Genomic DNA, 72089 nt, shown 5'->3' on the forward strand with positions numbered 1-72089 from the left:
TAAAGGGAGCACCTCTGCGATTGTTACTGCCGGGTCAGCCGGATGTGTACCTCAGACTGGGTGAAGCCGAAAGCTAGCGTTCTTAAGGGAATATTTGGTCGGTGAACTAAAATATGACTTTTTACTTGTTTATTCATCTGCCCCCAGATGCTTTTCTGCTTTTCTACGCAGTCCGGACATGCACTTTAGGGCATGCCTCCCAAGGAAAGGAACCCCTAACGGAACTATTCTCCCTGGAAGATGTTTCTTACTAACCATGTAATATAACATAACTAGTTGGGCACTTGTCTGCTAAAGCACTTATGACCCCTATGCCTGGTCTCCATGCATGCCCCGGTTCTTACATAACCGAGAGGGTACTCAGACACACTCCGGACTATTGGGTCCAGAGGTTGAAGCGAAAAGGTCTGCAATGACAAACGATCTACAATCCGGCTAGAAGGCATTTTACATGTCATTTTAAATTACATAGTCAATTTGACTGGGTATATTCTTCTTCAATACTATCCAACAGGCTGTCTAATTTACAGTCCTGTTGGGAATACTTGGTGGCCAGCTCTACCTGGCCATACACTAAACTGACAGGGATCTCCTTCCCATCGGGCCCTAAAGGGCCGACTTTGGCCATGTGGTTTGGGTCAGCCTTTGTGTACCGCGTCTTCACCATGGCCCAGGCCTCCCTGGCGCCTTGACGGCAGGCCGATATCTTCCATAACCGGAAGCGCTGCCGCGCTCCCTTCAGCTTCTCTACAAGCTCGTCAAGGCCTTCGGGCAGGGAGAGGGATGGCCACAAAGCCTGGACGACGCCTTGCATCGCCTGCCGAACTCGTTCGTGCAGTTGCAATAGCTCGGGGAGAAGATCCCCCGTAGAACCGGGCATTTCCTCCGCGGGCCGACCTGTCAGCATATTTGCAGACATAGCTTTGTTAATCGACTTCCCCGCCGAACTCTTTTTCAAAGATTCGCTTAAGCACTTACTAAAAATGCCGCGTCGAAGTTGCCGATTCTCCTTTACGGAATCAGACAGCTGAGCACGAACATCCTTCAGTTCCTCGCCCAGCTGGGTGTTGGCGTCTTGAAGCTTGTTCTTCTCTTGCCTCACCCTTGTCAGCATGCTCTCACCGGCCTTTAACTGGCGCATGAGTTGTTGCTTGTCCGGATTCAATCCGGCCCCATCTGCACTGTTATTGTCAGAATTGCACACATGCCGCATGTCCCAACAGAATTAGCTTTCGAAGAATAAATTACCTGAGGAAGCCCCCTTGGTGCTCTCTGGAGCGGCCAGTGCGGCCTCAAGTTGGGCCTTGCACTCTTCCAGCTCCTGGGACAGTTGCGCATTCTTTCTTGTAAGATCCTGCATATCATATGATCCTTAAATCAGTTATTTTAACTGTTTCAAGTCTCGGGGGCTACTGACATATATAACCATCAGATTTACTCACCCGTATGTCTTTCACATACTGCTCTGTGGCTCTGGCTAGACCATTTTGAGCGGCACGGAGGTACGCATCTCCCGTATTAAAGGCGTCCAACGCCTCTTGGGAAAAACATGTGTCGCGAAGAATAGTCCGGCGATGCCTGTGGTTCATGGCACTCTCCACCTCTGAATTTGTGGCAGACAGCCCGTTCGCGTCCTCTGTCGGAGGAACGTCCGGTGCGCGCCCCGTGCTCACCTCCGCTTCCGGACCCGGCCTTGAAGCCTGGCCGGTGGATATAGTCCGGCGGGCGCTCTTCTTCCTGAGGAGAGCATGAGCGTTAGTGTGACTTGAGGGCATAAACCTAGGCGTTAAAATTGTACGCCCTACCGTTGTGCCGGAATCTCGATCCGGTCCGCACTTCTCTTTAGCCCGCCTGGCTTCAACGGCCCTTGTTGGCTACCCACCGCGGGCTCGGCCCTCCGCCTCAAGGATTTCCCCTGCAAAACGAAACACTATTGGTTTACGGCAATCAAAATAAGGCATGGATGGATCCTCTTGAAAGTGCTAGGACTTCGGTCTCGGTTACCTTTGAGGCCGGAAGTAGTCCGGGATAGTCGGCCTTAATGGCCACTAAGGTATTGTCCTTACTCGATTGATGAAAAACCCCATCAATTATCTCCACACATAAGTCTGGGTCCTCTTGGGAGTCCGGATTGAGGGACCGTTCCGGGTCCTCGGGTTGTGGAGGAGGGCTGTTTATCTCTTTCACAGTCTGGCGCAGCTCCTGCGTTAAAATCGCTAGACTAAGTACTCAATTGTGGGAATTTGAAAACGGGTAGGCAAGTGAAAATGTTCGCTCACCCAGCTTGGAGGACTGTACATCGAGAATCCTCCCCGTGGGTTGACACGGAGGAATTCCTCTTTTTCTCCCTTGTACAAAGCGGATAAGATCTTCGTTAGAGTGGCAGCCGAATCCGGCCCCTTGCGACCACACCGGGTGGCGTCGTCCTCCCCGTTGAAATCCCACATGGGGTGGCCTCTGTACTGAAGTGGCTGCACCCCCGCGTAATGCATATGGCCATGACCTCGATCATGGTCAGCCCGGAATGAGCCAGCAACCGTATCCGGTTCATCAGGTAAAGGACGTCCCTGTCAGTTTCCCTCTGAGGGTTCCGTGGGCGCCAGCTCAGGCGTTTCTTCAACGGAGCGTTATTAAACTCGGGGAGGCCAGTCCGTACAGGGTCTGGCAGGGGGACGTCGTCCATATAAAACCATTCCAAAGGCCAGTCCTCGAACGCCTTCTTTGGGGTTCCGGATAGATATCCGGTCCCGGCGATGCGCCACAGTTCGGCTCCACCCACTTGATAAATTGACCCCTCCTGAGAGCGGGGCACAAGGCATAACAACCTCTTCCATAGCGCGAAATGGGCCTCGATACCCAAAAACAGCTCGTAGAGGGCCATGAAGCCCGCAATATGCAGTACGGAGGCAGGCGTGAGGTTGTGTAGCTGGAGGCCGTAAAACTCCAGTAGCCCTCGGAGAAACAGATGAATTGGAAATCCGAGTCCTCTTATTAAATAAGGGACTAGGCATACCCTCTCTCCTTGGGAGGGATTGGGGATGCTCTCCGCCTGCTCTCCGCCGCTATAGGTGGCAATCCCGGCTCGAACTGGGACCATATATGCTGGGGGGAGTAGCCCCTTGGATTGAAGCGCTACTAGCTCGCTATGTGGGATGGAACACCGCTCCAAATCTCCGGGCCGAGGGCTGGAGAGGCGAGAGGAGGAGCTGCCTCGACCGGCCATGGTGGAATGGATCTTTGTCGAAAGCACTCTGATGAATGCTCGCGGAGGGAAGGTGATGTGAGTTGGATCTAAATCCCCGTCTCTTTTATGGGCGGCTCATTTACGCGGCCCGGGGGAGTAAATGAAAAAAAACTGGCTTTTCGCATTCGTTTGACACGTGGAAGATGGTCATTATTGGGCACAGAAGCTGAGGAGAGCAGTACGCACTAGAAGCCGGACACTATTCGACAGGAACATGGAATTTGGAGAAGAACCCGCCTTGCAATGCCGAAGACAAACTTGCGTGCTGGACTTACCGTCATTGAAGCCTGGTTCGGGGGCTACTGAGGGAGTCCTGGATTAGGGGGTGTCCGGATGGCCGGACTATGACCTTTGGTCGGACTCCCGGACTATGAAGATACAAGATTGAAGACTTCGTCCCGTGTCCGGATAGGACTTTCCTTGGCGTGGAAGGCAAGCTTGGCGATATGATATGAAGATCTCCTCCCATTGTAACCGACTCTATGTAACCCTAGCCCTCTCCGGTGTCTATATAAACCGGAGAGTTTTAGTCCGAAGGACGAACAACAATCATACCATAGGCTAGCTTCTAGGGTTTAGCCCCTCTGATCTCGTGGTAGATCAACTCTTGTACTACCCATATCATCAATATTAATCAAGCAGGAGTAGGGTTTTACCTCCATCGAGAGGGCCTGAACCTGGGTAAAAACATCGTGTCCCTTGTCTCCTGTTACCATCCGCCTAGACGCACAGTTCGGGACCCCCTACCCGAGATCCGCCGGTTTTGACACCGACAGTAACCAAGCATAAAACCCTTATGTGCTTTTGGTGCAAATTTAGAGTGGATGTGAGGATCTCTAATCCAGCATTTAGCACCGAAGACTTTGAAATAACTTACATTGGGTTTCTTGTCAGTGAGGAGTTCATATGAGGTTTTATTGAAGAATTTTTGAAGATATACCCTATTGATGATGTGGCACGCAGTATCAATGGCTTCAGGACAAAAGCGCTGAGGTGTCTTGTATTCATCAAGCATGGTGCGAGCCATCTCAACAAGAGTTCTGTTCTTGCGCTCCATGATGCCATTCTGTTGAGGAGTATAGGGAGCAGATAACTCGTGAGTAATACCAGGTATATCAAGATATTCATCGAGACTAGTGTTCTTGAACTTAGTCCCATTATCACTCCTGATATGCTTGATCTTCACACTGAAGTTAGTAGAAGTTCTTGGAAAATCGTCTGAAGACTTCCTCCACTTCATTTTTGTAAGTGATGATATGCACCCATGTGTAACGAGAATAGTCATCAACTATGACAAAGCCATATAATGATGTAGAATTAGAGAATGTGGCATAATGAGTAGGGCCAAAGAGATCCATATGAAGCAATTCAAAGGGACGAGAAGTAGTCATGATAGTCCTCGAGGGATACTAGGCTCTGGTGATCTTTCCAGCCTCACAAGCCCCACAAAGATGATCTTTGAGGAATTTGACACCCTCGATGCCAATGACATGCTTCTTCTTCGCGAGTGTATGCAAGTTCCTCATCCCATCATGACCAAGTTGTCGATGCCATAGCCAGCATTCTGAAGCTTTTGCAAGTAAACATGTGGCAGGCTGTGGTCCTGCAGAGAAATCAACAATATCTCCTTTCCTAAAGCCTTCGAAGACTTTGGAATTGACAGATTCCATCAGCACAATGCAACGATATTTGCTAAAGACGACGACCATATTAAGATCACAAAGCATTGAGACAGACATGAGGTTGAATCCTAAGGACTCGACAAGCATGACTTTGTCCGTGTATCTATCCTTTGAGATCGCAACCTTACCTAGACCCAATACCTGGCTTTTGCCTTTGTCAGCATAGGTGATATGCTTCAGATGAGATGGTGACAAATCAGTGTCCATCAACAAGTTCCTGTCACCGGTCATGTGGTTTGTACATCCACTGTCGAGGACCCACTCCGTAGCTTTAGGTTGTTCATCCTGCAGATGAATTAGTGCAACTTACGAACCCATATACTTCATCAGTGAAGAATATGATATCAATTTGATCAATAGTAATAGATATAGTAATATGAGGACGTGAGAAATGAGTGATTCATTTCTTCATGATTAGCTTGCGTCCATTCAAGCACATTCAGGTCTCCGGCAAATTCTTCAGACGATCAAGTTTGTCTGGAGACCTGACCCTGCATAAGAGATTAGTTCTTTTTCTTCACCACCCACATCTCGAGGGGTGGCAAATAATTCATCATTCTGGGAGCTCCATAAGAAAAAGATGGCATTGAAGCCAGTGCACTTCGTTTCACAGAAGAGTGGTTAGGATAATCATATGAATAAGCAGAGAAATTCTTAGAGGACTTATGAACATAATGGTTTGAAGAATAATGCACATATTCATGGCCTTTAGACTTTTCCTACGAAACATAAGTGTTAGCACAATGATGTTCATATGAGGATTTTGATCGACGTGAGGAATTTGATCCATATGAAGAATTTGATTTGGGGTTCCTATTCTTCATAGGTGGTGTCATGATGACATTCACCTGAAGATATTCAAGGCACCTTTTGGGAACCCAGATTTTCTTCACAGGGGGACCGTTCCTGCAGTTAGTTCCAACATATCGAACAAATACTTCACCATTTTGATTCTTGAACAATTTATAGTTGGAGTCAAATGACTCATCAGAGGAATATGAAGAATCACAAGTAAAGATAGATAGAGTGCATGGATCTACAGGAGGTCCTTTTACAGCAACCCATGAGGTTTTGGGATACTGCTTAGGTTTCCAGTAGATCCCATCAGCATTGAGTTTCCTCACAAAGGCAATACCCTCTTTCCTAGGGTTCATGTTCAAGATATGCTTTTTGAGCACATCACATAGAGTCTGATGCCCTTTGAGGCTTTTGTAAATACCTATCACATACAATTCCTTCAGCCCTGCATTATCGTCAGTGATACTTGTGGTATCCTCAGATGAGGAATTTGTGACCATAGAGACAGTTGAAGAATTTGCAGCAATAGAAGCATTTGAACATTCAAGTGATGAATTAGCATATTCACGCTCAATGCATTTCAGACATGGTGGAATAAATTCTTCCTGGGCGAAATTGATCTATTGAGCAAGCAATGAATCCTTTTCCTTCTGAAGATCTTCATAAGTCACTTTTAAATTCTCAAGATCTTGCTTTCTCTCAGGATATTCATCAGAAAGCTTCTCATGATCAGTTAAGAGAGTGTTATGATGATTTTGAAGGTTGTCAAACCTAGTATGAAGTTTTTGAAGACTATCAGTCAAAGCCTTGGTTCGATTCAATTCCTCACCCAACATATCATCGCTTTCATCAAGCATGTTTTGAACTTTTTCAAGAGCTCTTTGTTGTTTAGTGGCAAGGGAAGAAAGTTTGACATAGCTGGGTCCAAATTCATCAACCGATTCATCATCACTAGATTCAGAAAGGTAGCATTCAGTTACCTTGGCACCCTTTTCCATAAGGCATGGTGCAGTGGATGATGATTCAGGTGCGAAAGTCATCTCCTTGAGTGATTCCTTGAAATCCTCAAACCACGGATCATGACGAGTACGGTGGCCTTCATAGACTTCAGAGAGTCGGTACCAGATAAGCTTCGCATGGTTGAGATGCATGATGTTCCTGAACTGATTTTGGGACAAACAGGAGCAGATGACATCCTTCGCCGTGAGGTTGAGTAGAGTGTACTTGCGAATATCATTAGCCTCCGCCATCTTGCATAGATCGGTAAGACCAACCTCAGTGACGGTCCATAGTTTGTTGTTCATCGCCATGAGTCGCTTCTTCATCATGGCCTTCCACTTGGGAAACTCATGACCATGAAATATGGGGCAAGACACTTTCTTCATTCCTGCAGTCGACATAACTGAAACTCCAGGTGGTTAAACCAAAATCACACTAAACAAGGGAGTACCTTGCTCTGATACCAACTGAAAGTGCGTTAAGTCGGCTAGAGGGGGGTTGAATAGGCGATTTTTAAAAGTTCATCACTGAGGAATTTCAGGGTGAGGAAATTCCGAAGTCACGAACAACCAGCAGCGAAATAAGTACTCAGGTATAAGCACAATAGAGCAATACTTCATGATGAAATGAAAGACAGACACGGAGTACAGAAAGCATAAACACAGGATAAGCAGGCTGAAGACAATGTGACTGAAGAAATAGGATTGAGGAAATAGAGAAAGTCTTCAGTCAAAGTCTTCAAACAGTAATGATCAGGTTCATCAACACATGAATGAGGAAATGAAAGGGTTGAGGAAATAGAACCAGTAGGCTTGGTGAAGACAATGATTTGGTAGACCAGTTCCAAATGTTGTGACAGTTGTACGTCTGGTTGGAGCGGCTGAGTATTTAAACTCGAGGACACACAGTCCCAAACACACAGTCGTCATTGTATTCTCCTTGAGCTAAGATCACACAGACCTCGCCCAATACTCATGGTAAGTCTTCACAGGTGACTACCAAACCTTCACAGACTCAGTCACTCAGCAATCCACACTTCCTTTTGGATGCTCAGACCATGACGCCTAACCGTCTGGAGGATACATAGTCCTCAAAGGTAACAAGCATCGGTTCCACATAGGAACAATCTCTTCAGTGATGCTCAATCACTTTGGGTTTGTAGGTCTGGGTAGGAATTTGGGATTTCCTCACTTGATGATTTTCGCTCAAAGTCCTTGGAGGATGGGATGCTCTCAATTGACAAGTGTCAGTTTCTCTTGGAGCAGCCAACCAGCTAGTAGTTGTAGGGGGCGGCTATTTATAGCCTAGGGAGCAGCCTGACATGATAAGACATAAATTCCCTTCAAGGATATGACCGTTAGGTGGTAGGATATTTTGGACAGCTAGCGCGTACACAACAACGGTCGGATTTTGAGGTTCGAATTCCTCAGGGCTATCATGTTCCTCACTGTGTAGGCAATCCGCACTGGTGAATTCCAAACTCCTTAGTCAGAACAAATTCCTCAGAGACCAGAAGATCTTCATCTCTGTCACTGAAGAAATTGACTGAACTGATATGAGATTTCCAATGGCTTCACTCGAAAGGATTGGGTAGGTGTAGGATTTTGAGATGACCATCACTTGGAAATCAGTTTCCTTAGTATTACCTCGACCCCCTTTAACAGTATGGTGTTTCCTATGACTCAAGAAAGAGAAAATGAAACTACAAAAACAAAAGTCTTCACGCTTCATAATCCTCGCATGAATATCCGAGTCTTCAAGGTCACACCAATTTCATCACTTTCAAAGTCTTCAGGAGAACCAAAGTCTTCAGCCGAAGACATTCATTTTTAGGGGTCGACTTTCACTTTAAATATCAAACTCCTCGTCAACTTATAGAGCCTGTGTACACTCACAAACATATTAGTCCCTTAACCTATAAGTCTTCAATACACCAAAATCACCAAGGGGTACTAGATGCACTTACAGGTAGCAAGAAGGATTTCTAGCGCCGTTGCCGGGGAGATCTACGCCAAGTCAAGCCATACCAAGTACCCATCATAAACTCTTCTCCCTTGCATTACATTATTCGATGTTCGCCTCTTGTTTTCCTCTCCCCCACTTCTAACACGATTTTCGAAAACCTTTGCCTTTCCTTCGCTCTCCTTCCGCTCGATCTTTTGTTTGCTTGTGTGACCATGTGCCTTTTTTTGCTTGCATCTTTGCTTGCTAAAGGTTTATGGATCCTCATCCACTTTCTAATCTTTTTAAGAGATCCAATTATGGTGAACCGATTTCTAGTGATTTGAGTGCACTAGATTATCTTTATGAGGTTTTGCTTGAAATCCGTGAATCTGAAAATTGTGATGAAGTGCTTTATGAAGTGATTCACGATAGATCTTTGAATAAAAAGCATGATTGTAGTGATATTATTATAAATTCTATTAATGTCAATTGTGCTAATAATATGCAAAACCCTAAGCTTGGGGATGGTAGTTTTGTTATGACTACTATTTGTTGCAATGATCATGATTGGGGTGATTCTTCTATTGATCTTGAAAATTTATTTAAGCCCCATGATGAATATGAGATTGATAATAGTGTTTGCAATATTATTGAAAGTGGGTTTGGAAGAGTGTCAACTTTAGATCCCATGTATTTGGAGAATGTTCAATCTTATAATTTTTTTGATAAAAGTGGGTTTGGAGAGCTCATGACTTTAGTTAATATTAATCCCACTATTTTGGAAGAGTGTCAACTTCGCATGCATGTGGATCGTGTTGAAAATATTTTATGTGATAGCTATTTTGTTGAATTTGCTTATGATCCCACATGTAAATATTATGAGAGAGGAAAATATGGTTGTATAAATTTTTCATGTTACCAAATTACCTCTCGTTATGTTGAGATTGCTATTATTTCTTTCCGCTTCCTTGGATATGCTAGTTTTTGCTTGCTATGATAATTTTTTTGCCTATAAAATGCCTATGCATAGGAAGTATGATAGACTTAAACTTTTTTGTCACATGCTTTATGATGCTCTCTTTGTGTTTCAATTGTTATCTTTCATGTGAGCATCAATAAAATTATTAATGCCTAGCTAGGGGCGTTAAACGATAGCGCTTCTTGGGAGGCAACCCAATTTTATTTTTGTTCTTTGCTTTTTGATCCTGTTTAGTAATAAATAATTCATCTAGCTTATGTTTAGATGTGGTTTTATGTTTTAATTAGTGTTTGTGCCAAGTAGAACCTTTGGGAAGACTTGGGTGAACTCTTTGCGATCCTGCTGTAAAAAACAGAAACTTTTGCGCTCACGAGAATAGGTGTAATTTTTTACAGAAGAGTGATTTTAGGTTGATTCTTTTTGCAGATGATTAACAGACAAATTAATCACGTCCACCAATTTATTTCAGCATTTTTGGAATTACATAAGTATTCTAAAGTTACAGATTGCTACAGACTGTTCTGTTTTTGACAGATTCTGTCTTTCGTGTGTTGTTTGCTTATTTTGATGAATCTATGAGTAGTATCGGGGGGTATGAACCATAGAGAAGTTGGAATAAAGTAGGTTTAACACCAATATAAATAAATAATGAGTTCATTACAGTACCTTAAAGTGATATTTTATTTTCTTATACTAACGGAGCTCATGAGATTTTCTGTTGAAGTTTTGTGTTGTGAACTTTTCAAGTTATTGGGTAAAGATTTGATGGATTTTGGAATATGGGGTGGCAAGAGCCTAAGCTTGGGTATGTACAAGGAACCCCAAGGTAAAATCCAAGGACAACCAAAATCCTAAGCTTGGGGACGCCTCGGAAGGCATCCCCTCTTTCGTCTTCGTCTATCGATAACTTTACTTGAGGCTATATTTTATTCACCACATGATATGTGTTTTTCTTGGAGCATCTTTTATGATTTGAGTCTTTGCTTTTTAGTTTAACACAATCATCCTTTCTGTACACGCCTTTTGGGAGAGACACGCATGAATCGGAATTTATTAGAATACTCTATGTGCTTCACTTATATCTTTTGAGCTAGACAATATTGCTCTAGTGCTTCACTTATATCTTTTTAGAGCACGGTGGTGGTTTTATTTTATAGAAATTGTTGATCTCTCATGATTCACTTATATTATCTTGAGAGTCTTTAGAACATCATGGTAATTTGCTTTGGTTGTAAAATTAGTCCCAATATGATGGGCATCCAAGATGGGTATAATAAAAACTTTCATATAAAGTGCATTGAATACTATGAGAAGTTTGATTCTTTATGATTGTTTTGAGATATGAAGATGGTGATATTAGAGTCATGCTAGTAGAGTAGTTGTGAATTTGAGAGATACTTGTGTTAAAGTTTGTGATTCTCGTAGCATGCACGTATGGTGAACCGTTATGTGATGAAGTTGGAGCATGATTTATTTATTGATTATCTTCCTTATGAGTGGCGGTCGGGGACGAGCGATGGTCTTTTCCTACCAATCTATCCCCCTAGGAGCATGCGCATAGTACTTCGTTTCGATAACTAATAATTTTTTGCAATAAGTATGTGAGTTCTTTATGACTAATGTTGAGTCCATGGATTATACGCACTCTCACCCTTCCACCATTGCTAGTCTCTCTAGTATTGTGCAACTTTCGCCGGTACCATACACCCACCATATACCTTCCTCAAAACAGCCACCATACCTACCTATTATGGAATTTCCATAGCCATTCCGAGATATATTGCCATGCAACTTCCCACTGTTCCGTTTATTAAGACACGCTCCATCATTGTCATATTGCATTGCATGATCATGAAGTTGACATCATATTTGTAGCAAAGCCACCGTTCATAATTTTTCATACATGTCACTCTTGAATCATTGCATATCCCAGTACACCGCCGTAGGCATTCACATAGAGTCATATTTTGTTATAAGTATTGAGTTGTAATTCTTGAGTTGTAAGTAAATAAAAGTGTGATGATCTTCATTATTAGAGCATTGTCCCTGTGAGGAAAGGATGATGGAGACTATGATTCCCTCACAAGTCGGGATGAGACTCCGGATTAAAAAAAAGAGGCCAAAAAAAGAGAAAAGGCCCAAATAAAAAAATGAGATAAAAAGAGAGAAGGGGCAACGCTACTATCCTTTTACCACACTTGTGCTTCAAAGTAGCACCATGATCTTCATGATAGAGAGTCTCCTATGTTGTCACTTTCATATACTAGTGGGAATTTTTCATTATAGAACTTGGCTTGTATATTCCAATGACGGGCTTCCTCAAAAGTGCCCTAGGTCTTTGTGAGCAAGCAAGTTGGATGCACACCCACTTAGTTTCTTTTGTTGAGCTTTCATACACTTATAGCTCTAGTGCATCCGTTGCATGGCAATCCCTACTCACTCACATTGATATATATTGATGGGCATCTCCATAGCCTGTTGATACGCCTAGTTAATGTGAGACTATCTTCTCCTTTTTGTCTTCTCCACAACCACCATTCTATTCCACCTATAGTGCTATGTCCATGGCTCACACTCATGTATTGCATGAAGATTGAAAAAGTTTGAGAACATCAAAAGTATGAAATAATTGCTTCGCTTGTCAGCGGGGTTGTCATGATTAAATACTTTGTGTGATGAAGATAGAGCATAACTAGACTATATGGTTTTGTAGGGATAACTTTATTTGGCCATGTTATTTTGAGAAGACATGATTGCTTCGTTAGTATGCTTGAAGTATTATTATTTTTATGTCAATATTAAACTTTTGTCTTGAATCTTTCAGATCTGAACATTCATACCACAATAAAGAAATTACATTGATAAATATGCTAGGTAGCATTCCACATCAAAAATTCTGTTTTTATCATTTACCTACTCGAGGACGAGCAGGAATTAAGCTTGGGGATGCTTGATACGTCTCCAACGTATCTATAATTTTTTTATTGTTCCATGCTATTATATTATCTGTTTTGGATGTTTAATGGCCTTTAATATGCTCTTTTATATTATTTTTGGGACTAACCTATTAACCGGAGGCCCAGTGCCAGTTTCTGTTCTTTTTGCCTATTCTAGAGTTTTGCAGAAAAGGAATACCAAACAGAGTCCAAATGGAATGAAACCTTCGCGATGATCTTTCTTGGACCGAAAGCAAACCAAAAGACTTGGAGCTGAAGTCAGAAATGCCACGAGGTGTCCACGAGGCAGGAGGGCGCGCCCCCACCCTCGTGGGCCCCTCGTAGCTCCACCGACGTACTTCTTTCGCCTATATATAGTCTTGTACCCTAAAAACATCAGGGAGAGCCACGAAACCACTTTTCCACCACCGCAACCTTCTGTACTCATGAGATCCCATCTTGGGACCTTTTCCGGTGATCTGCCGGAGGGGGAATCGGTCATGGAGGGCTTCGACATCAACGCCATTGCTTCTCCGACGAAGCGTGAGTAGTTTACCACAGACGTTCGGGTCCATAGTTATTAGCTAGATGGCTTCTTCTCTCTCTTTGATTCTCAATACAAAGTTGTCCTCGATGTTATTGGAGATCTATTTGATGTAATATTCTTTTGCAGTGTGTTTGCCGAGAACCGATGAATTGTGGATTTATGAATAAGATTATCTATGAATATTATTTGGTTCTTCTCTAAATTCTTATATGCATGATTTGATATCTTTGCAAGTCTCTTCGAATTATCGGTTTAGTTTGGCCTACTAGATTGATCTTTCTTGCAATGGGAGAAGTGCCTAGCTTTGGGTTCAATCTTGCGGTGTCCTTTCCCAGTGACAGTAGGGGCAGCAAGGCACGTATTGTATTGCTGCCATCGAGGATAAAAAGATGGGGTTTATATCATATTGCTTGCGTTTATCCCTCTACATCAACGTCATCTTGCTTAATGCATTACTCCATTCTTATGAACTTAATACTCTAGATGCATGCTCGATAGCAGTCGATGTATGGAGTAATAGTAGTAGATGCAGAATCGTTTCGGTCTACTTGACACAGATGTGATGCCTATGTTCATGATCATTGCCTTAGATATCTTCATAATTATGCGCTTTTCTATCAATTGCTTGGCAGTAATTTGTTCACCCATCATAATACATGCTATCTCGAGAGAAGCCACTAGTGAAACCTATGGCCCCGGGGTCTCTTTTCCATTATATTGTATCTCTTTAAATCTCGTTTACTATCTTGCAATCTTTACTTTCCAATCTATAGAACAAAAATACCAAAAATATTTACTTTACTATCTCTATTAGATCTCACTTTTGCGAGTGACCCTGAAGGAATTGACAACCCCTTTATCAAGTTGGTTGCAAGGTTCTTGATTGTTTGTGCAGGTATTAGGTGACTTGTGCGTCGTCTCCTACTGGATTGATACCTTGGTTCTCAAAACTGAGGGAAATACTTATGCTACTTTGCTCCATCACCCTTTCCTCTTCAAGGGAAAAACCAAGGCAAGCTCAAGAGGTAGTAGTAGGTATTTTATGGCGTGGAGATCATCTCCTCAAGCCATATGAATGTGGAGAAGAAAATCTTCAATCCATATGGCTGGGTCTGTTGTCCCATTGTATTGTTCAATGTTTACGGGTTTAAACCCTTCGGGGAACTGATGCCGCATTGCCTCATCCATGAAGCACATCGGATGAGCGGCGCCCATGACCCGGGCTACGTCGCACCGAAGATCGGTTTCCGTATCGGCCCGATGATGTTCCTGAAATCTATCGTTTTGGTCGCGCCAGGTTCGGTATCTATCCCATCCAGCCGGAGCATAGTCTCGAGATCTGTAGATGGATCTTGTTTATCATGCTCTAATGGCCAGGCCGTGATGGAGATCGTACTGGTATTCTGGTTGTGCAGCCTCCTTGCCTTTACGGCGAGGGGGCGGGTGGGTGTTCGGCCTCTCCAGCCGGCTTATCCCTTCCTCGAGGGGGGCGGTCGGGTTGGTCTATCCCTTCCTCGAGGGGGGCAGTCGGGCTGGTTTGCATGTTTATATCTTGGTGGTGCGGGTGCAGGGGCCTCGTCATCAAATTGTGGCAGCAGCTTCCGCTTTGGGTAGCTTTTAGTTTGTTGTTGGTAGCCGTACCCCTCTTCGGCTGCCAGGACTTTTGTCCATCTATCTTTTAGGGTATTTTGTTCGGCCTTCAGCTGCTGCTGCTTCTTCTTCAAGCTTCGTGCAGTGCGTCTAATGGATCTTCCGGAACGATAAAAGCTTCAGCTCCGAGGCCGACCTCCTCCTCGGAGAGAGGCATGTAGTTTCTATCTTCGGAATCATTGGGGTCCTCGGGGTTATACTAACCCCCATGCCCCCATGAGCCATCAAGTTGTTGCTCGGGGGCGGGGTCATCGAGGTCTTCCACATTGTCCGGAGTATCGTCCTCTCTGGTGCCCGTGTTGCTTTCCGTGCCTCGACGCTCCTTGAATCGTCGGCGTTGTTTCCGGCATTTGGGGGGCTCCTCACTGGGCTTGTTACTATCTCTTTTGGGGGTGCCATACCCGTTATTGGCGCCATCGCTGGTGTCCTTGGGGTTGTCCACCATGTAAACGTCATAGGTGGAGGTGGTCGTCCATCGACCGATGACAGGAGGGGGCAGTGTCAGTGTGAGCCATGGCTTCACTGTCGTCGTCCATGTCATCGGCCTCCTCAGAGGCATAGTCCAGCATGTCGGTTAAGTCTTCGACAGTGGCTATTAAGTGGGTTGTGGGTGGGACATAAAATTCTCCATGGCCTGCATCAAGGCTCCGCTGAGCGTAAGCCGAGGATGGGCCATCCAAGATAGTCATCATCTGGATCCGGTCTAGCGCCTCGTTTATCAGGGCGAGACTGGTCGGGTTAGCGCATGAAATTTCCTCGGAGTCAACCTCTGGTATGATGGTGGGGTGAGGGGTGAGTCTGGCTAGGGCAGACTCTTGGTCTTTGGGCGCCGCACTTGCACCAAGGCTCAAAGTCGGGCCCGCCATAAGGGGCGAGTCCGGCGGGGTTGGCTCCTGGTCTTTGGACGATGAACTCCCATCAGGGCTCAAAGCCGGATCCATGGTAAGGAGGGAGGGTCCAGATGGGGTTTACTCCTGGTCCTTGGACGTGATGGTCGCATGCAGGCTCGAAGCCGGGTGCGAGGTGAGAGCCGATCTGGAGATCGGATCGGGAAGATGTCCCAAAGTCGACGCTTCAAGGTCCATAGGCGCAAACAAGGCTGAGAAGCCAGTGAAGATCAGATCGTCCCGAGCGTTAGTGATGTATTCTAGGTTACCGAGCCTGCTTTGATGCTCAGGGGGGAAACTATCGACCAGGTCAAGATGGCCGGTCGAATTGGCGTGCTGAACAATGCTGCTGAACGCAAAAAGCTGGTCAGCGATGAAGATGCCCCCGGTGTTGACGCCATCTCCGATGATCAGGCGAGCGATAGACCTTTTGGTGATTCAACATCGGAACTCTCAATGAAAGCACCAATGTTGGTGTCAAAACCAGCAGATCTTAGGTAGGGGGTCCCAAGATGTGGATCTTGGATCAATGGGGAACAAGGGACGAAGGACATAGTGTTTACCCAGGTTTGGGCCCTCTCTAAGAGGTAAAACCCTACGTCCTGCTTGATTATATTGATGTGTATAGGATGAAGTCAATCTACCACGCGATCAGATGAACTAAACCCTAGACTAGTAGAATGATGGTTGTTGTTCTAGCCTCTATAGACTAAACCCTCCGATTTATATAGACACCAGGGGTACTACGGTTATACATGATCAGTTACAAGGAAAGGATAAACATGCCGATTCTTCTCATCTTTACTTGGAGGACACACGAAGGCACCAAAAATCTTCCTGTCCGGATACGGTGTCTCCTCATAGTTCGGCCTCCTAGTATTGGCAACACGGCCCAATAGTCTGGCCCATTTGGGATTAGGCCGGTAGGCCGAAGACCCCCTAATCCAGGACTCCCTCAGTGAGGCCTCCACATCATGGGTGCCCTCCTTGTTATGGTGAGTCGCATGAGTTAGTCCGGGCACCAACCTGCGGGCTCTGGAGCTGAGGTAAGCCCGGGCACACTGATGAAACACCTTGTAGTCTTTGTCAAAGGCACCGGTGGTGCCCCGAGAAAACACAATGAACTGTCATTTAAAGCATCCAACCGCGTGGTGGCGTCTGCGCGCGAGGTGTTTATGGTGGACTCAACGGTGAGGTGCTCATCCAAGATCTAGGGGTCAGCATTGATGGTAGCATCGCGACCTCATCTGCGCGTGCAGTCACAATTTGCTTCTTCACTGCCAAATGCTCCTTGAGCTCTCATGGCTATACTCCATGCACCATGGCTTTGTGCGGCAATTGTTTGGAGGATGGGGTAATGATTTGGGTGGAAGGTGTCGCGCCGGCGGTCGGGCCATGTAGGATGGAGAAGGAGGAGGAGGGGTGGATTACCTGACTAGAGTGATGAGGGCGAGCACCGGGAAGGAGCATCGTCAACGAGGTGGCGGCACAACAATTAAGCAATGAAGGTTTGAATTTGTAACGGAAGGAGGAAATAGGGGAACGTTTGTTTTGGTTGGGAGAAGGAGGGGGAAGATTAATATTTTCGCGGCTGGCAAAATTTGCTCGGTGCAAGGAAAAACCGGCACGCAAAATGTCATCCGACATGATTCCTTCTTCAGAACTGTGTGTGATATCTATCCATTGCAAACGATTTCTGCTAACTTACCCGTGTGTGATGACTTTGAACATACAAATTTGGGTCTGATTTTGACTGATTTTAGTGGTCATCCACGTCATTGCATAATTTAACATCACTTGCTAAGTCGGGTACGCAAAAGAGCCTACAACACAACCCACAATTGCTTAATCGAGCAAGTTCAGTAATTAAACAGAGCTAGTTACTTTCATCATGTTACATTGATTCGCGTTCATTGCTTTGATAAATTGTTATGTGGGTGGAACAATGCTAAGGTGTTGTTCTTACTTGAACAAACAACCTACTTATGATTACCCCTTCTCACAAGCATCCGCAACTACAAGAGAAGAATTAAGATAAATCTAACCATAACATTAAACAAAAGGATCCAAATCAGCCCCTTACGAAAAAGCTCATAAACTGGGGTTTTGTCTTCTGTCACTCCCACAACACATCATCTACTAACTAACCCCACAATGTCTTCCCCTAGGTATAAACATGGTGAAATGTCATGTAGTCGACATTCACACGACACCACTAGAGAAAGAACAACATAACACATCAACACAACACTGAATCAATACCAACTTCACATAATTACTTATAACAAGACTTTTCCCATGTCCTCGAGAACAAACGGAACTACTCACAAATCATATCCATGTTCATGTCAGAGGAGATAAATATCTAATTAACAATCTGAGGTAAACCAATTAGCATCAACTACAAGATGTAATCAACACTAGTAGCATCCCCCAGGTACCAATCTGAGGTTTTACACAAAGATTGAACACAAGTGATGAATTAGGGTTTGGAGATGAGATGGTCTTGTGAAGATGTTGATGGAGATGAGTCCTCCCACGATGAGAGGAGCGTTGGTGATGCCGATGGCTTCGATTTTCCCCTCGAGGAGGGAAGTTTCCCCAACGAAATCGCTCCGTCGGAGAGGAAAATTCCTCCTGCCCAAGTTCCACCTCGAGACAGGGGCGGCTCATCTCGAAAGTCTTCTTTTCTATTTTCTAGGGCAAATGGCTTCATATAGCAGAAGATGGGCATCGGCGGACCTCCGTGGGGCCCACGAGTCACCAAGGCGCGCCGCCAGCCTTCTCTGGTACTTATTTCTTCCAATATTTTCTATATATTCCAAAATAATTCTTCGTAAATTTTCAGCTCATTTGGAGCTCCGGAAAATATCTGTTGTAGCTTTTTTCAGGCTCGGAATTCCAGCTGTCGGCAATGTCCCTCTTTCGGTGTATCTTGCATTTTAAGAGAGAAAAATTATTAGAATTGCATCATAAAGTGAAATACATATTTACAACATTATAAACAATAATAGGAAACACGATGCAAAACAGATGTATCACAATCCGCTGCACGACATGGCTCTGACAGAGGCCACGTGCCACCCGTCATGGATACGCGCCGACTGTAGCGATCACGCGCCTTCGGTCCACCTGTCATCGACCTTATAACCGGTTCGCCCGGGGACGAGCCGTCTGGGCAGATCGTACGACTCCCCTCGCTCCCGAGAGCCTCCCGCCGCAAGCCACACGACAACAGACAACTGGGAAGCTCTCTTCACCGAACTGTAGCGATTGCGCGTTCTCGGTCCACTCATCATGGACGCGCGCCGACTGTACCAATTCGTACGCCAAGGGTCCACCCGTCATTGAGTTGTCCGGTTGATTGGACGGCTCGCCTCGCCCCCAAGAGCCTCCTGTCGCAAGCCAACCGGCAATGGACGGCTAGGAGGCTCTCTTCCCCCTCGACGAGCCTAGGAAGGCGAATACTCCACCATCCTTTGCCCCGCCCCGAGAGCCTTCTCCCCAAGCCAACGGGCAACAGACGGCTAGGAGGCACTCTTCGCCCTCGATGAGCCTAGAAAGGTGGATACCACGCCGTTCTTTATATAGGAGTAATATATGATACGCACACTACGTGCGAATTTCAGGGAGAAAAAACCAAATAGAAAAACAGCTCGATTTTTAAGGGTTTTCCTGCGGTGATTTCGTAAAAGAAAGAAAATCGCTGCTTGGGCTCTCCCCTCCCCGCCCGCCCACACAAGTGACTAGAGGCCAACAGAAGAGGAGTGGAATCATTCATTCATTCATCCATGGCTCCCCTCTTCGCCTCCTGCCACGCTTCCCACGCGTCCCTCCTACTCCTCTCCCCCAACCCCGCCGCCGCCGCACGTCTCCGCGTCGGTGGCCTCCGAGTCAGGCGGCCGCGCCGCCTCCGCCTCCCCGTACGAACCGCCGCGGGAGGCAGCCCACTCGATGCCGAGATCCCCGACCCTACAGTCGACGACGACGAGTGGGGCCGCGAGCCGCCCGCTTCCGCGCCGGGTAACTCGCGCCCTGGCGTCACCGATGAGTGGGGCGAGCCGGGGGTGGCCGAGCCTGAGCAGCCCTCCGGCGCCGACACCCCTACCAACGACGACGAGTGGGGCGGGGAGCCCACGCCGACGCCGCCCAAGGCGAAGGAGGCTCCGGTTACGAAGGAGAACGAGGGGAGGGAGGAGCTGAAGCGGTGCTTGGTGGACACGGTGTACGGCTCCGGCCTGGGCCTTAAGACGTCCTCGGAGGTCAGGGGGGAGGTCGTGGAGCTCGTGGCCCAGCTCGAGGCTTCCAATCCCACGCCCGCGCCCGTCCAGGCGCCAGAGCTCGACGGAAACTGGATACTCCTGTGAGCCTTCCCACTTCTTGCTCTCAATCAATACTTGCTAGTACTCACTACTTCGATCGTCAGTTCGATACGTCAGTGGAATGCTTTATTTGAATTTTAGCCACTCAGAATGATTGCGTGCTGTTGCCGTTGTTCTTCTGACCAAAGGGTGTTCTAAGTTGAGGGCTCCTTTGGTTAATAGGATAGGAATGTCATAGGAATAGGAAAATCATAGGAAGTGAGATAGACATGTATCCCAATTCATATAGGGAAAGAGATGTCATTTGAAGCATAGGTAGAAAATTTTCCATTGAGTCTAGGATAATGTCACTTTTCTTTGAAATGTGAAGGATTGGTTCCTATCCTGCATAGGAATGAATCCATTCCTGCAAACCAAAGAGCTCCAAAGGATTTTTTTTCTTTAAAAACCCTATCCTATACGATTCCTACAAAAATCCTATAAGCCAAAGGAGGCCAAACTGTTTAAGCAGTCAACTTCTTATAATGCTCTTGCTCTGCCAAAGCAGACGACCAATTTCCCCCCTCTTAGAATTCTCATTAGCACTGAGGGGGTCCAGTCAGTTACTTGTACTTGTACCTACTTAATTGTGCATGGTCGTCAACTTTCAGGTATACAGCATATTCTGAGCTTCTACCGATTCTGCTTGCCGGGGCAACACCATTCACCAGAGTTGATAAGATATCCCAAGAAATTGACTCGAGAAGCATGACGATAATTAATGCTTCAACTATTTCGACTCCATTTGCTTCGTTTTCATTTAGCGCAACTGCTTCTTTTGAAGTCCAAACTCCATCAAGGATAGAGGTACAGACCTGCTTCTCGTCAATTTTATGCTAGTCTCAGTTTATACTGCATTGGTTATTTCAGCTTTCCAGACATGTCATGTGGAACAGTTAATTTGCTTCTTCAATTACAAATAGAACATTTTGTATCATTAAATCATTTCGCTAGTTACATTTGCTTCTCATCAATGTTATTTTAAAACACTTTGTATTATGAAATCCAGATAGTCTGTAGCCCCTTCGTCAAACCATTTCGCTAGTTACATCTACTTGCTATTTTTAAGAAATATGGGATGCAAATTAGCAAATTAGGGAGAGACCCCTTTGTGTTGCGCTAGACTGAGATATATAATCTAGCATGGCTGCAAGCCTTCAACTCAAGCATTCAACAGACGCATTTGATACCAGTATTGCCGCCTACCTGTCATTCTCCTAGTTACGGTGTACATAGGATGATAACTTGATAAGCAAATCTCTTGTACCAAATGTTTGAGGTGCACATCATGGTTACTAAAAGACTTGGATGTTTCATCAGTTACAAGAATACAAGTTGCCCTTTACCATGTATGTAAGCCGTCCTTGATAACATAGATATGCCAAACTGACACATTACTTGTTCTCATGAAGGTCCAATTCAAAGAGGGGAGCTTCCAGCCTCCTGAGATATCATCATCAGTAAATCTACCTGAACAGATCGCCATATTCGGGCAGAAGTTCAGCCTGGGGCCTGTTAAGGAGCTGCTGGAGCCTTTGCAGCGAGCATTTGCTAGCATTGCAGGGTCCATATCTGGGCAGCCACCCCTCAAGGTACCGATTCCCGGAGACAACAAGGCCAAGTCGTGGCTTTTGACAACCTACCTGGACAAAGACTTGAGGATTTCAAAAGGCGATGGAGGTGGCGTGTTTATTCTTGCCAAAGAGGGGAGCCCTTTACTAGATTAACTGTACATGTGTAATAGGTGTCATTATTCATATCTGCAAGGTTGAAAACCACAGCTGCAAGCCTACAACGGAGCATTCTTCTCCCTCTTTGATACACAATTTTCTGGTGGTTTTGAGTCTGGCAGAATCAACTAAATATTGTCGGTATGGAGTCTCCATACGCTTTCTGCTCCTTGGTAACTACGTAGTGTACATTTTTTGTGTTATTAAAAAGGAATGTGCACGATACTTTATCGTAAGAGTATTTTCTGCTCCCTAGCTCAGCCAACTAAACCAAAATTACCTGAGCACCATGACATGGATTGCATGCCAGATAACTCTGGATTCAGTTATTGCTTCTGAGTCTGGGTTCAAACAGGATACCCTCTGATCCTCTTTAGTTCAATCAAACTGAATTTTCAGAAGACATGATTTTTTAAACTTTAGTTCATTTGATTAACTAAGGAATATGGGAGGGTACCTGAGGTTCACAAATTTGCATCGCTAGATATATTTCACATAAATCTGGACTGGAGGCTGTGGCCTGCTTGGAATCAGAATTTTATACAAAAATGCAAGGGAATCAAACTAAAGCGATCAACTGTTCCTTCCGTATGAGAGCTTGCTTAAGGTACATCTACATTAACAACTGAGACCTGTCACGCTTCAAATACAGAACTGGGAAAATGGCAGCACATCTACATTAACTGACACCTGTCAGGCTTCAAATGCAGAACTGGGAATATGGCAGCAACACAACGCTTCTCAGCAAATAAGATGTGTATCAGGCAGATATAACCATCTCCTAGAGAACATTCTAAAAAAAACAGAAGCCTGTAATCTCCACCTTTTCTCTCTAGTAGACAACATAATTACAGAGGCATTTCCCTGTGAAAAAAACTGTGGACGAAAATGGCGTCGCCTTGTACTGTTGTTATGGTACAACAATTCTAAGTCGCAAGTGGTTGCCTCCATTTTATCGGTTGACTTGAAGATACAAAAACGGCAGCCCACATCGCACACCTAACTCGGATCACATTTTTCGTCTGCTTACACAACATGAAAGTTTCCTTGTAGTTGAGTTCACTCTTCATCAACATGGTTTCTGCATTAAAAACATAGGTTACCCATCACGTACAGATGCACCGGCTCAAACGCATATACTGTGAGAGGGAAGTGGCCATCCATAATTCATTTCTGTTGTTCATGTCTAGACCACCGGAAAACATAACATCAACACTGTAGATTCAATTACACTCCCTCCGTCCCAAAAATTTTGTCTTAGATTTGTCTACATACGGATGTATCTATTCACGTTTTAGTGCTAGATACATCCGTATCTAGATAAATCTAAGACAAGAATTTTGGGACGGAGGGAGTAGAAAGCATACCATCTCCAACATGATGAACGTGCTGTCGAAATAAATAGTTAACCTTGTGATGTGCATGCCTGTGACTAACTAACCTTAAGGGGTACCATTCAGATATGGGGAAAATAGCATGGAGCTGTGTTATATAAATATATCCTCTTTCTCCAAACATTTTTTAGGTGTATTCTTCCTATTGATGTGTTAATGTTTAGCAAGAAACCACAAGTGCCAGCAGTCCAGCAGCATAAGTATAAGATGTTTTGAAGTAGCGATGGAAGTATTTCACTAAGCACCAATCTGTGACTCCAAATTCGAGTGGAAACACATCTAGCTCTTAAACCGTTTCCATAATACTTCATTTTAGTTACAGAAGTTCTCCCCTGATTTATCAAGTAACAGTTCCCATAGTGCCAAGACACATAGTGAGTGTTACCTTTGATATTCTCTGTTCTCTTGTTCAACCAGGTGCTTTCCAAATTTAATCATTTAAGAAACATTTATTTGCATGCAATTACAGAGAGAAAAGGGTGAACCTCTGTTAGTGGCGAAGAGAACTTTCATGACTAACCTCAGCATGAGAGTGAGACACAATGTCCTCTCCAATGCGTAGATAACGCACCATGGATTCAACACACCTAGGATACATGGCAGACCTTTCAAATATATAAATGCGCCAACAGCACAAGACAAGAATCCAACTGACAAAGCTTTGTGGTTTGCCTGCTATCATTTGAAAACTGTGTCCTGCATCCTTTTGAACACCTCATGCACAGATGAAGGATCTATATCATATCTAACACCCTCACCACCATACTGCACAAAGAGGTACTCTCTTGAGGACATTGGAGGGGGCAAAAGATCACATAACTCCACCAGATCTTGAATAGGTGGCAAGGGCATATCCCTTTGGTTCAGTGAATGATACACATCTGCCAGAAGAAGCCACACGAGGTCATCATCCATACAGGCAAGTCCAGTCAATGCCCTCATAGCAGCTTCTCGCAGACCTATCAAACCACTATAAGCAATCCCTACCACAAGGCCACAGATCTTCTTCAACACACTTTCCAATGCAATAGCACTCCTTTTGTGGGAAGATATTTCAGTGATCATGTCCAAGACTGCAATCTGAATCTTTTGGCTGGATATCTCAGCCATAGGTTCCTCTGAGGTAAGTGAGGTATTCCTATATGGTAAAATAATTGCTTTTTCATCCATCGATGACAGTGTTTTCCGTCGGAATGGAGACAAGGCCAGCAACCTCCAAATAATATATCCATCCTTATGAAACCGGCGTACAAAAAAATTACCACCAGATATTTGAATGGTTCTGCCTAAAACTTGTGTGCATCTTCTGACAATAGGCTGCAAAAACCTTATTCCGGTGAGAGTAGGTATCATATAGAACTCACATATTTTACAGTAAGACTGGAAACAGAGAAACAGGTAACTGAAAATTATCCAGTCTAGCAACTCATAGACTCAACATTACCATGCCAAAAGTAAATTTGAAATCTAAGTAGGTGATCAGAGATTCCATATCCAAGCCAACAAATTCTGTACTAGGTACTAAACGTACAAAACCAATATTGCATATTATTTCATGCAGTGAATTGGAATTTTATGTCTTGGTCAGTTGGAGAGCATATGCTCCATGACTACCAAATTGTAGATGAATCTAGCATTCAATGAAGGCAAAAAAAGAGGTAACGTACTAGTATGAAAATCAAGAGTGTAATGGGTGCAAGTGCAACATCATTCATTGAACTGGGGTGATGTTCAGGGCATATTGTTCACGTATGTAAATAATATGAACTATTCATCTGCATTAAGAATCAACACATATCCTCTGGAGCACAGATAAAAAATCTGGTGGCACATGTTCTTCAGAATATAGTTGTGGTCAGTTCTACTTCAGAAGCAAAGTTGATCTCATAGAGGAGCGGGATTATAGATGGGCCAACCAAAATAAGGCAGGTCATCAAACAGGATACAAAAAGAGTAGCTGTCACTTGAGAGGAGAGGTTACTGGATGAGGACAAGTAACATGTGCAATATTGGAAGTAATTTGGGTTTGATCATATTCACACTTAATATTTGGATTCCAAAGTAGCTGTAGGAAGCCCTTTGGATCTAAGAACGCAAATGGTAAAAGAAGATGCTGAACTTAGATGTGACACAGGGCAACCACAACGCGCTATATCTGATTCTAGTCAGCAGAATATGTGGGTCATTGAGTATTGAAGTACACCATGATTTCATAAAAAAGGGCAGCCCGGTGCATGTAGCTCCTGCTTGCGCAGGGTCCGGGGAAGAGTCCAACCACTTTGGGTCTATTGTACGCAGCCTTTCCCTACATTTTCTGTAAGAGGCTGTTTCCAGGACTTGAACCCATGACCTCATGGTCACAAGGCAGCAGCTTTACCACTGCGCCAAGGCTCCCCTTCTACACCATGATTTCATGATGGTGAGAAGTGAAATATTACCACTGAAGTGTGATATAATTTAGGAAGCTAAAAAGTAAACATTTCATGTATCATGATGGTGAGAAATGAAATATTACCACTGAAGTGTGATATTAATTTAGGAAGCTAAAAAGTAAACATTTCATGTAAGCATTTATTCTAGAAAACCAAAGAAGCAAGTACCAAGAGAACAGTAATTTACGCGATGCAAAAATATCAGATGTGAAGAAACTGCACCATTGAGATCTTGTTCTTAAGACAGATAACCAGGTATGGCCATAGTTTGTTCATAGCTGGGAGTAGTCTATTCTCGTCAACATCTTCAGCAGTGTCCATATCATCAAGAAGTTCATCCAAGGACAATTGCTGGACTGCCTCCTTGATAACAGCTTTGGTTTCATTTTCACACTTATATGCATCCTCAACCTTGGCAATAGATACAACAGCATTCTGTAGATGGCAAAGTACAATTTTACTGTGACAAGAAATGCCAGAGAACTTAATTGTCAGGATGAAGCAACCCTTGTTTGTCAATGAATGGCTGAAATTTTACTTTATTCAACATTAAGTCACAACAGAATGACATCTAAGAGCTATGCTGCCAAGTAAAGCAAGGTATCAGGTTTGCTAAAGCTGTTAAATGGGGTGATGTAATAGGTTAGTTAGTACGATTAACCTGAAAGGAAATGAAAACAGCCATATGCGACATACAAGTACACAAACACATTATAGGAAACCTCCCTGGTTTTATACTGTACAATTTGCATTCCTCGAGATACAGAATAGACAAGAGCTAGCTCAAGTTATTGTACCAAACAGAAGACCAGTATGAAGGATGCCAAAAGATGGCCAAAAGCTATTGCCAAAACATAATGGCCAGCAAAGCAGGTAAAATAAAGAAACCTATAAATGACCCGGCAAGTGAAATATCCTATGAAATGGGATCAGAACTTGCGCTTATCACAATGCACTGTTGCATAATTAGCAGACAGAAAGAAATACCTCCACGATGTCTAGGGCCACAAGGCATGCTGCTTCCTTGGTTGAGGAGAGAAGTGGGGTGGCAGCTGATAAGCAAGACCCAGCAAGAGATGCAACTATTCTCCTGTATTTTCTCATATCATTTAGATTGCAAAGTAAATCCTCCCAATATTCCAAGCTCAGAAAATCAGGCTGGGCATCAACATCCATTGTACCTGATGCAATCAAAACAGGTTATGAGAAAGCAACTATGTGAATAAGACTTCATGAATAAATGAACTCTAAACCATATTTTCTGGGGAACATGATGGTGCTACGATCCAAACTAACTGCTGTAGAAAAACAAAATTGGGTCCTGTCAAGCATTACCAGGCATTACGCTGGTTTCTCTTCTCTTCTCTATCAAACTTTCGACTGCTTGATGCTCTGATCTGACCTTCACAGAAAATGATTGCACCTCATCTGGTAAGCTAATAGACTCATGAGTACATGCCTTGGCGATCTCAAAGACTGCCTAGAGAAACCCAAAAAAGAAAGAAAGGAAGAACTTGCTCAGTGAAACATGTATTAGTGCACAAGCAAAACATGACCAGAGAAAGAGACGAATAACACGTAGGTGGTCCAGAATTCTGAACCAATGAGCACAACATTAATACAAGAGAATCAGAGACAAATCAACAATTGGGCTTTAATTGTACAGAGTTCTGTACAAAATGTGTAGACTTCACCAGTTCAAACACATGTGCATATATTTTATCAGAAGAAGAAAAACATAGAGATGTCGTTTTCCAACTAATTTCACCACTTGGATGCTAATACAGACAAAATAGCACTACTAGTCGCTTTGTACCACACTTTATTTGACCATTGAACCACGATGACCTCCTAACAAATCAGATGGTAGGCCAATCAGAACAGATAATGTATCTATGTACTATTGTCACTGCACTCTTAACTTGCATGCTCAATAATCAACATGGCACAAACCGTAGGTAGACTATCAAACCCTCATCCAAGATATAAGACAAGGCGCGAAAGCTATGTGCCTATGTCTGTTCATTGACCCGTTGGGTCAAAACAATGCACAAAACCAGGCCAGTGCCAAAAGACACCATCAACTGCATGCACTGCCCTGCACTGTTTGAACGGGTTTTGAAAACCGTTGATGAACAGCCTTAACAGATAGTATACAATAAAACCTGCCAATAGCACATGATAGTTAAAATGGTAAAACCAGTAGCTGAAATTTGAAATCCCAGCCAGCACCATGCACACGTGCTATAAGCGAATGCCCATTTAGTAGAACTGTCGAGCGGCCATCACATGATATCAAATTTCGTAATTGTATATCATAATACCTTCAGAAATGGAACAGTTAGATGGGGATGATCATGCCTACCAAGAACCTCCAGCTCTGAAGAAACTGCCCGCATCTGTAAATATTACATGTATTGCAATAAAAGTTAACATATGAAACTGGCTTCAAAACTTCAAAAATAATCATGTTTTGTTTTGATCAAAGGGCATCATTTGTTCTTTACTTCCCCATGCATCATCATATCCTCTTTGTATAATCAAAAAGGGAAGTGATCTCAGAAGGATAAGTGCTCAAACTTCGGAAGCCATAAAGTGTAATTGGTTTGACTAATTGGCAACTGATGCTTTACAAGGCAGCTTGTTATATGAGGGTACAAAAGCACTTAACCATGTAAAAAAATGAAATGGGGAAGATTCGTAACCATCCCTATCATACCGGTTCTTCCAAAAATGGTAAAATGTCACGAGAAGCACCAATGTAACACAGCATGGAAGCGAGAATATCAGGGACGTGGGGGTTGAGGTCTAGATGGCGCAATTGTCTGCAAAGAGAGTCAACAATGTAATCTGCATTTGCCACAACGAATTGGCCAACCTGCACAGGAAGAAAAACATAAGCGGTAATTCCGATGATGACAGTAAAAGAATTTTGCATGAACTAAGGTCATCATCAATTACCGTAGAGTAACCACCAGCGGCAGCAAGTGTTCTTAAGACAGCATCTGACGCAATTCTAATTTGCGCACTTGAGCTGATAAGTTTCCGGAGTAGAAGATAAAGTGAAGAGTGCATAAACCCACTCTGTGCAAAATCTTGATGAAGAATAATACCAAAGACCCCAATCCCGTCAAGCATTACCTGATGGAGAAGAACAAAAGTTGAAATACAGTTAAAACTGGAACAAGAAAAAAAATACTTTAAAAAACTATTGAAGAATTGCAGCAATGCATAATTACTTGTTGTAGTGCAGTTGTATCACGGAAGAAATGCATTGGAACATTAAGTTCTGCTAGGCATAGCTCAGAGTTCTGTTCTGTTGGAAGATCCCACACTTCCGGAGACATATACTCATGTAGTATACTACCAATACAGTGAATAATATCGTCTTCAGTGTCCATTCGCTCACTTATCTTCCAAACTTCTCTTACTCCGCTATGTAGACCACTTGAAGTTAAGTGGTCATTTTGACCAGGTACCCTTACCACTTGTGCTGAACTCTTGTTGAATAATTGCAAACACACAGAGAGAGACTGATCTGACAGACCATATATGAGCTCATTGAGCATGCAAACAGCAGAGCTTGCCTGGCGCAGTTTTTGTCCAGAATCACTCTTCATGTACCACCTCTGCACACCATATCTGTGAGTGTCTTCAGCGCGCAGCTCAGTGCTTAACCTCCGGAACTGATTGAGTAGAATATCAACAAAAACAGATAAAGATGCACTGGTTCCTTGCCCTGTCATCATCACAAGCAACAAAACATAACAGGTCAAAAATTTCAGTGTAATAAATTGCATCGCTGTAAAAGGCAACAAACACGACAGCTCCTAAATCATAAGTATGGCAAGCATTCAAAGTAGTTGACAACTTACCTGAAACTGTTGAAAGACCAACCAGCCTTATGATTCCTGCCAGAGCGGAGTATAGCCTCTGGCTACTTGCATGAACAAACCATGAAGGTACATGGGGGAGCTCATATTCAACTGTACCATTTATTGCATTTGGCAAACCATTGTCCCCAATAACAGATATTTTTGGGCCTGCAGATGAAGACGTTGCATACTGAGAGTGAGAACTGTGACTTGTATCATTAACATAGGCTCCATTCTTTAACTCAGCAACTGAATACAGATATCCAACAGATAGTGGCTTTGATACAATCAGCTTGTCCATGGAACCAGAAAACTGTGAGCTATGACTAATGCATAAACCCAAACAATCGAAGAAGCGAGCAGCAACAACCTGCCAGTGCAATAAAAATCAAGTCAAAAGTCAACTGAAGAGTTGTTGATCTAAAGAAAGGAATTGTAAGTTACTTACAGGAGAGCGATGAAGGTGATTCATCAGAAACTGAGGGCCGGCATAGAAAGTTAGAGCCAACAGTTTCCTGGCATGAGAAAGGGCAGTGATCTCCTCGCTTCCAAGTACCACTTGCGGTAACTTTTCAAGCAACCTGTCTTACATGCAAAAAAGTTGAGAACTTCCTCACATGTAAACTGTGTTGTTTCAATCAAAAATAACACAAACCTGGTAAATATATCAGAAACCTCATTTCCTGATAGAAAATGTTGACCCTTCATGAAAAGATAATCAAGAGAATCTTGTGCAGCCTCAGACACAGTTGCCGCATCATCACATGCTAGAACACATAAGCACTCCTGCAATTAACGATGTGGAGTTAGAAGTTAACAGAGCTTCCAGGCAAGTATGTGGAGATGCTGGCTGAGCGAAAGATCCTCTTTCCTTTTTGCAGGGTGGCTGGGCCAAAAGTATGAATGCATAGTGAATGAATTTCAAAGCATAAAAGACATGCTGCATATTGATGGCAAAGTTGTAGACCATGTGAGCATAACTGCATAGCTAACATTTTCTTATGCTTTCCACAAGTCAAAAAATAAGAATTTACAAACTTACCACAAGTAACATCTTGCTTCTCATTAATGTGAGGCTGCAACTAGACAACAGCCCCCTTACACCAATAACCACCGACCTCCTTACTTTCTCAGATGAGTGAACAGAAAGCTGCAAGAAGGATAAAGGGCAACCTGGTGCATGTAGCTCCCGCTTGCGCAGGGTCCAGGGAAGGGTCCGACCACTTTGGGTCTATAGTACGCAGCCTTTCCCTACATTTCTGTAAGAGGCTGTTTCCAGGACTTGAACCCATGACCTCATGGTCACAAGGCAGCAGCTTTACCACTGCGCCAAGGCTCCCCTTCAAAGCTGCAAGAAGGATACGGTATTAAAATAACTTAGAAGGATGCTAATTTATAAAATAACGTGCAGTGGGGAGGGAGGTAAATATACATGTGGAAATGTCTCTGTAAACAATTTGCCAACATTAGTTGCTGTTTCCTTGAGCCATTTTCTTGTGCGTTTTACATGCAGTGCTCTTCTATCAGCAGAGTTATTACTGATATCAGAGGTAGTGTCTTCTGTAGTTTCAGAATTGCCTGTCTGTTCAGAAAACGTTTTGGTTGGCAACTGGCGAAGCTTCTGCAATACATGGTCACTAGAACCACTGCCACCAGAACATTGGGCAGAACTACTGTCACTAGGAATATCAAGTGCACTGAAATTTTCCTTGTCACATAGGACTATCATCAAAGCCTCAGTCAATCCAAGAATGGCTTGCTCAATGCTCAAAGCACTCCCAGCAGCACCGCTAATCATTGTCTTAGATGTGTAGAGAAGCTTTCCAAGACGACTGACGATACCAGGAAGGAAAAAGGCAAGTGCATCAGCAGAACCTACCTAAACAAGAAAGACAACTTTTACTAAATTGTGAACATAATTAAGAAAAATCTCACCAGAAGCCACGCTCAAAATAATTAAAAACGATCCAACCATGCTTCTACGCAAAGAGGAATCATGCCTACAGGAAAGATACAGATATGCCAAACGTAAAGATGACACCAACTTTTACTGTTGCAATCAGAGTACCGCTGGCCGCTCGGTATTTAAATCTAGGATATTTAAGTATGTCTTGTGTATCCCATTCCTTTTTGCTTCAAATGAGTAAAAATCATTACCCAGAGTAATATGTCAATGCGACAGCTAACAACATTGCCTCATTTCTTGTAATTTTATCTTTTTATGAAATAATGTTTTCGTCGCAGGTCTTTTTTGGAGGGGAGGGGAGGGGGGTTAAATACTAGCAAGGCAGAGGTTTAGTTAATAAACGATTAGGAATTTTTGACTGAAGATAGTAGAAGCATCTCATCTAGCAAGGCACTGCTGTCACACAGAACATCTCACCTTGGCAATAAGAACGCGCAATGCGAGCAATGATTCCTTTCTAACACCTGCGCTGCCACGGTGTCCTCTTGATGCCTCAAACTCTGATGACTTCCATATGAAATGAACCAAATTAGTTCCATCTTACTAACACATGGTTATTACATCTAAAAGAACATGGGTGCACAAATAATAGAATAGTTTTTGTGGGAAAATAAAGAATAACTGGGTGGCAAAGGCACTATATAAACAAAATGAAAAGTAACGGCAAAAAGAAGTGTGTCCATACATATGTTCAGGAATAAACACTATACCTGTAGAAGAAGTGAAAGCCAATGTCCGACAGCAGGTGAAGCATTTTCCGATCGGAGGAATGCAAGCAAGCACTCCTCTGGTTTTGCAGAATGCTTTGGATGAACCACACTACCAATTTCCGAACTTAGAATGATTGGGGTCGTAGGTAATACAGTTGCTTGATTACACGAACAGGACTTATCCGAGCATGATTGCAGCTGCAGAATCATGGCTCTGAAGCATCTTACAATGCCTAGGCGGAATTCTTCAGAAGCCTCCGTAGGTGAGAGTATTGCCCCAGATGTCAACTTTTTCAGCAACGCGACCATCTAGCATGCCAAACAAAACTATATAACATGTGTGAAAAACTTGGTAGATTCACCAACAGAAAATAACCCACATGATCTACCCAATGTGCGCTTAAAAGTGTGGAGATGCTTTGTACCATATGGCTATAGTTAGTAGTTGAAAAATAAATTTCCATAATCAAGTTCTAGTAAGCAGCTACTTAACAGGTTCTAGTTAGGTTGCTAGAGACTAGACTACACTGCAGAATCATGGCTTAGCGGAATTAATCACCTGATTGAGCGAGGTGAGGCGGCACTTGGTGAGGAGCAACTCAAGGCAAGCGAGCCCACCTTCGGCGATGGCATCCGTGATGTCGAGCTCCCCGACACCCTGCCCTGCTGCCTTGCCTTCCTTCCTGCACTGCACCGCTGCATCTAGGAGCATGAGCAATGGAAACGCCGTATAGCTAGATAAAAGGACAGGGCACCAAGATTAGATCACAAATCAAAGACACGCGCACACAATATAAGGAGAGCATGTTTTCCTCAAGCAGCGGGGCGTACGGGGGAAGAGGAGCGGGCGTATACGTACTCGAAGCAGGGCTGCAAGGCGGGGGCAGGGACGGAGCGGAGGAAGGCGGCCATGGCGCGGAGGGAGGAGGCGGCGGCGGAATTGGAGGCGGGGGAGCGGCTGCGGAGGACGTCGAGGAGGGCGATTGTGTGGGGCTTGAGCTGGGCGAAGACAGCGGCTAGGGTTTCGTCGGAGGCCGCCGCCGCCGCGGCCTCCATCCCGACGGGCGGCGACGTTGTGGAGGCTCTCCTTGATGGGTGCACCGGCGGGCGTGTGCGCTTCCGGTCGCTGCTCGGAAAGAGACGGAGAGGGGGAGGGGGAGGGGGAGGGGAAGGAGAGGGTTCTAGGTCGTTGAGAGCCGTCGTCCTGGGGTTTTTCTGGAAGCGGAGCTCGAGAAGACGAGCAACTAGGACGAACAGCTAAATTTTGCCACATTTCACATATTTTGGCCACTAATTGTGGGTTTAGCCCATTTGAATACCATAACACTTTATGTTTTCATATATTTTTCTACAACAAGGGAGGATGGGGCACAGCAGAATCATAGGCGTACATAACCTAGACTGCATCGCTGAAGATCTTGCGATTTTCTTCAATATGCGAAAGTGATTCGTTTGAAATTGCTCATGTTATTCTACACCCTGTAGAATACCGAGTCTCGTCTGTGAAGTATGATGAGTTTTTTTTTTCTAATAGGGTGATTATTTATATCTATATTATTATATGGTGTATGAGTTTAAAACTTTTGAATTTCAAGGTAACAAAAACGTGATCAGTTGATAGGGTCCGTCAAATGGTTCAATATTATGGATTTGCACTACTGATTTCTAGAATCATTGTCACGTGTCAATGTAGGAAAAATTCACTTGTGTATGTTGTTATCCTTCATGCGTGTAGCTAGTCACAACACACGCACTGACAACCAGATTTGTGAGCATCTGTGGCATGCGCACTGATCTCATCAACTAGAGTTGGGAGTTCTTGGTGAAACTTTTTTAAGCTGGCTGTAAAGCAAGATACTCATTCTAAATATGTGAAGTCTTACATACAAAACAGAACGGTTGCAACAGTAGACTCGATAAAGCCAGACATGCAAAGTATTGTGTTTGAAAGAAGCAAGATTTGCATCCATCAATTGAACCTTGCACAAGTTGTGCACGTACCCGCATACTAGCAAATCACTGCATGAAAAGAAGATGTAACCGCACATGGGATCGCTCATTATGCTTTTGTATGGAGGACTAGGGTAGTTTGCCTAGAACATCCTCTTGACTTCATGTTACTGTCAAGGTAATGGTGTTGTTCTTCGGGCTCTATGTGGTGGTGGTGTTGCAGGCAGCTAATGACTTCGACAGCGAATGAACAACCCTCAGGGGTCGGGGTAATGTTCCCCTGGGTGTTTTCGCAACAGAGACGAGGTTGTGGCCCCCTTTTCTCCATCTAGGTGTCTCCCTAGCGCGACATATTACAATATGGTGGTTCGTGCTCCCTCTTCCTTGCAACGATGCTCTCTCTATCGTTGGTGCGAAGCTGGCAGGAGGTTTTATTTAGGGCAATGTTATAGTTATGTGGAAATCTGTCTTAAAAGTGACAATATTGTAATTTGTTTGAAATATGAGTAGCTCTGTGGCATACACCGGAAAAAGCATCTCCTAGGGTGGGAAAATGAAATTGGTATTTCAGCCATTAACTCAAACATGCTACTCAGATATACCCCTATTTTTCAATTGTGCTCAAATCTGCCTCTCATTGTTTAGGTCTCCTTACAGGAATGCCATTTCGTGTCAATTCCTTCTAGTCAAAGACTATTGACCGTGATTTTTGTCCAAAATGCCCCTGGTAGCGGCAACCAGCAATCGGGTAAAATTGAAACTCATTAGTTTGTGCCACTCACGCGTGGGCCCTTCCGTTAAAAAGAGAAAAGTAAAAAAACTCTCTCCCTACTCTTTTGTTACAGTTGGTGGGACCCACTCACCTGCACCACCACCACCACATGTTGGTTAAAAGAGAGATAGGAAAGAGGGGAGGGTGGCGGTGTTTTCTCACCGGTGGCTAAATTGTGATGAACCCAATGGCGACCACAAAAATAAGTAGAGGGCGTCAAGGTGATTTCATAAGGTGTTGCACAACCAGATGGGGTAGCTAAAGAAGACAACAATGTTGGTCCGAGCGGATGCCGACGACTAGGAGTTGTTGATGGCATATGGTGGCTATTTTGGGGGCTTTGATTACTTTATTGTGGTCATGGGACGTGTCGGATTCAGGGCTCCGCGGACCCAATAAGGTTCGAACTATGGGGCGTGTGTGAACATCTCAACCTCTCAAGTCTCTGCTCGCCACCCTACGACCTAGCTTCGCCAAACACACATGAGCGGGGAAGGAGAAGATGAACACGACAGTTTACCCAGGTTAGGGCCACCTTGCGCTGTAAAACCCTACTCCTGCTTTGTGGTGGATTGGCCTCACGAGGAGACTGGAGATGAACTAGTACAATGGGTGAGCTACCTCGCGAGGGCTCCGGGGTGAGAATGAGTCGACCCCTTTCTTCAATGGTGGCTAACCTATATTTATACTGGCCTTGGTCCTCTTCCCTTGAAACTTAGGCGGGAAGGGATTCCACAATGGCCAATTTCGAAAGGGGACAAGTAGTACATCTAATCCTGACGAAAGGTGGTCTTCGCCTGCAAAGCCTCTGGTCGTGATGCAGTTGTGGGCTCGGCGATGACATTCATCCTACCGAGCCCGTGGTCTTGGTCTTGTAGCACCCGAATGGAAACCTTTGGGAGATTCCTCGGGAACCCACGCTTGTCCTTGCCTCCTTAGCACCAAAGAGGAAACTGCCTCCTCTGCGCCCGCTAGCGTCCGCCTAGGCATGATCGTCATGGCTCACATCATCGCAACCTCATGAGGCCGGGTACCTACATAGGATCTCCGTTCCTCGGGAGGTCGCCTGGGGGCCCGCCCCCTCGGGAGGTCTTGGTGTTGTCCGCCTCACGAGCCCGGGGCCCTCGCAAGGGTCTTGTCTTGGCGGTCTTGCAGATGGGTTGTACTACGCCGTCAAGGGAGCCACGTTATGGGCCGCAGGCAGGCAAGTCTGAGGGCAGCGGTCAAGGGGGGAGGAGGGCCCTCCAAGCAAAGTGGAGGCCCTCCCCGTTAGGGATTCCCCCTTCCCATGTGCATGGGGCTTATAGGGGTTGGTGCCCTGGCCCATTAAGGCCAGGGCGCCCCCCTACAGCCCATGCCACTATGTGGGACGTGGTGGAACCCTCTGAGGACTTCCAGACCCCTATGGAACTGTCTAGAACCTTTTGGTAGCTTCCAGGTACAATACCGAAAATATCGGATTTTTTCCCGGAACCCCGACAACAACTTTCTATATATAAATCTTTACCTCCAGACCATTCTAGAGCTCCTCGTGACGTCCTGGATCCCATCCGGGACTCCGAACAACCTTCGGTGTTTCCACTATTAATATCTCAATACTACCCTAGCGCTACCGAACATTAAGCGTGCGGCCCTATGGGTTTGAAATGCAGACATGGCCGAGACTCCTCTTCGATCAATAACCGATAGCGGGACCTAAATGCCCATATTGATTCCTACATATTCAACGAAGATCTTTATCAATTGAACCACGATGTCAAGGATTCAGTCAATCCCGTATGTAGTTCCTTTTGTCCGGCGATATGTTACTTGCGCGAGATTCGATCGTTGGTATCTCCATACCTAGTTCAATCTCATTACCGGCAAGTCTCTTTACTCGTTTCGTAATATAAGACCTCATGACTAATCTCATTAGTCACATGCTTGCAAGCTTCTTGTGATGTTGTATTACCGAGAGGGCCTAGAGATATCTCTATCGTCACACGGAGCGACAAATCCCAGTCGCAATCCATGCAACCCAACAAACACCTTCAGAGATACCTGTAGTGTTGGGAAATGTAGCATGCAATTTCAAAAAAATTCCTATGCTCACGCAAGATCTATCTAGGAGATGTATAGAAACGAGAGGGGGAGAGTGTGTCCACGTACCCTCTGTAAGGGCATATTTATTCCTTAGTAGTTTTGGTGATTGATGACAATGCGTTTGCGGACTAATCGTGTGCATTGAGCTTTTCAGATATATCATGTCTGGACACAAGACGATTTGATGACCCTCAAAGAATATTGAAGACGGCGTTTCTCTACGTTTCTTTTCGGTGGATTTGAGTCGTAGGAAAGCTGTACTATTAAGAGGGGGTTGATGACCCGCAAGTATACGGGATAGTTGTAGCCTCTTTCGATAAGTAAGAGTGTCGAACCCAACGAGGAGCTAAAGGTAGACCAAATACTCTCTCAAGTCCTATCGGCCACTGATACGACTCTACGCACGCTTGACGTCGCTTTACCTAGAACAAGTATGAAACTAGAAGTACTTTGTAGGTGTGAAAGGATAGGTTTGCAAGAAAGTAAAGAACGCGTAAATAAAAGCTAGGGATGTTTAGATAAAGACACAACTAAAGTAAATATAGCGAGTGTGGAAAAGTGGTGGTAGGAGTTGTGAAATTGTCCCTAGGCAACTGACTATGTTACTAGACCGGTAATCACTATTGCAATTCTATTTGAGGGAGAGGCATAAGCTAACATACTTTCTCTACTTGGATCATATGCACTTATGATTGGAACTCTAGCAAGCATCCGCAACTACTAAAGATTCATTAAGGTAAAACCCAACCATAGCATTAAAGCATCAAGTCCCCTTTATCCCATACGCAACAATCCCTCTTACTCGGGTTTATGTTTCAGTCACTCACCAACTCACTATAAGCGAATCATGAACGTATTGCAACACCCTACAGCGTGAATCCCTCATGCTTGCGCGACACGAAGGGCACAATAGGACAGCACCAATAATAAAACATGCAACTCAAACCAATCATAGCAATTCATCAATCACCGATAGGACAATAGGAATCTACTCAGACATCATAGGATGGCAACACATCATTGGAAAATAATATGAAGCATAAAGCACCATGTTCAAGTAGAGGGTACATCGGGTTGCGGGAGAGTGGACCGCTGTAGATAGAAGGGGGAAGGTGATGGAGAGGTTGGTGAAGATGACAGTGGTGTTGGTGAAGATCGCGGTGATGATGATGGCCCCCGGCGGCATTCCGGCGCCACCGAAAGCAAGGGGGAGAGAGCCCCCCTTCTTCTTCTTCTTCCTTGACCTTCTCCCTAGATGGGAGAAGGGTTTCCCCTCTGGTCCTTGGCTCCCATGGCGTGGGAGGGGCGAGAGCCCCTCCGAGATTGGATCTATCTCTCTGTTTCTGCGTTCTCTGCGTTGGCTGATTCTACCCCTTCACCGTTTCCTTTATATCTGGAGATCCATAACTCCGATTGGGGTGAATCTTTCGCCCAGATCTTTCTCATAAAATTATCTTTCTTGCGCCAGAAAAAGAGCATCAACCGCCTTACGGGTGGACCACGAGGGCCAGGGGCGCGCCTGGGGGGGGGGGGGGGGAGGGCGCGCCCCCCTACCTCGTGCCCACCTCGGATACTGTTTCGCGTTGATTTTACTTCCCAAAAATCATAAATATTCCAAAAAAATCTCTGTCCGTTTTTTTCCCGTTTGGACTCCGTTTGATATTGGGTTTCTGCGAAACAAAAAAACATGCAACAGACAGGAACTGGCACTGGGCACCGGATCAATATGTTAGTCCCAAAAATAATATAAAAAGTTGCCAAAAAGTATATGAAAGTGAATAATATTGGCATGGAACAATCAAAAATTATAGATACGACGGAGACGTATCAGCATCCCCAAGCTTAATTCTTGCTCGTCCTCGAGTAGGTAAATGATAAAAAAGATAATTTTTGATGTGCAATGCTACCTAGCATAATCTTGATCATATGTATAATCATGGCATGAATATTAAGACACGAGTGATTCAAAGCAATAGTCTATCATTTGTCATAAAAAACGATAATACTTCGAGCGTACCAATAAAGCAATCATGTCTTTTCAAAACAACAAGGCCAAAGCAAGCTTATCCCTACAAAATCATACAGTTTGGCCATGCTTCATTTTCGTCACACAAAATGCTCCCATCATGCACAACCCCGATGACGAGCCGAGCAATTGGTTCATACTTTTTAACGCGCTTCAGCTTTTTTAACCCTCACGCAATACATGAGCGCAAGCCATGGATACAACACTATAGGTGGAATAGAATATAATGATGGAGGTTATGTGGAGAAGACAAAAAGGGAGAAAGTCTCACATCGACGCGGCTAATCAGCAGGCTATGGAGATGCCCATCAATTGATGTCAATGCGAGGAGTAGGGATTGCCATGCAACGGATGCACTAGAGCTATAAGTGTATGAAAGCTCAACAAAAGAAACTAAGTGGGTGTGCATCCAACTTGCTTGCTCATGAAGACCTAGGGCATTTGAGGAAGCCCATCGTTGGAATATACAAGCCAAGTTCTATAATGAAAATTCCCACTAGTATATGAAAGTGACACACATAGGAGACAATCTATATGAAGAACATGGTGCTACTTTGAAGCACGAGATATGAGACTCACTACATGAAGAACATGGTGCTACTTTGAAGCACAAGTGTGGAAAAAGAGATAGTAACATTGCCCCTTTTCTTTTCTTTTCTTTTTTTGGTGGGCTTCTTTGGCCCCCTTTTTTTATTTAGACTTCTTTGGCCTCCCCCCCTTTTTTTGGAGGGGGGAGGGGCAATGTTCTATAATGATGATCATCACACTTTTATTTACTTACAACTCGATATTACAACTCGATAGTGGAACAAAGATATGACTCTATATGAATGCTTCTGGTGGTGTACCGGGATGTGCAATGATCTAGCGTAGCAATGACATAAAAAACGGACAAGCCATGAAAACATCATGCTAGCTATATTACAATCATGCAAAGCAATATGACAATGAATGCTCAAGTCATGTATATGATGATGATGAAAGTTGCATGGCAATATATCTCGGAATGGCTATGGAAATGCCATGATAGGTAGGTATGGTGGCTGTTTTGAGGAAGATATAATGAGGCTTATGTGTGATAGAGCGTATCGTATCAAGGGGTTTGGATGCACCGGCGAAGTTTGCACCAACTCTCGAGGTGAGAAAGGGCAATGCACGGTACCGAAGAGGCTAGCAATGACGGAAAGGTGAGAGTGCGTATAATCCATGGACTCACATTAGTCATAAAGAACTCATATACTTATTGCAAAAGTTTATTAGCCCTCGAAGCAAAGTACTACTACGCATGCCCCTAGGGGGATAGATTGGTAGGAAAAGACCATCGCTCGTCACCGACTGCCACTCATAAGGAAGACAATCAAAGAAACACCCCATGCTTCAAATTTGTCACACAACGGTTACCATACGTGCATGCTACGGGACTTGCAAACCTCAACACAAGTGTCTCTACAATCCACAATCGCCCACTAGCATGACTCTAATATCACCATATTGATATCGCAAAACTATTGCAAGGAATCAAACATATCATATTCAGCGATCTACAAGTTTATGTAGGATTTTATGACTATCCATGTGAATGACCAATTCCTGTCATCTCTCTAAATAGATATAAGTGAAGGAAGAGAGTTTAATTTTTTCTAAAAAAGATATGCCCACGCTCTAACAAGTATAAGTAAAGAAAAAGAGCATTCTACAAATGGTGGTTGTCTATATAAAGAGAAACATGCAATCCAAACTTCAAATGATATAAGTGAAGCACGTGAAGCATTCTATAAAGCCATACTCAAAAGATATAAGTGAAGTGCAAAGAGCATTCTACAAATCGACCAAGGACCATCTCATACCAGCATGGTGCATAAAAGAAAAATAAAAACTAAATGCAAAAGACGCTCCAAGACTTGCACATATCACATGAATGAAACGAATCCGAAAACATACCGATACTTGTTGAAGAAAGAGGGGATGCCTCCCCAGCATCTCCAAGCTTAGACGCTTGAGTCTCCTTGAATATTTACTTGGGGTGCCTCGGGTATCTCCAAGCTTGAGCTCTTGCCTCTCTTCCTTCTTCTCACATCGAAACCTTCTCAATCATCGAACACTTCATCCACACAAAACTTCAACAGAAAACTCGGTAAGATCCGTTAGTATAATAAAGCAAATCACTACTCTAAGTACTGTAGAAAACCAATTCATATTTTGTTTCTGCATTGTGTCTACTGTAATATAACTTTTTCATGGCTTAATCTACTGATATAAATTGATAGATTCATCAAAACAAGCAAACTATGCATCAAAAACAGAATCTGTCGAAAACAGAACAATCTGTAGCAATCTGAACACCCACCATACTTCTGGTACCCCAAAAATTCTACCAAAATTATAAAAAATAAACAAATTGTATATAAAGACAGTGCAAAAGGAATCAGAACCAATTGACGTTCCAGTTAAAAATGTAAAACCGCGCACTACAGCTAAAGTTTCTGTCCTGCACCGTACAAACCAACAAGCATTGTAAACATCCTAAAGGAAAATCTTGGCACATTATTTTTATAATACAATGGAATTGTACAAGGGGATAATTATTTTTGATAAAAATTTTCTGTAATCAAGATTCACAAAGTTTCGGTGAGCATGAACAAAGTTCAAGGAGCTCTCCCACTTCAACAATGCTTGTCTCTCTCACTTTCACTTTCCTTTTTGAAAAGTTTTTAGGTTCTCCTCTTTATTTTTTTGTTTTTAAACTATATGAAAACACTCAACAGAAATAAATGACTCTCTAAAACTTCTGGGTTGTCTCCCTGGCAGCGCTTTCTTTAAAGCCATTAAACTAGGCATTTAGTGCTCAAGTAATGAATCCACCCGGATCCCAAGGTATATCAAAGCCAATTTTAATTAACAATGATTTGTAGTTTAATAATGAGCACAAAGTAACATAAATCATGTAATGACGAAGTCTAACTCTCTTCCTATGCATCGGCATGTCATAAAAGAACAATTCATGCACACCAAGTAAAGGCCAATGCATAGTATAAGCAGTTTCTTGCAATTCTATCGTGTTGGAAACATAAAGAGGCGAAGATAGAGTTCCTCTCTCATAATAATTGCAAGTAGGAGCAGCAAGCACATGCATATTATATTTATCAAAATCATCATGTGCAACGGTAAAAGGCAACCCATCAATATAATCCTTAATAAGTGCAAACTTCTCCGATATAGTGTAGTCGGGAGAATTCAAAAAGATAATAGGACTATCATGCTTGGGTGCAATAGCAACAATTTCATGTTTAACATAAGGAACTATAGCAAGTTCATCTCCATAAGCATAGTTCATATTGGCATCTTGGCCACAAGCATAGCAAGCATCATCAAAAAGGGATATTTCAAAAGAATCAACGGGATCATAGCAATCATCATAGCAATCATCCTTCGGTAAGCACGAAGGGGAATTAAACAATGTATGAGTTGAAGAGTTACTCTCATTAGAAGGTGGGCACGGGTGACCAATCTGCTCTTCCTCCTCTTGTTCTTCGCTCTCCTCATCATCTTTTTCATCCAATGAGCTCATAGTTTCATCAGTTTCTTCTTCCATAGACTGCTGGAAAATATTAGTCTCTTCTTGGACAGCGGAGTAGTTCTCAATATATAGTTTAACATAAGGATTAGAAGCATAATTATCATAGCAATATTTAAGTATGGCAAAATTTTCAGATTCGTTAAGAGTAACACCATACTTTTCAATCAAAGAAGCAATTTCGTAAGCACCCTTAAAAGCAACAAATTCTTAAATTTGTTGAACATCATAGTAATTATAAACACCCTTAGCATACGAGGATAAGATTCCATTATCAATAAACTCACATTGGTAGGGAAGGTGTTTCTTAGGGTTTTCAGAACAACAAGTAAAATCATAATAATAGCATAAATTCCAAGCATATCATTGCAAACGTTGGATTTGACCCCATAATAGTTTCCCTTTTTCAGATATACGGTGTCGCACATAACAAGCATGCTCATCTAAAGATTTGCCCTCAACTAAGCTAGTTGGGGTTTCAGCACGAGCACATAGGGATCGAAGATGATCCAAGTAATAAGCTTCAGCAGTGCAATAGATTTTAAGTGGTTCTTCAACCACTGGTTCAACAGGTACAACTAATTTTTTTGGTATTTTGCGTTTCCTACCCATAGCTAAAGATAGAAAACAACTAAGAACAGCAAGTAAAAATTACTTAGTGATAAAGCAAACAAGCACACACGAGAATATTCACCCCACGCTATTGCTCCCCGGCAATGGCGCCAGAAAAAGGTCTTGATGACCCGCAAGTATACGGGATAGTTGTAGCCTCTTTCGATAAGTAAGAGTGTCGAACCCAACGAGGAGCTAAAGGTAGACCAAATACTCTCTCAAGTCCTATCGGCCACTGATACGACTCTACGCATGCTTGACGTCGCTTTACCTAGAACAAGTATGAAACTAGAAGTACTTTGTAGGTGTGAAAGGATAGGTTTGCAAGAAAGTAAAGAACGCGTAAATAAAAGCTAGGGATGTTTAGATAAAGACACAACTAAAGTAAATATAGCGAGTGTGGAAAAGTGGTGGTAGGAGTTGTGAAATTGTCCCTAGGCAACTGACTATGTTACTAGACCGGTAATCACTATTGCAATTCTATTTGAGGGAGAGGCATAAGCTAACATACTTTCTCTACTTGGATCATATGCACTTATGATTGGAACTCTAGCAAGCATCCGCAACTACTAAAGATTCATTAAGGTAAAACCCAACCATAGCATTAAAGCATCAAGTCCCCTTTATCCCATACGCAACAATCCCTCTTACTCGGGTTTATGTTTCAGTCACTCACCAACTCACTATAAGCGAATCATGAACGTATTGCAACACCCTACAGCGTGAATCCCTCATGCTTGCGCGACACGGAGGGCACAATAGGACAGCACCAATAATAAAACATGCAACTCAAACCAATCATAGCAATTCATCAATCACCGATAGGACAATAGGAATCTACTCAGACATCATAGGATGGCAACACATCATTGGAAAATAATATGAAGCATAAAGCACCATGTTCAAGTAGAGGGTACATCGGGTTGCGGGAGAGTGGACCGCTGTAGATAGAAGGGGGAAGGTGATGGAGAGGTTGGTGAAGATGACGGTGGTGTTGGTGAAGATCGCGGTGATGATGATGGCCCCCGGCGGCATTCCGGCGCCACCGAAAGCAAGGGGGAGAGAGCCCCCCTTCTTCTTCTTCTTCCTTGACCTTCTCCCTAGATGGGAGAAGGGTTTCCCCTCTGGTCCTTGGCTCCCATGGCGTGGGAGGGGCGAGAGCCCCTCCGAGATTGGATCTATCTCTCTGTTTCTGCGTTCTCTGCGTTGGCTGATTCTACCCCTTCACCGTTTCCTTTATATCTGGAGATCCGTAACTCCGATTGGGGTGAATCTTTCGCCCAGATCTTTCTCATAAAATTATCTTTCTTGCGCCAGAATAAGAGCATCAACCGCCTTACGGGTGGACCACGAGGGCCAGGGGCGCGCCCCCTACCTCGTGCCCACCTCGGATACCGTTTCGCGTTGATTTTACTTCCCAAAAATCATAAATATTCCAAAAAAAATCTCCGTCTGTTTTTTCCCCGTTTGGACTCCGTTTGATATTAGGTTTCTACGAAACAAAAAACATGCAACAGACAGGAACTGGCACTGGGCACTGGATCAATATGTTAGTCCCAAAAATAATATAAAAAGTTGCCAAAAAGTATATGAAAGTGAATAATATTAGCATGGGACAATAAAAAATTATAGATACGACGGAGACGTATCAGGGGTCCGCGTTGGAAAGATTTGGGTGGAATCTCACGTACACATGTTCCTTTTGCACCTCCTTTCCTCTTGCTCTTTGGAGTTTCCTCCGTCTCACCGTGTCTCTACAAAATGAAGGACTCCTAGTGTTGTTGTTCAAAGGCTAGCGGTAGTACTGCTCCCCAGAGCGGTACTACCGCAGGCACCAGCGGTAGTACCGGGCCCCGGCACGGTAGTACCGTGGGCGCCCACGGTAGTACCACTCCTCGTGAGCGGTAGTACCGTGAGCTTTGGCCTGGCGCTGCTGCGCGAGCGGTAGTAGGGGCGGATGTAATTTTTTACATCCGCGACCTACGCGGTAGTACTGTGCTCTGGCACAGTAGTACCGTCCAGCCTGGCCACGCACAGCGGCATGAGCAGAAGTAGGGGCGGATGTAATTTTTTTACATTCGCGCCCTACACGGTAGTACCTCACCTGGGTTGCGGTAGTACCATGTCGGACTTTTGCATAGATAAAATCTCAGTGGATGTAGTCACGGATGTAATTTTTATATATGTGCCTACTGTGCCTGGACGGTGCCTGTCAGGCGGTAGTACCGCGCCAGCGGTCCTATCGCCCCCTGTCGGTACTCATCAGAACGAGTCCAGGCCCTGCCGTGCCCACGGTAGTACCACGGCCCACCGCGGTAGTCCCATAGGTCCGTGCAGTAGTACCGCTCGTGTGGTGCGCTAGTACCGCGAGTCGCGGGCTGAGTGGTGGGTAACGGTTGGAATTGTCCCTTGACTATAAAAGGGGTGTCTTCTTCCTCTAGTTGACCACCTTTTCAATCCCTAAGCTCCATTGTTGCTCCAAGTTCCATTTTCTCCCGATCTCTCTCCCTAGCCAATCAAACTTGTTGATTTTCTAGGGATTGGTTGAGAAGGCCCCGATCTACACTTCCACCAAGAGAAATTTGATTCCCCCCACTAATCCCTGGCGGATCTTGTTACTCTTGGGTGTTTGAGCACCCTAGACGGTTGAGGTTATCGCAGAGCCATAGTCCATTGTGGTGAAGCTTCGTGGTGTCGTTGGGAGCCTCCAATTAAGTTGTGGAGATTGCCCCAACCTTGTTTGTAAAGGTTCGGTCGCCGCCTCCAAGGGCGCCAATAGTGGACTCACGGCATCTCGCATTGTGTGAGGGCGTGAGGAGAATACGATGGCCCTAGTGGCTTCTTGGGGAGCATTGTGCCTCCACACCGCTCCAACGGAGACGTATTTCCCCTCAAAGGGAAGGAACTTCGGTAACACATCCTCGTCTTCATCTGTTCCACTCTTGGTTATCTCTTACCTTTACTTGTGCAAGATATATTGTGTTCTATCCCTTGCTTGCTTGTGTACTTATCGTTGTTGCATCATATAGGTTGCTCACCTAGTTGCATATCTAGACAACCTACTTTGATGCAAAGTTTAAGTTGGTAAAGAAAAGCTAAAACTTGTTAGTTGCCTATTCACCCCCCCCTCTAGTCAACTATATCGATCCTTTCAATTGGTATCAGAGCCTCGTCTCTTTATTAAGGACTTTGTTGTCCGAAGAGTATGGTTGACACCGTAGACGGTGGGGAGTAGCACTCCGGTGTGAATCCAGACTCGTCTACGGCCGATGGGGGAACCACGATCTCTCGTGAGGAATTCAATGCGACTTTGGACACATTGAAAACCTCCATGACGACCGAGGTTGAAAGCATGTTTAATAAATTCTTAGAAGGGCTTAAACTATCTACCGAAAGTGGGTGTACCACTAACAAGGTGACGGATGCTAACTTCGACAAGGGGGAAGCTACAAGTGAAAAAGCTCCTTCTTCTAGTGGTAAAAATGGCAACAACATCTTTGCCCATGTGGAACCTCCACTTACTTATGGTGGACCGATTCCTTCCACTCATTTGAATCATGGCGGTCCTCCCCCTAAGATTGTAAAAAATGAGGACTTTGATTCTTGGGTTTATCGCTTTAAGCGTCATTTGAACCATGTTAATACTAACCTTTGGAGAATCATTGAAGAAGGTTTTTATCCGCATGACCGAAGCAACTTCACCCCTTGAGAAGCTGCGGATAATCAATTCAATGAGAATGCTCTCTTCATCATCCAAGATGCAATTCCATCCGAAGATCTTGCTCATCTCCGACCCTTCACCGTGGCCAAGGATGCATGGCGGCATGTTGTTTCTCTCTACAGGGGAAGCGCAAGCATTCAACGCTCCAACTATGAAGTAGTACAAGATGACGCCGATGAGTTTGCAATGAAAGAAGATGAAGAACCTCGTGAGCTCTATCAGAGATTAACTACTCTCACGGTCTCACTCCGAGATCATGGGAGCAAGGATACGGATGACAATTGGATCAAGCGCAAGTTCCTCAAGGCCATGATGCCTTACCACAAGGCTATGTCCTCCGTCATTCATCAAAGGTCGAACTTTCACACCTTGTCCTCAAGTGAAGTGTTGGATGAGTTTGTGGCTATGAGCATCTTGGACAAGACCGCCGACAATGCAGTGTTACGTTCTCAAAGAGCAAAGAAGCCCAACCTTGCTTTGAAGGCCAAGGTTAGTGTGGAAGAAGAGGATGATGAGTAGGAAGATGAGAGCAACTCCGAAGATACTAAGTATGATTATCATGAACACATGGATCTTGCTTCAAGGCAATTTTGGAGCAAGAAGAACACAAGGCCAAGCTTCAACAAGAATAACTCAAGTAGCTTCAAGGGCAAGCAACGTGTGAGAACATGTTACAATTGTGGCAATGTGAGCCATTTTGTTGCGGAGTGCCCTTACGAGAAGAGGGAAGACAATGGTGGCAAGCTCATCCGAAAAGACAAAGCAAAGTCTTTCCCCAACAAGAACAACTTCACCAAGAAGACTCCAACTAGAGGGTTGGTGGTTCAAGAAGAATACCATGAGGATGATGATGATGATGAAGATAGTGAAGCCATGGATATAGCCTCCGTTGCCATTTCCACAAATCCACGGGTGTCCCTCTTTGACTCACCCAACGAGAACAACACCGCCAAGTGCCTCATGGCTAAAGCCACCAACAAGGTAACCCCCAACATCAAAACCACCATTATTACTACTCCCTCCTTGACGGATTGCATTGATGAAAGTGACGGTTCTAATGAGGAAGTAAATGAATTTGAGTCTTTTATGAGTAAGCTCAAGGGCAAATCCAAGAAGCACTTCGTTGCTCTCTTGGAACAACTTGGTGAAGCCAATGACATGATCGAGGCTCATGAAGAAACCATCTCTAAGATGGAAGGTCATAGTCGTGACTATGCCGATGAGATATTGGATCTTTCTAATGCTCTTGAGGAAGAGCGTGTGCATCATTTGGCTCTTGAGGAGTCACACAACGATGACCATGCTAAATTAAAGAAAGGTCTTGATCATGCTCTTGTTGTATCTCGTGTGCTAAACTCCGAGAAGGCTAAACTTGGGGTTGACCATGCTAGACTCAAGGAGGAGTTTGATATACTCAACAAGGCTCACAAGGTCTTTAAGGGTGCTCATGCTAGCCTCAAGGAGTCTCATGATCAACTCCAAGTGAAGCTAACCAAGGAGAAAGCCACCTTTCCTCATACGATATTAATTGATAATGCAAATGCTACTAACCCATGTTGTGAGCATGTGCATCTCGTGGAGGAGAATGCTAAGTTAAAAGAGCAACTTGAGAAAGGCATTGTGACATGCATACAAGGTGAGAAGAACCTAAATGATCTTTTGAGCAATCAAAAGGAAGTTGTGGCCAAGGAGGGAGTTGGGTTCGCACCCAATTCCAAGAATAAGAAGAAGAATGATAAGACCAAACGACCTCCCCCTCTCAAGCAAACTTTTGTGAATGAGGGAGAGGGTGCTCCTAAGGAGAAGAAGAACAATGTGAAGGGTGGTGATGTCAAAAAGGGCAATGCCACTCCTTCCGACAAAGCCGGCAACTTTAACCCTTCTTATGTGTTGTGCCATGCTAGTGATGGGCATGTTTATGCTAAATTCATTGGTTCTCCTTATGAGTACATTGAATGGTCTATCTGGGTTCCTAAGACCCTTGTTACTAACATCAAATGACCCATTACAAAATGGGTACCTAAAACCAAGCATTGATCTCTTGTAGGTGTTTGCTTCCGGTGGGGGATCATGGTTGCTCGATAGTGGAGCCACAAATCATATGACCGAAAGCAAGGACTTGGTGGTGGACGTGCACAAGATCCCTTCTATGCCCACCAACATCGGGTGGGGTGATGCCTCGTCTTCTAAGGTATTGGGTCTTGGCAAGGTTGTCATTTCTCATGATCTCACGATCGAGAAAGTCATGCTTGTTGAGTCCCTTGCTTACAATCTACTTTTCATTTGTCAACTTGCACTCATGGACTTTGCCACATTCTTTGATATTGATACCGTGGCCCTCTTGTGGAGCAAGACTCTTAAAGTAGCCTTTGTTGGGCATGTCAAGAACGGTCTTTATGTGATTAAATTTTTGGAGCAACCCACTAAGACTGTGACATGCCTAATGGCTAAAGTTGATGTGGGATGGCTTTGGCATCGCCGTTTAGCCCATGTCAATATGAGATCTTTGCAAAGTCTTCTCAAGGGGGACCATGTCTATGGACTAAAAAATGTTAGTTTTGCCAAAGATCATGCTTGCAGTGCTTGTATCGAAGGAAAGCTACATGAGAAGGCTCACCCTCCCATTACTATCATCTACTCGAAGAGACCCTTGGAGCTCCTTCACATGGATCTCTTTGGGCCTCCATCCTTTGATAGTCTTGGGGTAGAAAGTATTGCTTGGTGATTGTGGATGATTATTCAAGATACACTTGGGTATATTTCTTCAAGAGGAAGAGTGAGACTCAACAAACCGTCATCGACTTTGCAAATGAAGCTCAGCGTCAACATGATGCAAAGATCTTGACAATAAGGAGTGACAATGGCACCGAGTTCAAGAACTACACCTTGATGAGTTTCTTAGTGATGAGGGGATCAAGCATCAATATTCTGCACCATACACCCCTCAACAAAATGGTGTCACGGAGAGGAAGAACTAGACGTTGATGGATGCGGCAAGGACCATGATGGCGGAGTTCAAGTCTCCTTACAACTTTTGGGCCGAAGCCATCAACACAACATGTCATGCATCCAATCGGCTCTATCTCCGCAAAGGCTTAAACAAGACTCCTTATGAAATACTTACCGGTAACAAGCCCAACCTCAAGTACTTCCGGGTGTTCGGGTGTAAGTGTTTCATTCTCAAGAAAGGTGTTCGTTTGTCTAAATTTGAGGCTAAAGCTCATGAGGGCATATTTGTTGGTTATGCTACAAACTCTCATGCTTACCGTGTCCTCAACAAGTCCACCGGACTCATTGAGGAGACGTGTAACGTGGAGTTTGACGAGAATAACGGCTCCCAAGTGGAGCAAAGTGGTACTTGTGATGTAGGTGATGAAATTCCTCCCCAGGCCATAAGAAGAATGGGTGTTGGTCATATCCTACCCATTGAGGAACCCCTTGTGGCCGAAGGAGAAGGACAATGCTCCACTCAAGTGGAGCCATCACCAACCCAAGACCCACACACTTCCGAAGAACAAAGTGAAGGCCCTCAACCTCGTGAACAAGATCAAGGGCAAGATCAACCTCAAGATGGTGGTGAACCACCAAGTGATGTCCAAGGTCAAGTTCTCCCTTTCGAGCAAGTTCAAGATCAAGAGCAAGCTCAAGATCAAGAACAAGCTCAACACGGCGCTCAAGATGATCAAGTTACCCCTCATCTTTTCACATCCGAGGAGGGATTAGAGCGTCGTGCCGTGAAGATCGCTTCCAAGCTCACTACCAAAGGTCATCTCATGGAGAATGTGGTTGGAAGCCTGAGAAAGGGAGTAAGCACTCGTAGACAATTAGCAAACTATTGTGAACATCACGCATTTGTTTCTTGTGTCGAACCCCAAAAGGTCTATGAGGCGCTCGAGGATCCGGATTGGCTCAATGCCATGCATGAAGAACTCAACAACTTCGAGCACAACCAAGTGTGGAAATTAGTGCCAAGGCCGACCGAGAATCATAATGTCATTGGAACCAAGTGGATATTCAAGAACAAGCAAGATGCTCATGGGATCATTGTTCGCAACAAGACTCGTTTGGTGGCATAAGGCTACTCCCAAGTCGAGGGTATCGACTACGGTGAAACCTTTGCTCCCGTTGCTAGCCTTTAATCTATTCGTTTGTTGATTGCTTATGCTTCTCATCATAATTTCAAGTTGCAACAAATGGATGTGAAGAGTGCTTTTTCTTAATGGTCCCATTAATGAGTTGGTGTATGTGAAACACCCCCTGGGGTTCGAGGATCCCTATTTCCCCGATCATGTGTACCAACTCAACAAGGCGCTCTATGACCTTAAACAAGCCCCACGTGCATGGTATGAGCATCTCACTGAGTTGTTACAAGATCGTGGGTTCATAATCGGGAAAATCGATCCCATTCTTTTTACTAAGAAGGTCAAAGGGGAGTTGTTTGTGTGCCAACTATATGTTGATGATATTATCTTTGGTTCCCCTAACAAAGCTTTCAATGAAGAGTTTGCCGCTCTCATGACCTCAAAGTTCAAGATGTCTATGATGGGAGAGTTGAAGTTCTTTCTCGGGTTCGAAATCAAGCAAAGAAGAGAAGGAACCTTCATCAACCAAGCCAAATACACTCAAGACATGCTCAAGAGATTCAAGCTAAGTGATGTCAAGCCGACCTCCACTCCAATGCCCGTCAAATTCCAACTTGGCATTGATCCCAATGGTAAAGCGGCGGATCAAAAGGTATATCGCTCCATGATTGGATCCTTGCTTTACCTTTGTGCATCTAGACCGGATATCATGTTGAGTGTGGGAATTTGTGCATGGTTTCAAGTCGCACCTAAGGAAAGCCACTTTTTGGCGGTCAAGCGAATCTTTCGATATTTGGCTCATACCCCAAACTTTGGTACCCAAGAGGAGCCAACTTTGATCTTTTGGGCTATACAGATTCAGATTGGGCAGGAGACAAAGTGGATAGGAAGTCCACCTCCGGGGGGTGCCAATTGCTTGGTTACTCTTTAGTGAGTTGGTCTTCTAAGAAACAAAGTTGTGTATCTCTCTCGTCCACCGAAGCAGAGTATGTGGCTGCCGGTAGTTGTTGTGCTCAACTTCTATGGATGAGGCAAACTTTGAAGGATTACGGTGTCACTTGTGACGAAGTGCCTCTTTGGTGTGACAATGAAAGTGCCATCAAGATCTCTCTCAACCCGGTGCAACACTTCAAGACGAAGCATATTGAGATTTGGTATCACTTCATCTGGGATCACATTAGGCGAGGGGAGATCAAGCTCAAGTATGTCAACACTCATGATAACCTTGCAGCTATTTTCATGAAGCCCTTGGATGAAGCGAGATTTCGCGAGTTAAGGCATGAGCTAAATATCATTGATTCGAGCAATGTGGTTTGAACCCGTGCACACCCCACCATACTCATCATGCTATCGTGTTTAGGTGTAGGCATGGACATAGGGGGAGTGTTGTTCTCTCAATGAACTTTCCCTCCCCCCATTATGCATAAATTGATCAACTCTTCACATTAGCCATTTTTATGGTACTTGTGCTTCAAAGACGAGTCTTGGTCATGGGCCCAAGGATAACTCTTTGCGATGCCATACCAAGTGACTCATACATAGGTGGCTCCGGTCACCGCCCTCTCTTCCTGAGAGTTGTGGTTCGTGTTTTAGTCTTTGTTGTCTTTTGCCTTCTCTTTGTGACCGTGCGTGTGTCGTCGTTGGGGCTTGCCTCGTGGTTGTTCGGTGTCTTGTAGGTTGATTTGCAAATGACGTTTCTCTCTCTCTCGTGTGAAACTTGCATCTTCCTGGGGGTACGATATTACCGTGGCAAGCCACAGTACTACCGCAGGAGTTTCTTGTGATGTGCATGCACAGTGCATCCCTGGCGCACGGTACTACCGCTTCCATCGCGGCAGTAATTTTTTACTGTCGCTGGAAGAGTGGTACTACCGCCCAGCGAGCGGTACTTCCGCCTGGGCGGTACTACCGCGATGACTTGCGGTACTACCGCGCCGTCGCGAGCGGGTGGGGGTTAAGAGCGGGGCAGGGGGAGTCCCAACTCCCCCATACCCATTCATCTCTTTTCCCCACTCCGTCTCTCTCTCTCCTGCCCACGAACAGCGCTAGAGGTCTTCCCCGGATCTCCATCTCCGGCCGCTCTCTTCGGATTCCGACCAGTGGGATCATTCCCCACCTCGCCCCCTTGCCATGGACCAAGGTGGTGGCTCCGGTTCCCATGTTCGTCGCTCGAATCCCAGCTGGGACACAGGGTCAAAGCGGTTGCGCAACCAAGATGAAGCTGCAGAGGGCTCCAATGCCTTCCAACGCAGAACCAAGCACACCGCCACCAAGCAGAAGGAGCTCATCATGGGCATGGATGAGATGCCTCTGGACGAGTTCATTGTTCGAAGGAAGATCAACCCCTATGTGAATCCCCGTGCTAACTTCAGAGGGAATGGTCTGTTCTGGACCAAGCAGCAGAACCTTATCTATCTGGATGTGATCAAGGCCAAGCAGAACGTCTATGTGGAAGTTCGCTGGATTGACGTGCATCACATGAGGCAGGACAAGCACCATGGCTATTTTGGAGAGGCCTTGGATCTGGTGGAGCAGTTCGGCATTGAGCACATGCTTACCTTTCACATGGACTCTGACCCAGACATTGTGGCTCGGTTCTTTGCTTCGGTCCACTTCAATTTTGATGAAGCAAGGACCATGACATGGATGACCAATGGTCAGCGGATGACTGCTAAGTGGAAGGATTTCATGGATTTGCTTCACATTCCAGATGCGGGTCTCGACACGCCCGTTGGAGTTCGCCCTCATGCCAAGTCTGAGTCTGCCAACAAGAACAAGCTCCTGCCCTTCCTTGTTGACAAGACACTTGCTAGCAAGAAGAAGGTGTGGGTGTTGAACCCCTTCCTTTACATCATGCATCGGCTCTTCCGCAACACCCTCTTCCCACGCATTGTGACATGGGCCAGGTGCATGCCTATCTGGTGGATATGATGCTCATTTGTGAGGATGCGTGTCAGGCTCAGACTCAACCACTTGATGTCTCACATATCATGTGGTGCGAGCTTCAGTTTGCGGTGTTCAACCGTAAGGTCCCCATCTATGGGCCTTACCTGTTTCACTTGATCTCCAAGACTTGGGACAAGCTCTATCCAATGATGAGTTCGAAGCCCCTGATTGGATTCATCATGAGCCCATCAAGCTCCGCATCAAGAGCCAATGGGCTAACACCACCACTGAGGCCGAGGCTGCCAAGATGCCTATGGATGAGGAGGAGATTGAGGAGGAGGAAGCTGCTGAGGACCGTTCTGCTGGTTACACTCCTCCCTCTATTGAGCCCTCTTGGGCGAAGAAGCTGAAGACGAAGATGAAGAGGTTGTTCTGCATGCAGACCCAGGGTCAGTACAAGGCACATGTCGCTCAGAAGGAGAGTCGCCGTCGCGACAAGAGGATCTTGAGGGCGTGTGGTGAGGAGGTGTCTAGCGGATCCGAGAAGCACATCACCCCCGAGGCTGCCTGGATGGCTAAGCAAGGCTACAAGTGGACTGATTCTGAGGAGGAGACCATTCCCGCTGCTGAGTCCGAGGAGGAGCCGTTCTCAGCCTGAGCTACCACCTATGTCGTAGGTGTCCTCTCTGCCTTTTTGGTGTCTCGATGCCAAAGGGGGAGAGAGTGTAGGATTTGCGTGTCGTGTGTCATGTGTTTTAGCTCTGTTGCTTTGCTTTCCGTCCGTTGAACCTCGTTTGCTTTGGTTTAGTTTGTTTGGTTTGTGCTCGTAAGACCAAGTTATCTATCATATGGTGTAAGACATATGCACTCCTGCTTATCTTTCTGTCTTTGTTACTTAGTTATATCCATCATCTTGCCTACTTACTTAGTGTTGATTATACTGTTGCAAGAGATGCCTTGTCTATAAAATATAGGGGGAGTGTTGATCCTAGTATGTGTGCCGTGCAGTCCAAAGCACATCTCTAGAGATGCACACATCTAGGGGGAGCCCGTCTATATTTTATAGATTGTGGGTTTGCCGTTGCCTCATGTTATATCCCGATGCGCAAATCCCGTATTGTCATCAATCCACCAAAAAGGGGGAGATTGTAAGGGCATATTTATCCCTTAGTAGTTTTGGTGATTGATGACAATGTGTTTGCGGACTAATCGTGTGCATTGAGCTTTTCAAATATACCATGTCTGGACACAAGACGATTTGATGCCCCTCAAATATTGAAGACGACATTTCTCTATGTTTCTTTTCGGTGGATTTGAGTCGTAGGAAAGCTGTACTATTAAGAGGGGGTCCGCGTTGGAAAGGTTTGGGTGGAATCCCACGTACACATGTTCCTTTTGCACCTCCTTTCCTCTGGCTCTTTGGAGTTTCCTCCGTCTCACCATGTCCTAGTGTTGCTGTTCAAAGGATGGCGGTAGTACTGCTCCCCAGAGCGGTACTACCACAGGCACCAACGGTAGTACCGGCCCCCGGCACGGTAGTACCGTGGGCGCCCACGGTAGTACCGCTCCTCGTGAGCGGTAGTACCGTGAGCTCTGGCCTGGCGCTGCTGCGTGAGCGGTAGTAGGGGCGGATGTAATTTTTTACATCCGCGCCCTACGCGGTAGTACCGTGCTCTGGCGCCGTAGTACCGTGCAGCCTGGCCAGGCACAATGGCATGAGCGGAAGTAGGGACGGATGTAATTTTTTTACATCCGCGCCCTACACGGTAGTACCGCACCTGGGTTGCGGTAGTACCGTGTCGGACTTTTGCATAGATAAAATCTCAGTGGATGTAATCATGGATGTAATTTTTTATATCCGTGCCTACTATGCCTGGACGGTGCCTGCCAGGCAGTAGTACCATATAGGGGCACGGTAGTACCGCGCCAGCGGTTCTACCGCCCCCTGTCGGTACTCATCAGAATGAGTACAGGCCATGTCGTGCCCATGGTAGTACCGCGGACCACCGTGGCAGTACCGCTCCTGTGGTGCGGTAGTACCGCGGGTCGCGGGCTGAGTGGTGGGTAACGGTTGGAATTGTCCCTTGACTATAAAAGGGGTGTATTCTTCCTCTAGTTGACCACCTCTTCAATCCCTAAGCTCCATTGTTGCTCCAAACTCCATTTTCGCCCGATCTCTCTCCCTAGCCAATCAAACTTGTTGATTTTCTAGGGATTGGTTGAGAAGGAACCAATCTACACTTCCACCAAGAGAAATTTGACTCCCCCACTAATCCCTTGCGGATCTTGTTACTCTTGGGTGTTTTGAGCACCCTAGATGGTTGAGGTCACCGCGGAGCCATAGTGCATTGTGGTGAAGCTTCGTGGTGTCATTGGGAGCCTCCAATTAAGTTGTGGAGATTGCCCCAACCTTGTTTGTAAAGGTTCGGTCGCCGCCTCCAAGGGCACTAATAGTGGAATCATGGCATCTCACATTGTGTGAGGGCGTGAGGATAATACGGTGGCTCTAGTGGCTTCTTGGGGAGCATTGTGCCTCCACACCGCTCCAACGGAGACGTACTTCCCTTCAAAGGGAAGGAACTTCGGTAACACATCCTCGCCTTCATCGGTTCCACTCTTGGTTATCTCTTACCTTTACTTGTGCAAGATATATTGTGTTCTATCCCTTTGCTTGCTTGTGTGCTTATTGTTGTTGCATCATATAGGTTGCTCACCTAGTTGCATATCTAGACAACCTACTTTGATGCAAAGTTTAAGTTGGTAAAGAAAAGCTAAAAATTGTTAGTTGCCTATTCACCCTCCCCCTCTAGTCAACTATATCGATCCTTTCACCATCGTACACCGAAAGCGGAAGCATTAGCTTAACACGGTTGATGTAGTCGAACGTCTTCTCGATTCAACCGATCCAGCACCGAACGTACGTCACCTCCGAGTTCTGCACATGTTCAGCTTGATGACGTCCCTCGAACTCTTGATCCAACAGAGGATCGAAGGAGTAGATGAGTTCCGTCAGCATGACGGCGTGGTGACGGTGATGGTGATGTGATCCGCGCAGGGCTTCGCCTAAGCACTACAACAATATGATCAGAGGAGTAAATGGTGGAGGGGCCCACCGCACACGCCTAAGAAACAATTGATGTGCCTAGAGGTGCCCCCGCCCCCGTATATAAAGGAGGAGAGGGGAGGAGGGTTGGCCTAGGGCGTGCCCAAGTGGGGGTCAGTCCTACTAGGACTCCTAGTCCTACCCCCTTCCTTCTAACGGAGGGGAAAAGGGGAAAGAGAGGGTGAGGGAGAAGGAAAGGGGGGCCGCACCCCCTCCCCTAGTCCAATTCGGACTCCCCATGGGGGGGCACCTCCTCGTGGCCTGCCTTGCCTCTCCCCTATGGACCATAAGGCCCATTATTTCCCCCGGGGGGTTCCGGTAACCCCTCGGTACTCCAATAAATTCCTGAAACACTCTGAAACCATTCCGGTGTCCGAATACCACCTTCCAATATATCAATCTTTACCTCTCGACCATTTCGAGACTCCTCATCATGTCCGTGATATCATCCGGGACTCCGAACAACCTTAGGTCACCAAAACACATAACTCATATAATACATATCGTCATCGAACATTAAGCATGCGGACCCTACGGGTTTGAGAACTATGTAGACATGATGGAGACACCTCTCCGGTCAATAACCAATAGTGGAACCTGGATGCTCATATTGGTTCCCACATATTCTACGAAGATCTTTATCGGTCGAACTGCAATGTCAACATATGTTATTCCTTTTGTCATCGGTATGTTACTTGCCTGAGATTCGATCGTCGGTATTTCCATGCCTAGTCAATCTAGTTACCAACAAGTCTCTTTACTCGTTCCTTAATGCATCATACCTCAACTAACTCATTAGTCACATTGCTTGCAAGGCTTCATATGATGTGCATTACCGAGAGGGCCCAGAGATACCTCTCCGATACTCGGAGTGACAAATCCTAGTCTCGATCTATGCCAACCCAACAAACACCTTCGGAGATACCTGTAGAGCATCTTTATAATCACCCAATTACGTTATGACGTTTGATAGCACACAAGGCATTCCTTCGGTGTCCGGAATTTGCATAATCTCATAGTCGGAGGAATTTATATTTGACATGAAGAAAGCAGTAGCAATAAAACTAAACGATCATTATGCTAAGCGACGGATGGGTCTTGTCCATCACATCATTCCACTAATGATGTGATCCCATTCATCAAATGACAACTCATGTCCATGGCTAGGAAACTTAACCATCTTTGATCAACGAGCTAGTCTAGTAGAGGCATACTAGGGACACGGTGTTTTGTCTATGTATTCACACATGTATCAAGTTTCCGGTTAATACAATTCTAGCATGAATAATAAAAATTTATCATGAATATGGAAATATAAAATAACAAATTTATTATTGCCTTTAGGGCATATTTCCTTCAGTCTCCCAATTGCACTAGAGTCAATAATCAAGATTACATTGTAATGAATCTAACACCCATGGAGTCTTGGTGCTGATCATGTTTTGTTCGTGGAAGAGTCTTAGTCAACGGGTCTGCCACATTCGAATATGTATGTATTTTGCAAATCTCTATGTCTCCCTCAATTACCAAATCTCAGATGGAGTTGAAGCGTCTCTTGATGTGTTTGGTCTTTTTGTGAAATCTGGATTCCTTCGCCAAGGCAATTGCTCCAGTATTGTCACAAAAGATTTTCATTGGACCCGATGCACTAGGTATTACACCTAGACCGGATATGAACTCCTTCATCCAGACTCCATCATTTGCTGCTTCCAAAGCAGCTATGTACTCCACTTCACACGTAGATCCTGCCACGACGCTCTACTTGGAACTGCACCAACTAATAGCTCCACCATTCAATAAAAATACGTATCCGGTTGTGACTTAGAGTCATCTGGATCAGTGTCAAAGCTAGCGTAAATGTAACCACTTACAACAAGCTCTTTGTCACCTCCATAAATGAGAAACATATCCTTGGTACTTTTCAGGTACTTCAGGATGTTCTTGACCGCTGCCAAGTGATCCACTCCTGGATTACTTTGGTACCTCCCTGCTAAACTAATAGCAAGGCATACACCAGGTCTGGTACACATCATAACATACATGATAGAACCTATGGCTAAGGCATAGGGAATTACTTTCATTTTCTCTCTATCTTCTGCAGTGGTCGGGCATTGAGTCTGACTCAACTTCACACCTTGTAACACAGGCAAGAACCCTTTCTTTGACAAATCATTTTGAACTTCTTCAAAAATTTATCAAGGTATGTGCTTTGTGAAAGTCCTATCAAGCGTCTTGATCTATCTCTATAGATCTTGATGCCCAATATATAAGCAGCTTCACCGAGGTCTTTCATTAAAAAACTCTTGTTCAAGTATACTTTTATGCTATCCAGAAATTCTACATCATTTCCAATCAACAATATGTCATCCACATATAATATTAGAAATGCTATAGAGCTCCCACTCACTTTCTTGTAAATACAGGCTTCTCCAAAAGTCTTTATAAAACCATATGCTTTGATCACTATATTACAACTCCGAGATGCTTGCACCAGTCCATAAATGGATCGCTGGAGCTTGCACACTTTGTTAGCACCTTTAGGATCGAAAAAACCTTCTGGTTGCATCATATACAACTCTTCTTTGAGAAATCCATTAAGGAATGCAGTTTTGACATCCATTTGCTAGATTTCATAATCATAAAATGCGGCAATTGCTAACATGATTCGGACAGACTTAAGCATGTCTACGGGTGAGAAAGTCTCATCATAGTCAACTCCTTGAACTTGTCGAAAACCTTTTGCAACAAGTCGAGATTTATAGACACTAACATTACCATCACCGTCAGTCTTCTTCTTGAAGATCCATTTATTCTCTATGGGTCGCCGATCATCGGGCAGATCCACCAAAGTCCACACTTTGTTCTGATACATGGATCCTATATCAGATTTCATGGCCTTAAGCCATTTATCGGAATCCGGGCACATCATAGCTTCTTCATAGTTCGTAGCTTCATCATGGTCAAGTAACATGACCTCCAAAACAGGATTACCTTACCACTCTGGTGCGGATCGTGCTCTGTTTGACCTACGAGGTTCTGTAGCAACTTGTTCTGAAGTTTCATGATCTTTATCATTAGCTTCTTCTCCAGTTGGTGTAGTCATCACGGGAACATATTTCTCGGATGATCTACTTTCCAAATTGAGAGTAGGTATAATTACCTCATGAAGTTCTTCTTTCCTCCCACTCACTTCTTTTGAGAGAAACTCCTTCTCTAGAAATGTTCCGTTCTTAGCAAAAAAAATCTTGCCTTCGGACTTGTGGTAGAAGGTGTACCCAATTGTCTCCTTAGGGTATCCTATGAAGACGCACTTCTCCGATTTGGGTTCGAGCTTATCAGGCTGAAGCCTTTTGACATAAGCATCGCATCCCCAAACTTTAAGAAACGACAACTTAGGTTTTTGCCAAACCACAGTTCATAAGGTGTCATCTCAACGGACTTTGACGGTGCCCTGTTTAATGTGAATGCAGTTGTCTCTAATGTATAACCCCAAAACAATAGTGGTAAATCGATAAGAGACATCATTGATTGCACCATATCTAATAAAGTGCGGTTACGACGTTCGGACACACCATTACACTATGGTGTTCCAGGTGGCGTGAGCTATGAAACTATTCCACATTATTTTAAATGAAGGCCAAACTTGTAACTCAAATATTCTCCTCCACGAACAGATCGTAGAAACTTTATTTTCTTGTTACAATGATTCTCCACTTCACTCGGAAATTCTTTGAACTTTTCAAATGTTTCAGACTTGTGTTTCATTAAGTAGATATACCCATATCTGCTCAAATCATATGTGAAGGTCAGAAAATAACGATACCCGCCACGGGCTTCAACACTCATCGGACCGCATACATTGGTATGTATTATTTCCAATAAGTCATTAGCTCGTTCCATTGTTCCGAAGAACGGAGTTTTAGTCATCTTGCCCATAAGGCATGGTTTGCAAGTATCAAATGATTCATAATCAAGTGATTCCAAAAGTCCATCTTTATGGAGTTTCTTCATGCGCTTTACACGATATGACCCAAACAGTAGTGCCACAAATAAGTTGCACTATCATTATCAACTTTGCATCTTTTGGCATCAATATTATGAATATGTGTATCATCACGATCAAGATTCAACAGAAATAGACCACTCTTCAAGGGTGCATGACCATAAAAGGTATTACTCATATAAATAGAACAACCATTATTCTCTGATTTAAATGAATAACCATCTTGCACTAAACAAGACCCAGATATAATGTTTATGCTCAACGCTGGCACCAAATAACAGTTATTCAGGTCTAAAACTAATCTCGAAGGTAGATGTGGAGGTAGCGTGCAGACGGCGATCTCATCGACCTTGGAACCATTCCCGACGCGCATCCTCACCTCGTCCTTAGCCAATCTTTGTTTAATCCGTAGTCCCTACTTCGAGTGTAGGACCTTGAGAAGAGGTGTCTAGAGGGTGGGTGATTAGACACTAAGTACCAAAGTTGCAGTTTTTAGCCCTTTTAAGTTTAAGTGGAGTTTAGGCACAAATTTAACATTCACAACACATAGCAAGCAAGCATGCAAAGAGTATATGAGCAGCGGAAAGTAAAGCATGCAACTTGCAAGAATGTAAAGGGAAGGGTTTTGAAGGATTCAAACGCAATTGGAGACACGGATGTTTTGGCGTGGTTCCGGTAGGTGGTGCTATCGTACATCCACGTTGATGGAGACTTCAACCCACGAAGGGTAACGGTTGTGCGAGTCCACGGAGGGCTCCACCCAAGAAGGGTCCATGAAGAAGCAACCTTGTCTATCCCACCATGGCCGTCGCCCACGAAGGACTTGCCTCACTAGCGGTAGATCTTCACGAAGTAGGCGATCTCCTTGCCCTTACAAACTCCTTGGTTCAACTCCACAATCTTTGTCGGAGGCTCCCAAGTGACACCTAGCCAATCTAGGAGACACCACTCTCCAAGAAGTAACAGATGGTGCGTTGATGATGAACTCCTTGCTCTTGTGCTTCAAATGATAGTATCCCCAACACTCAACTCTCTCTCATAGGATTTGGATCTGGTGGAAAGAAGATTTGAGTGGAAAGCAACTTGGGGAAGGCTAGAGATCAAGATTCATATGGTAGGAATGGAATATCTTGGCCTCAACACATGAGTAGGTAGTTCTCTCTCAGAAATAGGATGCTGGAAGTGTAGGCTTGTTCTGATGGCTCTCTCCACGAATGAAGAGGAGGTGGAGGGGTATATATAGCCTCCACACAAAATCTAACCGTTACACACAATTTACCAAACTCGGTGGGACCGATTCAACAGACTCGGTCGGACCGATTTCATAAACCTAGTGACCGTTAGGATTTTCGGTGGGACTGACATGCAACTCGGTAGGACCGATTCGGTTAGGGTTAGGGCATAACGTAATCTCGTTAAGACCGATTACACAAACTCGGTGGGACCAATTTTGGTAATTAGCTAACCAGAGAGTTGGTCAGGAAAACTTGGTGGGACCAATTACTCAAACTTGGTGGGACCGATTTTGGTAATAAGTTAACCAGAGAGTTTGCATTGTAATCTCGGTAGTACCGATTGCTCAAACTCGGTGAGACTGATTTTGATAATGGACATACACAGAGAGATTACAATCCCATATCGGTGAGACCGAGATCCCTATCGCTAGAACCGATTTGCCTAGGGTTTGTGGCAATGGCTAAAACATCCAAACTCGGTGGCGCCGGATAGAAAGAATTGGTATGGCCGATTTTGGCTTTGGGTTTAGGTCATTTGTGGATGTGAGGAAGTAGCTGAGGGTTTTGGAGCATATCACTAAGCACATGAAGCAAGAGGCTCATTAAGCAACACCTCATCCCTCCTTGATAGTATTGGCTTTTCCTATAGACTCAATGTGATCTTGGATCACTAAAATGTAATATGAAGAGTCTTGAGCTTGAAGCTTGAGCCAATCCTTTGTCCTTAGCATCTTGAAGGAGTTCCCACATCCTTTAGTCCATGCCACTCCAATGTTGAACTTGTCTGAAAAATACTAGATAAAAGTGTTAGTCCAACAAGAGATATGTTGACATTAATTACCAAAACCACCTAGGGAGCACTTGTGCTTTCAATCTCCCCCTTTTTGGTAATTGATGGCAACATACATCAAAGCTTTAGATAAGGATATGAAGAATAGCAAGTAAAGCTTTGGAAAGACATGTAACAAGCATAGGCTCCCCCTACATGTATGCAATCATGTGAATATGAAATATAGAAGCATGTGAGAACATAACCATGATAGAGCAGGCAATGTGTTACATGTATCTTGGCCACGCATGAGAGCAAAAAGTATTAAAGGAATTACCTTCATGCCCATGAGTCCTTGCAAACAATATGTACATCAGCAAGAATTCCTCATACACATGATTGTGATGCATATACTTACCTTGTAGTCTTGAGTAGGCTTAGGATGGAATGAACCTGTGTAAACAAGGTTAGATAACACAGATACATCTACTAGCCAGAGCAAACAGAAGAAACCACAAGAATACCAAGATTGGGATGACATGTAGAGAGTGAGTACTAAGTACCACATTTGATTAGACATGTCCCCAAGAGTATAGATATGCAATGAATTTGACTGATTTCTTTCCCTTAGATGTCTTGCTCCCCCTGAATCTAGCATGGGATACTGGGAGAAGATAGGGAACAGAAAATCAGAGCTGAAAGATATAAATGAACAAAGCTAATGCCAACTAATGCAATTAAGCACATATGAACATGTCTTTCCCCTCAAGAAGACATGTGGCATCTCTCCTCTTGAACACCAAGCATCTGGGATCCTTGAGAAATACTTTCTACTAGTATTCTCTCCCCCTGGAGATCTCTCTCTCTCTCTCCCTGAAGGATCTCTCTTCCCCTGAGAAGGTGATACTCTCTCTAAAATGATAAGCTTTGATGTGATCTGTCTCTCCCCCTTTGACATCAATTTCCAAGAAGGGCTTGATAAAGATGATCTTTCTCTCTCCCTTTGGAATTTGTCGTGAATGGGTTTGATCCTTGAGTCACAACATAAAGCACTTGATAAAAATGTGATGCTTGTTAGAGGACAAGATTCATTGAGTGGAGCTGGATCAGAAGAATCACAGAATAAGTGGCAAACTGTTTTTCCTGTGGTGAAATCGGTGGCACCGAGTTGTATGCTTCGGTTGTACCGAAAATAACTAATCGGTGAAACCGAGTTCATCGCAGAGAAAACACTTGTCACCGCAGCTCACTAGTCTAATAAGATCTCACAAAGATTTGCAAGGAATTAACTAAATGATATGCAATGAATTGATGCATAGAATGCAGAGCAACCAGAAAAGAAAGAAATCTAGATGAAGTTTTTTTTGAAAGGGGAAACAAATATGCATGAGACAAATGCAAAAACACAGAGACGAACACAAGATAACTTCATCTAGAGATGGTCGGCAACAAAGTCACCTATGTTAGAGTATATTGACTTAGGAGTCAAGTGAGATCACTTGATCATAGGTCATACTCATCGTTTAAGCTCAAAATGGGGTTACCATTTTTCGTTTAAGCATCTTTATGTATTCACATCTTGTCGAGTTGCTTTAGCTCATGTCTCGGAGTAAAGCTTCTCTAAGATGGAATAACATACCTTGGTTGGTGGTGTTGATCATGTAGTTGAACTTGTGTGGGTTGCTCAAGGTTGATGTGGCTCATCAAGAGTTGGGAGCACCACTTGGAATTTGAGTCCATCTACCTACATGGGTTAGTTCTTGCAAGGAAGAGCACTTGTGTATCCAAAAATGACAATCATGAAGCTCAACATAGAATTTGTCAAAGGATATGTTTGAATGGTTTCGTGCTTCCTTGTCTTCAACCACCTTTGTATAGAGACTTGGTGATGTAGAGATTGCTCAAGATGTGAGTAGGTTACAATCTCATGGAATTTGATTCAACCAAGTACCTACATGGGTTAGATAACATGCAAGATGCAAATATGTCCAAGACATAAGATTTTCATCATAAGAGAAATATCAAGGATTAGTCATAAGCTCATGTCTTGCATGTATCCAATGGAGTTTCTACTCCAAGTTTGAAGCATCTATGATGTTCAATTCTCCTCTCAACCTGCAAAACACTTTCTCATCAAGAGGTTTAGTGAATATATCCGCTAATTTCTTTTCGGTGCAAACATGCTTAAGATCAATGTCACCCTTAGCAACATGATCTCGAATGAAATGATGACGAACTTCAATATGCTTAGTTCGAGAATGTTGCACATGATTATGACCAATTTTGATAGCACTTTCATTGTCACAAAGCAATGGAACATGTTTCACATATATCCCATAATCTTTAAGAGTTTGGGTCATCCAAAGTAATTGAGCACAACATGAACCAGCGGCAATGTACTCCGCTTCGGCGGTGGATAAGGATACCGAGTTTTGTTCTTGGAGGACCAAGACACAAGAGATCTACCAAGAAATTGACAAGTACCCGAAGTGGACTTTCTATCAACCTTGTCTCCGGCATAGTCTGAGTCAGAGTAGCCAACAAGATCGAAAGAGGCCCTCTTAGGATACCAAATGCCAAAATTTGGTGTATGTATTAAGTATCTCACTATCCTTTTCACAGCCTTAAGATGACATTCTTTAGGAGCAGCTTGATATCTTGCACACATGCACACACTTAGCATAATATCGAGACGTGAAGCACATAGGTATAACAATGAACCAATCATAGAGCGATAAACCATTTGATCAACCGGTTCACCATCTTTGGTCAAATCAAGATGTCCACTAGTAGGCATGGGTGTAGTCATACCTTTGCATTCTTGCATATTGAACTTCTTGAATAAGTCCTTAGTGTACTTCGTTTGAGAGACAAAAGTACCTTCCTTAGTTTGCTTGATTTGCAACCCAAGAAAGAATTTGAGTTCACTCATCATTGACATCTCAAACTTCTCCGACATTAGCTTTCCAAACTTCTCACTAAAATGAGGGTTAGTTGATCCAAATATGATATCATCAACATAAATTTGGCACACAAATAATTCTCCATTAACCCTTTTAGTGAAAAGAGTAGAATCAATTTTCCCAATTTCAAATCCCTTTCCAAGTAGAAACTTAGTTAAGCATTTGTACCAAGCTCTAGGAGCTTGTTTAAGACCATAAAGAGCTTTGTGAAGTTTGTAAACATGATTTGGTTTCATAGGATTGACAAAGCCGGGAGGTTGTTTAACATAAACTTCCTCCTCTATTTCACCATTTAGAAAAGCACTTTTAATGGCCATTTGATACAATGTGATATCATGGTGATTAGCATAGGCAAGTAAGATGCAAATAGACTCAAGTCTAGCAACAGGAGCATAAGTCTCACCATAGTCCATACCTTCGACTTGTGTGTAGCCTTGGGCGACGAGACGTGCTTTGTTGCGAACTACTTGTCCATCTTCATCTTGCTTGTTGCGAAACACCCATTTGGTACCGATGATGTTGTGGTTGTTGTCGGGCTTCTCAACCAATGTCCAAACTTGGTTTCTTTCAAAGTTGTGTAGCTCTTCATGCATAGCGTTTATCCAATCCGGATCTTCCAATGCTTCTTCGACCTTCATAGGTTAAATTCTAGAGATGAAAGAATAGTTTTCACAAAAGTTAGCTAAACGAGTTTTTGAGCGAGCGATTCTCCTGGTTTGAATATCATTGTAGATTTGCTCGACGGGATGGTCTTTAGCAATTCTTGCTCGAACTCGTGAAAGCTTTTGCTTGGATCTTGGTTGAACATCTTCTTCATCATCTTGTTCTTCTTCTTCTTCATTGTTGGCGTTGTCGTTCTCTTGTCGTGGTGGAGAAGGAGGTTGTTGATGTTCTTGATGCACTTCCTCGTTTTCTTCATCTTGGTGTGTCCTACTTGTGGATGCTTCCGTGTCAACTCTTGGTTCACCTTGTCGTGAAGTAGAAGCTTCCACTTGGACAGACGAGGTACTCTCCTTCACCTCCATTGGACGAACCTTGCCAATAGACAAGTCTTGGATTGCTTCCGAAGGATCTTTGTCTCCTACATCAATTGGCAGTTGCTCTACTTGCGAGCCGTTAGATTCATCAAACTTCACATCTACCGTCTCTTCAACCTTTCGGGTGAAATTGTTGTAGACACGGTATGTGTGAGAGTTTGAGCCATAACCTAGTAGGAAACCTTCATGAGACTTAGGAGCAAATTTAGAACGACGATGCTTATCAAGAATGTAGCACTTTGAGCCGAATACTCGAAAGTATCCAACTTGGGGTTTGTTACCGGTGAGGAGCTCGTATGTCGTCTTGCGGAGTAGCTTGTGAAGGTACAAGCGATTTGTTGCATGACAAGCTGTCTCAACCGCTTCTGCCCAAAAGTGCTTCGGCGTCTTGTACTCATCAAGCATCGTTCTCGCCATTTCGATGAGCGTCCGGTTCTTCCTCTCAACAACTCCATTTTGTTGAGGTGTGTACGTAGCCGAGAACTCGTGTGAAATCCCTTCTTCGTCAAGAAAGGTGTCCACATTTGCGTTCTTGAACTCCGTTCCGTTGTCGCTGCGAACCTTCTTGATCTTCACTTCAAATTGATTTTGGGCCTTCCTAGCGAAGTTCTTGAAGATCTTTTGGACCTGCGATTTATCATCGAGAAAGAACACCCACGTAAATCTTGAAAAATCATCAACTATAACTAGACCAAAAGAATTTCCACCGAGACTCTTGTAAGAGTTGGGACCAAAGAGATCCATGTGAAGTAGCTCAAGTGGCCTCCTTGTGGTCATGATGTTCTTCACGGGATGCCTTCCTCCAACCTGTTTACTTGCTTGACAAGCACTGCAAAGTCTATCCTTATCAAATATGACATCATTAACTCCAAGGATATGATTTCCTTTAATAAGCTTGTCAAGGTTTCTCATGCCAACGTGACCTAGTCGTCTATGCCATAACCAACCTTTTGAGGATTTAGCAATGAAGCAAGTTTTAGGTTGGGCCTTTTTAGTGAAATCAACAATGTAAAGATCACCTCTACGTATGCCGGTAAAGACCATTTTATGATTGTCTCAACAAAACACTTGGCAATCTACTTCAGTAAATAGGACATTGAAACCGAAATCAGCAAGTCTAGATACTGAAAGTAAGTTGTAGCCAAGAGATTCAACGAGCATAACATTTTGTATGGAGCTATCATGTGAGATGGCCACCTTATCGAGGCCAACCACCTTACCCTTTGAGTTGTCACCGAAAGTGACATACTTTCGAGGACTATCATTTTCAGCAAGCTCATGAAACATGTCTTTATCTCCGGTCATGTGATCGGTACATCCACTATCAAGAACCCATTCCTTTCCTCCTGACATATATCCCCGGAGGTTTGCCATAAGACCAAATTGTCTCATTGCATCATCAAGATCGAAGTCATCATCATCATCCTCATCATAGTATCCATGTTCAACATCGTCATGTGGTGGATCAATTCCTAGTGAGAGTGATTCATTAGTATGAGTTTGACAATAATCTTGCTTATGAATTGTAGTGGCTTCAGAAATAATGTCGCTAATAATTCCAACATTTCCTTTGGCACGCATAAGATTTGTAAGCTCAAATAAACGATCAACAAACATAGGATCACTAGTATTCATCTTACTCAAGGCAATAGACTTATGGAGAATTTCATCAAGATTTTTCAAAGAATAATATGGCAATCGTTCCTCAAGGAATTTCCATATAGTGTAGGCACACTCAAGAGTAGGCAGTTTTATAATCAAGTTTCTAGGCAAGCCTCTAGTGATAAGATTGATAGTTCTAACATTCCTAATCATGTCAATAGACTCATCAAGGGTAGGATGCATGGGATCAACACAAGGTGCACAAGGACTAGCAATGTACTTGTTCAAATGATATTGATTGAAAATTACAAGCATCTCATTTTTGCACTCATGAAAATGCTCTCCATCAAGAATAGGCACTCTATGTCTAAGACTCCCCAAAGTAGACTCATCCATCTTCCTCCAATGGTGATTAAACCAAGGCAATGGAGACCAAAGCTCGATACCACTTGTAGGACCTTGAGAAGAGGTGTCTAGAGGGGGGGGGGTGATTAGACACTAAGTACCAAAGTTGCAGTTTTTAGCCCTTTTAAGTTTAAGTGGAGTTTAGGCACAAATTTAACATTCACAACACATAGCAAGCAAGCATGCAAATAGTATATGAGCAGCGGAAAGTAAAGCATGCAACTTGCAAGAATGTAAAGGGAAGGGTTTTGAAGGATTCAAACGTAATTGGAGACACGGATGTTTTGGCGTGGTTCCGATAGGTGGTGCTATCGTACATCCACGTTGATGGAGACTTCAACCCACGAAGGGTAACGGTTGCGCGAGTCCACGGAGGGCTCCACCCAAGAAGGGTCCACGAAGAAGCAACCTTGTCTATCCCACCATGGCCGTCGCCCACGAAGGACTTGCCTCACTAGCGGTAGATCTTCACAAAGTAGGCGATCTCCTTGCCCTTACAAACTCCTTGGTTCAACTCCACAATCTTTGTCGGAGGCTCCCAAGTGACACCTAGCCAATCTAGGAGACACCACTCTCCAAGAAGTAAAAAATGGTGCATTGATGATGAACTCCTTGCTCTTGTGCTTCAAATGATAGTCTCCCCAACACTCAACTCTCTCTCATAGGATTTGGATCTGGTGGAAAGAAGATTTGAGTGGAAAGCAACTTGGGGAAGGCTAGAGATCAAGATTCATATGGTAGGAATGGAATATCTTGGCCTCAACACATGAGTAGGTAGTTCTCTCTCAGAAATAGGATGCTGGAAGTGTAGGCGTGTTCTGATGGCTCTCTCCATGAATGAAGAGGAGGTGGAGGGGTATATATAGCCTCCACACAAAATCTAACCGTTACACACAATTTACCAAACTCGGTGGGACCGATTCAACAGACTCGGTCGGACCGATTTAGTAAACCTAGTGACCGTTAGGATTTTCGATGGGACTGACATGCAACTCGGTAGGACCGATTCGGTTAGGGTTAGGGCATAACGTAATCTCGGTAAGACCGATTACACAAACTTGGTGGGACCGATTTTGGTAATTAGCTAACCAGAGAGTTGGTCAGGCAAACTCGGTGGGACCGATTACTCAAACTTGGTGGGACCGATTTTGGTAATAAGTTAACCAGAGAGTTTGCATTGTAATCTCGGTAGTACCGATTGCTCAAACTCGGTGACACCAATTTTGATAATGGACATACACAAAGAGATTACAATCCCATCTCGGTGAGACCGAGATCCCTATCGGTAGAATCGATTTGCCTAGGGTTTGTGGCAGTGGCTAAGACATCCAAACTCGGTGGCGCCGGATAGAAAGAATTGGTATGGCCGATTTTGGCTTTGGGTTTAGGTCATTTGTGGATGTGAGAAAGTAGCTGAGGGTTTTGGAGCATATCACTAAGCACATGAAGCAAGAGGCTTATTAAGCAACACCTCATCCCTCCTTGATAGTATTGGCTTTTCCAATAGACTCAATGTGATCTTGGATCACTAAAATGTAAGATGAAGAGTCTTGAGCTTGAAGCTTGAGCCAATCCTTTGTCCTTAGCATCTTGAAGGAGTTCCCACATCCTTTAGTCCATGCCACTCCAATGTTGAACTTGTCTGAAAAATACTAGATAAAAGTGTTACTCCAACAAGAGATATGTTGACATTAATTACCAAAACCACCTAGGGAGCACTTGTGCTTTCATCAGTTACAAATATGAGCAACCGAACCGGTATCAAATACCCAGGTACTACTATGAGAATTAGCAGGGTACACATCAATGACATGTATATCAAATATACCTTTGTTCACTTTGCCATCCTTCTTATCCACCAAATACTTGGGGCAGTTCCGCTTCCAGTGACCAGTCCCTTTGCAGTAGAAGCACTCAGTTTAAAGCTTGGGTCCAGCTTTGGATTTCTTCCCAGGAGTGACAACTTGCTTGTCATTCTCCTTGAAGTTCCCCTTCTTTTTACCCTTGCCTTTCTTCTTGAAACTAGTGGTCTTGTTAACCATCAACACTTGATGCTCCTTCTTGATTTCTACCTCCGCAGCCTTTAGCATTGCGAAGAATTCGGGAATAGTCTTTTCCATCCCTTGCATATTGTAGTTCATCATGAAGCCTTTGTAGCTTGGTGGCAGTGATTGAAGAACTCTGTCAATGACACAATCACCTGGAAGATTAACTCCCAGCTGAGTCAAGTGATATGGTACCCAAACATTCTGAGTATGTGCTCACTAACAGAACTGTTCTCCTCCATCTTGCAGCTATAGAACTTGTTGGAGACTTCATATCTCTCAACTCGGGCATTTGCTTGAAATATTAACTTCAACTCCTGGAACATCTCATGGTCCATGACGTTCAAAACGTCTTTGAAGTCCCAATTCTAAGCCATAAAGCATGGCACATTGAACTAACGAGTAACGAGTAGTCATCAACACGCGACTGCCAGGCATTCACAATGTCTGCAGTTGTTGGGGCAGGTAGTACACCTAGCGGTGCATGAATGACATAATTCTTTTGTGCAGCAATGAGGATAATCCTCAAGTTATAGACCCAGTCCTTGTAGTTGCTACCATCATCTTTCAACTTAGCTTTCTCTAGGAATGCATTAAAATTCAAGGGAACGGTAGCACGGGCCATTGATCTACAACATAGATATGCAAAAACTATCAGGACTAAGTTCATGATAAATTAAGTTCAATTAATCATATTACCTAAGAACTCCCACTTAGATAGACATCCCTCAAGTCATCTAAATGATATGTGATCTGAATCAACTAAACCATGTCCGATCATCACGTGAGATGGAGTAGTCATCAATGGTGAACATCTCTATGTTGATCATATCTACTATATGATTCACGTTCGGCCTTTCAGTCTCCAGTGTTTCGAAGCCATATCTGTATATGCTAGGCTCGTCAAGTTTAACCTGAGTATTCCGTATGTGCAAAACTGGCTTGCACCCGTTGTATTTGAACGCAGAGCTTATCACACCCGATCATCACGTGGTGTCTCAGCACAAAGAACTTTCGCAACAGTGCATACTCGGGGAGAACACTTATATCTTGAAATTTTTAGTAAGGGATCATCTTATAATGCTACC

The 72089-nt window shown here is 44.1% G+C and overlaps 2 protein-coding genes across 7 annotated transcripts; one reads left to right on the forward strand and one right to left on the reverse strand.

Annotated features, from left to right (window-relative positions):
* Positions 1-19420: 19420 nt before the first annotated feature.
* On the forward strand, positions 19421-21993 carry LOC123125963 (probable plastid-lipid-associated protein 3, chloroplastic). The gene is made up of 3 exons (XM_044546399.1): positions 19421-20029; positions 20639-20834; positions 21440-21993. The coding sequence occupies exons 1-3, from the start codon at positions 19458-19460 to the stop codon at positions 21752-21754; spliced, it is 1083 nt and encodes a 360-aa protein (XP_044402334.1). The 5' UTR covers positions 19421-19457; the 3' UTR covers positions 21755-21993.
* Positions 21994-22312: 319 nt separating this feature from the next.
* Positions 22313-33311, reverse strand: LOC123125919 (uncharacterized). 6 transcript variants are annotated; one of them, XM_044546361.1, is made up of 18 exons: positions 32994-33309; positions 32694-32868; positions 32135-32443; positions 31842-31931; positions 30891-31337; positions 30501-30608; positions 30114-30244; positions 29907-30039; positions 29459-29828; positions 28823-29322; positions 28545-28724; positions 28303-28461; positions 27908-27982; positions 26919-27063; positions 26571-26764; positions 25806-26018; positions 23672-24468; positions 22313-22838 (listed from the first exon to the last, which is right to left on the reverse strand). In XM_044546361.1, the coding sequence occupies exons 1-17, from the start codon at positions 33188-33190 to the stop codon at positions 23830-23832; spliced, it is 4065 nt and encodes a 1354-aa protein (XP_044402296.1). In that variant the 5' UTR covers positions 33191-33309; the 3' UTR covers positions 22313-22838; positions 23672-23829. The 6 variants fall into 6 exon arrangements, with proteins under 6 accessions (XP_044402296.1, XP_044402302.1, XP_044402310.1 ...); XM_044546367.1 differs by having other exon boundaries at positions 32694-32830; positions 32994-33287; XM_044546375.1 differs by having other exon boundaries at positions 32135-32461; positions 32694-32830; positions 32994-33287.
* Positions 33312-72089: the final 38778 nt, after the last annotated feature.

The sequence above is a fragment of the Triticum aestivum genome, chromosome 1B (assembly GCF_018294505.1).
Source record: "Triticum aestivum cultivar Chinese Spring chromosome 1B, IWGSC CS RefSeq v2.1, whole genome shotgun sequence".
In the NCBI taxonomy this organism is placed as follows: Eukaryota; Viridiplantae; Streptophyta; class Magnoliopsida; order Poales; family Poaceae; genus Triticum; species Triticum aestivum.

Excerpts from the sequence above, each read along its gene's own strand:
- LOC123125963 (XM_044546399.1), top strand. The coding sequence starts at position 19,458 with ATGGCTCCCCTCTTCGCCTCCTGCCACGCTTCCCACGCGTCCCTCCTA. Across the intron at positions 20,030-20,638 it reads GACGGAAACTGGATACTCCT|GTATACAGCATATTCTGAGC; the intron begins GTGAGCCTTCCC and ends GTCAACTTTCAG. Across the intron at positions 20,835-21,439 it reads AAACTCCATCAAGGATAGAG|GTCCAATTCAAAGAGGGGAG; the intron begins GTACAGACCTGC and ends GTTCTCATGAAG.
- LOC123125919 (XM_044546361.1), bottom strand. The coding sequence starts at position 33,190 with ATGGAGGCCGCGGCGGCGGCGGCCTCCGACGAAACCCTAGCCGCTGTC. Across the intron at positions 26,765-26,918 it reads AGAAACCAGCGTAATGCCTG|GTACAATGGATGTTGATGCC; the intron begins GTAATGCTTGAC and ends TGATTGCATCAG. Across the intron at positions 26,019-26,570 it reads TGGCCCTAGACATCGTGGAG|AATGCTGTTGTATCTATTGC; the intron begins GTATTTCTTTCT and ends TGCCATCTACAG.